The sequence below is a fragment of the Bubalus bubalis genome, chromosome 7 (genome assembly GCF_019923935.1).
Source record: "Bubalus bubalis isolate 160015118507 breed Murrah chromosome 7, NDDB_SH_1, whole genome shotgun sequence".
Lineage (NCBI taxonomy): Eukaryota > Metazoa > Chordata > Mammalia > Artiodactyla > Bovidae > Bubalus > Bubalus bubalis.
The window spans coordinates 113,835,622-113,907,710 of NC_059163.1; the positions used below are offsets into that span (position 1 = coordinate 113,835,622).

The 72,089-nt window shown below is 39.0% G+C and overlaps 2 protein-coding genes and 1 pseudogene across 7 annotated transcripts; 2 read left to right on the plus strand and 1 right to left on the minus strand.

Moving 5' to 3' along the window:
• Positions 1 to 9,069: 9,069 nt before the first annotated feature.
• Positions 9,070 to 20,226, minus strand: NPY5R (neuropeptide Y receptor Y5). 4 transcript variants are annotated; one of them, XM_006066824.4, is made up of 3 exons: positions 19,950 to 20,226; positions 17,025 to 17,115; positions 9,070 to 10,742 (listed from the first exon to the last, which is right to left on the minus strand). In XM_006066824.4, the coding sequence occupies exon 3, from the start codon at positions 10,731 to 10,733 to the stop codon at positions 9,393 to 9,395; it is 1,341 nt and encodes a 446-aa protein (XP_006066886.1). In that variant the 5' UTR covers positions 10,734 to 10,742; positions 17,025 to 17,115; positions 19,950 to 20,226; the 3' UTR covers positions 9,070 to 9,392. The 4 variants fall into 4 exon arrangements, with proteins under 4 accessions (XP_006066886.1, XP_044802186.1, XP_044802187.1 ...); XM_044946251.2 differs by lacking the exon at positions 19,950 to 20,226 and adding an exon at positions 19,761 to 19,927; XM_044946252.2 differs by lacking the exon at positions 19,950 to 20,226 and adding an exon at positions 19,504 to 19,726.
• On the plus strand, positions 14,301 to 19,599 carry LOC123465985 (annotated as a pseudogene).
• A 15,992-nt stretch (positions 20,227 to 36,218) lies between the features above and the next one.
• NPY1R (neuropeptide Y receptor Y1) lies at positions 36,219 to 45,811 on the plus strand. 3 transcript variants are annotated; one of them, XM_044946254.2, is made up of 4 exons: positions 36,219 to 36,688; positions 37,921 to 38,269; positions 42,809 to 43,658; positions 43,766 to 45,811. In XM_044946254.2, the coding sequence occupies exons 3-4, from the start codon at positions 42,960 to 42,962 to the stop codon at positions 44,216 to 44,218; spliced, it is 1,152 nt and encodes a 383-aa protein (XP_044802189.1). In that variant the 5' UTR covers positions 36,219 to 36,688; positions 37,921 to 38,269; positions 42,809 to 42,959; the 3' UTR covers positions 44,219 to 45,811. The 3 variants fall into 3 exon arrangements, with proteins under 3 accessions (XP_044802189.1, XP_006066892.1, XP_006066893.1); XM_006066830.4 differs by having other exon boundaries at positions 37,921 to 38,119; XM_006066831.4 differs by lacking the exon at positions 37,921 to 38,269.
• The last annotated feature ends 26,278 nt before the right edge of the window (positions 45,812 to 72,089 follow it).

Genomic DNA, 72,089 nt, shown 5'->3' on the forward strand with positions numbered 1-72,089 from the left:
CAGCTATTAGATTTTCACATGAAGGCACTCACACACACAAAAGAGGCATGAAGATTATTTACTAATCAGTAAATGTTAGTGGATCACCCTAAAGGTCTTCATCCTCTTCATCTTGAGCAAGCTGAGGAGGAGGAGGAAGGGGAGGTGTTGGTCTTGCTGTCTCAGGGGTGGCAGAGGATATAGAAGGGGATACAGATGTAACTTTGCAGAAATACATTGTAATCTATGTCTGATTTTTGCTTTTGTCATTTCTCTAAATATATTTTTGTATTACTGTTCATCATGTTTGTTACACCAATTATCTTGTTGTGCATACTGTTCGTTGAACCCAGGGTAGGCAAGGGGCGAGTTAAGAGGCTGGAAGGAGACTCGAGGAGCTGTAGGAACTGCAGACTCGTTTATTGTCTTCTGGCTGACACAGAAGCTGAGGCAGCAGATATACCACAACACAGCAAAGCTACACACAACCTCTCTTCTGGCTGTCGCCGCAGCTGTAGCAGTAGACACGCTGTATTCTCTCCTCCCTGGGCTGACCCAGCGGACACAGCCCTGACACAGCAATAATGTCACCACTTTCTTAAGTGGAGCCCATATATCCATATCGCCCACAAAACCCGTGACCTAGTGCATACCTCGTGACGCACATGCTCAGTGCTATCTCAGCTGTTAGGATAAGTGATCTTAGCTGTTACATAACCATTATTTACAAAACATAAGGTGGAAGAGCCTGAATATGCCATCTTGGCTAATTTGCTCTCTCCCCACAATTTCCCTACAGACTCCAATCCTTTTGCTATTTGCTTTGTTTCATAGAAGGGTCCATGTCATAGAAGAAGTCAAAAGGAGTCTAGGATAATTGGAACCATTCTGACAGACTGTCTGATGCCAACTTGTTTCCTGGCACTGCTTCTTCCACATCCTCCTACTCCTTGTCTGGCACTGCTTTGCAAGCACTTATCTCTGTCAAGTCATCTTCTGTTAATTCCTCTGGTGTAATGTCTATTAGCTCTTACCCTCGCTCTTATCATTTTTTTTTTTTTTGCCATATTCATAAACTCTCTCATGACCTTGCTTGGCTCTATCAGAAATCCTGTAAAGTCATGTGCAATATATGGATATAGATTTCTCCAGCAAGAATTTTTTTGTTTTAGACTCAAGGGTGTTCACAGTTTTTACTATAACGACAATGGCATCCTCCATGGTGTAATCCTTCTTAGACTTCCACAATCTTCTATTAGCATTCTCTTCTATAGTACTGAAAATCCTTTCCATAGATATCATAATAACCTTTAGAGGTCATTATCACTCTCTGATCTAGGGCCTGAGCAAAGATACTGTGCTTAAGGGCAAGTACACAGCTTCAGTGCCTTCATTCTTGAACTCATGCAGTTTTGGGTGGCCAGAGATGTTGCCCAATATCAAAAGAACTTTAAAAATCAGTCCCTTTTGCTCAAGAGATATTTTCTGACTTTAGAGACAAAGCATCAATGGAACTACTTAAAAAAAAAAAGTGTTCTCATTGTCCTGGGCTTCTTGTTGCCCAGCCTGAAGACTGCTGGCTGATGTTTATCATCTCCCTTCAAGGCTCAAGGATTAGCAGCTTTGTAAATAAGTGATGAACTTATCATAAATCTGACGTCGTTTGCACAAAAACAGTAGAGTAAGCTTACACCTTTCTGCCTCAAACTCTTCTCTCTTCTCTTGCTTATTAATGAATATCTTTTATGGCAATTTTTCCAGAAAAGGACAATTTTATCTGCATTAAAAACCTGTTCAGGCAGATACCCTTTCTTCTCAATTGTCTTAATGTTATTTTGGAACTCATCGGCTGACTCTTGGTGTGCAGAAGTTTCTTCTCTTCAGTTCACTGCTCAGTCATGTCTGACTCTATGCAACCCCATGGACCACAGCATGCCAAGCCTCCCTGTCTATCACCAACTCCCGGAGCTTGCTCAAACTCATGTCCATCTAGGCAGTGATGTCATCCAACTGTCTCATCCTCTGTCATCCCCTTCTCCTCCTGCCATCCATCTTTCCCAACATCAGGGTCTTTTCCAATGAGTCAGTCAGTTCTTCATATCGAGTGGCCAAATATTGGAGTTTCAGCTTCAATTGGGATCTTGCTCCTGTTATCTTGACATTTAAAAAGGCAAACTTCTTTTCTAAAATTATCAAACCATCCTTTACTGGCATTAAATTATCCAGCTTTGGATTGTTCATCTTTCTTTAGCCGTCATATAATGGCCTCATGTTAGTCTAGAGGTGTGAATTTCTTATAGCAATCCTGTACCCATAAAAAAAAAAAAAAAAAAAAACTAATTTCATGGCTGCAGTCACTGTCTGTAGTGATTTTAGAGCCCAAGAAAATAAAGCCTGTCATTGCTTCCGCTTTTTTCCCATTTGTCATGAAGTGATGGGACCTGATGCCATGATCTTAGTCCTGTGATGTAGTCCACCAGCAAGGACCGTCAAAGACTGCTAACAGTCAGAAGTGGGAAGAGACAAGGAGAATTCACAACTTTCACTGGAACAGACACATTGATTTCACATTTTTAGTTTTCAGAACTGTCAGACAATAAGTTTCTGCTGTTTTAGGCCACCCAGCTTGTGGTACTTTATTAATACATACTAGGAAATGAATATATCTATCTATATATTATATCATTACTATATAACTCACCTTTTACTGTTCATATTGCTTACTATTGATCTATATCAATCCACTGGTTCTCCCTCCCTTCTCACCAGAAGGCAAGCATCAGACCATAAGATATCTTTCTCATTGCTGTATTCCAAATACCTAGAAGAGGTCTTGGTAGACAGCAGGCATTCAATACATATCTGAATAGAATCAGCCTCATATATGTTTCTTCATCATTTAGCCATTTTATTTTTTTTTATTTTATTTTTAAACCTGAAACACTGTATTAGTTTTGCCAAACATCAAAATGAATCCACCACAGGTATTCATGTGCTCCCCATCCCGAACCCTCCTCCCTCCTCCCTTCCCACACCATCCCTCTGGGTCATCCCAGTGCACCAGCCCCAAGCATCCAGTATCGTGCATCAACCTGGACTGGCAACTCGTTTCATACATGATATTACACATGTTTCAATGCCATTCTCCCATATCTTCCCACCCTCTCCCTCTCCAACAGAGTCCATAAGACTATTCTATACATCAGTGTCTCTTTTGCTGTCTCATACACAGGGTTATTGTTACCATCTTTCTAAATTCCATATATATGCGTTAGTATACTGTATTGGTGTTTTTCTTTCTGGCTTACTTCACTCTGTATAATAGGCTCCAGTTTCATCCCACCTCATTAGAACTGATTCAAATGTGTTCTTTTTAATGACTGAGTAGTACTCCATTGTGTATATGTACCACAGCTTTCTTATCCATTCTTCTGCTGATGGACATCTAGGTTGCTTCCATGTCCTGTATTTAGCCATTTTAGATGCTCTTTGTACATTTCCCTTTGGGCTTTTGCTCTTTGGGTTTCCCTGGTGGCTCAGATGGTAAAGGGTCTGCCCGCAATGCAGGAGACCTGGGTTCAATCCCTGGGTTGTGAAGATCCACTGGAGAAGGAAATGGCAGCCCGCTCCAGTATTCTTACCTGGAAAATTCCATGGACAGAGGAGCCTGGTAGGTTACAGTCCATGGGATCACAAAGAGTTGCACATGACTGAACAACTTCACTTGTGCATTCCCCAGCTTTTTTTTTTTTTTCCCCACTTAGTGCTTTATTATCCATAATAATGGGCAACATGCCTAGCAGGAAAATTTAAATAACCATTAAAATTTAATTTACCATATTTTTTAATTGAATACTTTAAAATTATTGTTAAAATTCAGTGAGGGTGAGTGTTTCTAATTTCATCTCCATTTATTTTAGCTATGCTTTCTTTGTGGAGGTGTTATAAAAGAAGCAATCAAGTCAAACACCAGGAGAGAAAAGGAAAAAAAAAAGATAACCAACTCTTGAGCAACTGAGAGTAGACAGAACATAAATTGTTTAACTCACTAAGCAAGTCTCCATGAAGGAAATTATTATGCATAATGCCTTCTAAAACCATAATCCTCCCCTTAATGACTTCTATCCACCAATCCATTCAAACTTCTCAACTTTCAACTATTAAGAACATTCAGTCATTTCTGGTTAGGGAAGATAAATGGCTTCCTTTGAGTTCAATAGTTTAAGAGCTTCAGTAGATTAAGATTAAATCAGTTAATCCTGTTTAACTAAACTCATCTATTAGGAACCATAAAATCTGTGGTTTGACAATTATTGTATATTTGTTAAATAAGTTACTCTGACAGGATAAACCCACCCTTATGGCAGAAAATGAAGAAGAACTAAAGAGCTTCTTGATGAAAATGAAAGAGGAAAATGAAAAACTTGGCTTAAAACTCAACATTCAGAAAACTAAGATCAGGCATCTTGTCCCATCACTTCATGGCAAATAGATGGGGAAACAGTTGAAGCAGTGACAGACTTTATTTTCTTGGGCTCCAAAATCACTGCAGATGGTGACTGCAGCCATGAAATTAAAAGACACTTTCTCCTTGAAAGAAAAGTTATGACCAACCTAGACAGCTTATTAAAAAGCAGAGACATTACTTTACCAACAAAGGTCCATCTAGTCAAAGCTATGGTTTTTCCAGTAGTCATGTATGGATGTGAGAGTTCTACTATAAAGAAAGCTGAGTGCCAAAGAATTGATGCTTTTGAATTGTGGTGTCGGAGAAGACTCTTGAAGAGTCCCTTGGATTGCAAGGAGATCCAATCAGTCCATCCTAAAGGAAATCAATCCTGAATATTCATTGGAAGGGCTGATGCTGAAGCTGAAACTCCATTACTTTGGCCACCTGATACGAAAAACTGACTCATTTGAAAAGTCCCTGATGCTGGGAAAGATTGAAGGCAGGATGAGAAGGGGATGACAGAGGATGAGATGGTCGGATGGCATCACTGACTCAATGAACATGAGTCTGAGTAAACTCTGGGAGTTGGTGATGGATAGGAGGCCTGGTGTGCTGCAGTCCATAGGGTTGCAAAGTAGGACATGACTCAGCGACTGAACTGAACTGAACAGGATAAAATACCTCTGTATGTTTTTATATTTGTCCTTATCAGCGAGTTTTCCCCCTTTGGACACTAATGTAAAATTGATTGTCCTAATGAAAGTGAAAATAGCTATTTCTTTTACATAAGAGGTCATTTTTAAACTGAGACTTTTTTGTTTTGGTTTGGGGTGACACTATAGTCTTGAATGTAAGCATTTAAAAGGGAAAGTGTTTGTTTTTTTTTAATTTTTTAAATATATTTTTAATGTAGGCCATTTTTAAAATCTTTATTGAATATGTTACAATATTGTCTCTGTTTTCTTGGCTTTTTTTTTTTTGGTCACAAAGCATGTGGGATTTTAGCTGCTTGACCAGGTGTTGAGCTCCCTCACTAGAAGCCAAAGTCTGCACCACTGGACCAATAGGGAAGTCCTAGGGGAAAGATTTTAAAACACAAAAGCTTTATTTTCCAAAAACAAACCTTGATATTCTGAACATAGTTTTACCACATGTCATCAGTTCAGTTCAGTCTCTCAGTCGTATCCAACTCTTTGCAACCCCATGAATTGCAGCATGCCAGTCCTCCCTGTCCATCACTATCTCCCAGAGTTCACTCAAACTCACGTCCATCCAGTTGGTGATGCCATCCAGCCATCTTATCCTCTGTCATCACCTTTTCCTCCTGCCCCCAATCCCTCCCAGCATCAGAGTCTTTTCCAATGAGTCAACTCTTCGCATGAGGTGCCCAAAGTACTGGAGTTTCAGCTTCAGCATCAGTCCTTCCAAAGAACACCCAGGACTGATCTCCTTTAAAATGGACTAGTTGGATCTGCTTGCAGTCCAAAGGACTCTCAAGAGTCTTCTCCAATACCACAATTCAAAAGCATCAATTCTTCGGCGCTCAGCTTTCCTCACAGTCCAACTCTCACATCCATACATGACCACTGGAAAAACCATAGCCTTGACTAGACGGACCTTTGTTGGCAAAGTAATGTCTCTGCTTTTGAATATGCTATCTAGGTTGGTCATATCTTTCCTTCCAAGGAGTAAGCGTCTTAATTTCATGGCTGCAATCACCATCTGCAGTGATTTTGGAGCCCAAAAAAAATGGGACCAGATGCCATGATCTTCGTTTTCTGAATGTTGAGCTTAAGCCAACTTTTTCACTGTCCTCTTTCACTTTCATCAAGAGGCTTTTTAGTTCCTCTTCACTTTCTGCCATAAGGGTGGTGTCATCTGCCTATCTGAGGTTATTGATATTTCTGCCAGCAATCTTGATTCCAGCTTGTGCTTCTTCCAGCCCAGCGTTTCTCACTTGCCATAGAGCAGCGAAAAATGAAGATTTTATTAGCAAGGGGCATTCTTAGTAGGCAGAAAGAAGCAGAAGACCATACAGTAAGAAGAAGAAGTAAAGAGAATAGTGAACCAAAGTTTTCTCTGCTATCATGTCAAAATTTAGGACACTCATATAACCCCAGACAGATTAGAGGGAAGCTAAAAGCAGAGAGGCTTGTACCTAGTTTTGTGTTAGAAAATCTAGAAAGAAACTGAAAAGCAGATGTTTTTGTCACAATACAAGATGACATACCAGTATGGATAGGGTGGCTTGTAGTGATTGGCAGAGAATGCCCTGGGAACCCCAAGCTGCCTCATTTCTTGGTGAGCTATGTGAGCAGTACATTCAGCATTATAGTAATCCAAGTCTATGCCCCAACCACTAATGCTGAAGAAGCTGAAGTAGGATGGTTCTGTGAAGACCTAAAATTCCATCTAGAACTAACACCAAAAATAAGTGTCCTTTTCATTATAGGGGACTGGAATGCAAAGGGAGGAAGTCAAAAAGTACCTGGAGGAACAGGAAGGTTTGGCCTTGTAGAACAAAACGAAGTAGGGCAAAGGCTAACAGAGTTTTGCCAAGAGAGTTCTCTGATCGTAATATACATCCTCTTCCAAAAACAGAAAAGATAGCTCTACACATGGACATCACCAGAGGTCAATATTGAAATCAGATTGATTATATTCTTTGCAGCTGAAGATGGGGAAGCTCTATATAGTCAGGAAGAACAAGACTTGGAGCTAACTGTGGCTCAGATCATAACTCCTCATTGCAAAATTCAGATTTAAATTGAAGAAAGTAGGGAAAACCACTAGGAAGCATTACTACAAACAAGGGTAGTGGAGGTAATGGAATTCCAGCTGAGTTATTTAAAATCCTAAATGGTGATGCTGTTGAAATGCTGCACTCAATATGCCAGCAAATTTGGAAAAACTCAGCAGTGGCCACAGGACTACAAAAGGTCAGTTTTCATTCCAACTCCAAAGAAGGGCAGTACTAAAGAATGATCAAACTACAGCACAATTGTGCTCATTTCACATGCTAGCAAGGTAATCCTTCAAGCTATGCTATAACAGTACATGAACTGAGAACTTCCAGATGTACAAATTAGACTTAGTAAAGGCAGAGAAGCCAGAAATAAAATTGACAACATCTGCTGGATCACAGAAAAAGCAAGAGAAATCCAAAGAAACATTCTCTTTTGCTTCATTGACTGTGTTAAAGCCTTTGACTGTGTGGATCACCACTGTGGAAAATTCTTAAAGAGATGGGAATGTCAGACCACCTTACCTGCCTCCTGAGAAAATTGTATGCAGGTCAAAAAGCAACAGTTATAAATATCAATAACCTCAGATAAGCAGATGATACCACCCTAGTGGCAGAAAGTAAAGAAGAACCTAGAGCTTCCTGATGGTGAAAGACAAAAGTGAAAAAGCTGACTTAAAACCCAACATTCAAAAAAGTACAATCATGGCATCAGTCCCATCACTTCATGGCAAATAGGAAACACTTAGGGAACAATTGAAACAGTGACAGGCTTTATTTTCTTGGGCTCCAAAATCACTGAGGTTGGTGTCTGCAGCCCTAAAATTAAAAGATGCTTGCTCTTTGGAAGAACAGCTATGACAAACCTAGACAAGGTATTAAAAAGCACAGACATTACTTTGCCGACAAAGGTCCATATAGTCAAAGCTATGGTTTTTGCAGAAGTCATATACAGATGTGAGAGTTGACCCATACAGAAGGCTGAGCGCCAAAGAATTGATGCTTTCAAACTGTGGTGCTGGAGAAGCTTCTTGAGAGTCCCTTGGACAGCAGGAGTTCTAACCAGTCAACCCTAAAGGAAATCAATCCTGAATATTCATTGGAAGGACAGATACTGAAGCTGAACCATCAATACTTTGAACAACTGATACAAAGAGCTGACTCACTGGAAAAGCAAAACAAACACAACTTTTTCCCTGATGCTGGGAAAGATTGAGGGCAGGTGGAGAAGGGGTCAACAGAGGATAAGATGGTTGGATGGCATCATCAACTCAATGGACATGAGTTTGAGCAAACCCCAGGAGGCAGTGAAAGACAGGTAAGCCTGGCATGCAGCAGTCTATGGGGTTGCAAAGAGTTGGACACGACTTAGCAACTGAACAACAACTAGGATAGTGATAATAAATTGATAACTTGAGCAATCATCAATGATAGAAAATAAATATTTTCCTGTGGAGATTCCAAAACTGTACCCACTGTTGGCAATTAAATTTATGACTTAGGCCTATATCCAAGGGGGAATTCCCTAGTGACTTAGCAATAAAGAATCCACCTGCCAATGCAGGAGATGGGGTTCCATCCATGGGTCAGGAAGATTCCCTGGAGAATGAAATAGCAACCCATCCAGTATTCTTGTGTGGGAAATCCCATGGACAGTGGAGCATGCAGTCTCAGAGTCAGACATGACTTAGTGACTAAACAAGAACAACAATATATATCTGTCATTTATTTATGGTTTTCTGGGCATACTGAAAGTTTTCTGTATTTTCAGAAGTAAAATATTAAGAAATCTGTGAAGTAAAAATGAAGACTAATAGATAGTCCTCATATTTGAAGTTAAATGTCTTAGGAAAAATAAGATTTTTTTTTTTTACTTAAAATTTTGAGCAAAAAATACTGAGGTGGTTAAATACAATTTTTATTTTAAGCAGGAACTTACAATTCATTGGTTTACAGACAAGCTGAAATGGAAGGTAATATAACTACTCTTTAAAATGAAATTACAGACTGGATTGACAATGACTTTACACAACTAAATGAATTTATCTTATATAACACATTAAAATTATCTTCTATATATTATGAACTGACATCCAAATTCACAGCTCTTATACATAAACTCCACATGTTAATGAAATTTGTTGATTATAAATACATAGTTACTATGAGTATATTTTAGGTGATCACCACACTTTTTTTCTCCTTAGTAAACACTGAGAATTATGACATATGCAGACAGTGTATAAGAGACCTTAAGTCGGCTTTGATCCCATTATTAAGAAATCCATACAGAATTGGATTAAGACAACAGGACATCATGCCCAGCAAGTGACATATGCAATACACCAACTTGAAATGTCTGTTTGAGATCAGGTTATCATTAAAATCGGTCACCACGTGGAAAAGGTGTAGAGGCATCCAGCTCACCGCAAACACTAGTATCAAGATAGTCAGTCTGTAGAAAACACTTCGAGATCTCTTTTTAATTCTCATGATAGACTGGTTTACTCTCATCTCATGAACATCTGAGTTTTCTTCTGGTTTCACCTCGAAGCAGGTGGGCACCCCTGGTATGAACTTACTGGATGAAGGGAGCGGACTCTTCCTGGAGCCCGCATGCTCCGGAAGCCTTCCGGGGCGGTTCTCCAGGGGCGGCCTGGCTGGGGCAGGCAGCACACAGGCTGTCTTCTTGCTGTACCGCCTTCTGTGCTTCCTGATGAATGAGTAGCTCCACTTCTGGCTGCTGGGGAGCTTCACTTGGGGCCCACTCTTTTGGGAAGGATGGAGAGTTAAGTTGATCATCTCTTTTTCTTCCAGTTGGTTTTCTTTGTTGGACAATCCACAGCTTATACTCCTGCAGACACTAGTATGACTTACAGTTAGACAAACTAAGGGCAGAATATACTGAACAAGCAATAAAGAGATAGTGAAAGCAATTCGGTATGCATCAGATGGCCATGACTCAACACATAGATACCTGTTGCTCAGCAATGCTGAGCCAAAGGTCTCCTGAAGTTCCACGAGGCTATGAAACACTGGGAGAGGAGAACACATTGCAAAACCCAGTGTCCAGACAGTGGCGATCAGGAAATAGCCATGGTTAGCTGTTAAATGATTAGATACAGGATGTTTTATCATATGATACCTGACAATGGCGATGGATATTAAAATTAAAGTGGAAACCAGAACCGTCACACATTGAAGGAAAGGCATAATGTGACACATGACCCTGCCAAACATCCACTGATCCAGCAAGACCGAGGTCAGTGTGAAAGGTGAGCAAAACAGCACAACCAAGATATCAGAGAAGGCCAGGTTCCCTATGAGGAAGTTGACTGTAGTCTTCTGATTTCGCTTCCTCATGAGAGCCATCAAAATAAGTAGATTCCCCATAAAACCAAGAAGACTTACAAGTGTATAGAGTCCAATCAAAAAATACTGCAAGTCATCAACACTGCTTTTATAGTCATCCCAGACTGGGAAATCAGAGTTCCGAAGAGCAGCAGTATTGTTCTCGCCAGCAGATGTTTTGTTATAATAATCCTTGAGCTCTGAATCCATATTATACTCCTGCTTGGAATAGAAAGACACTAGTTAGGAACTTAAAAAAAAATCATGACAACTATAAATTAATCCATTGAGAAGAAAGCAAAATTTTACCATTTTCTCCTGTTACCTTATTAATTTACTAAGAAAGGTTAGTGAAGTCTTTACCTGGCACCAAGTACAGTGCAAATATCAGCCATAACAATTATAGTAAGTTTAAATCTATCATCATCATTTCTATGATGTATTGACTCATGTTAGAACAGTAGACCAAAAAAAAAAAAACAAAGTAGACCTTTTTTTTTCACTTATGTAGGAAAAATGTAAGGGAAGGAAAAGGAAAATGTGGATAAGAACTTCAAGATATCTACTTATAATAGCTAATTAATACTTTTGTCTAGTGGAGATACCTGTTGTAGTCATATCTTAGATGTTTCTTTCTATCCTACATCAATCAAGGTCAAACTTGAAAGTAACCTGCCCTAAATTATTCCTTGATCTATTCAATTGGATATGATCTCCTTTGAATCCCCACATATTTCTGTTTATAGAGTCTGATACTATATGACACAGTTTGCTTTGCACTGCAAGTATAATAAAAACTAGTTTATCTTATTTATGTATAACCAATGGGAAAGCAGAAACTGTCCTTTACTCACTGTGATATCAACCATAAAACATGGCACAGTAACTTCATCATGGCACTGTTAAGTAAATATATGTGGGAAAATGAAAAATTCAAACCAGAGTCTAATATCCCAAATATATCAAGTTCATAAAATCTTCAGATTTGAGCTTCTCAAGTGTAGATACACTATCACAGGACCTACATGTACAGAGTAGTCACTCAGTAAATGTTTACATGAACACAATCTTGACAGCAAAATCATCCTGTGATCAAGTCTCAGTTCTCTGAGACCTGCAAATTATCATGAATTAAACCACTGACCAGCTAGCTGCTGGTATATTTAAAAACAAAATTTACTTGTTTATTTTTTAATTTAAAGATTGAAAATATATTTCAGCCTTAAAAAGATTGAATAAATTCATTTTGTTTAAGGAAGATATTATAGCATAAAGAAGTGATACTAATATGCTACTGCTGCTAAGTCACATCAATCGTGTCCGGCTCTGTGCAACCCCATGGATGGCAGCCCAACAGGCTCCTCTGTTCCTGGGATTCTCCAGGCAAGAATACTGGGTGGGTTGCCATTTCCTTCTCCAATGCATGAAAGTGAAATTGCTCAGTCGTGTCCGACTCTTAGAGACCCCATGGACTGTAACCTACCAGGCTCCTTCATCCATGGGATTCTCCAGGCAAGAGTACTGGAGTGGGGTGCCATTGCCTTCTCCGGATACTAATATAACATACCACAAATTTTGTCACCTCAGGGATATTAATAATATTAATACCACAATGATATTATTTATTTACTGTTACATATTACAGATTTGACATTATTTTCTAATGAAGTACACAATTGCCTATAGTATATCAAGAAGAGGCAAAAGGAAAACCTTTTCCCCTTTAAAAAAGCAAGCACTTCCCATTTTTTTCTAAACAAGAATATCCTCTAGAATACTCAGGATAGCAACAGTTAGTTAATTCTGATGCGTATACCTTGTAACAGATATCCTGATATAGATAGATATAGATAGATAGACAGAAATATATATATACATATATGGATATATATGGAGATACATATATTTTAGATACATATATCTTAAAAAAATCAGTGTAAGTGTATCAATCTATTTCTAGATCTATAGTTGGGTAATTATGTTTAAAACTATAAAAATACATATATATTTAAATTAATAGTAAATAATTATCTTCTATTTATAAGGGATATATAGATCTTGGGCCAATAAATTTCCAAAGGGCAAATCTTATTGTGCATATACCTTTGTCATAAATAACTTTTCAAGTATACATACAGCAATTTTCAAATAGCATGATATAAGCATTGATGTACTATGAGAAATTCAAAAGTTTTTTTTACAATTTCTATAACAGATCCTACATTATTAAATTTCTGAAGGCCAATTGCATTCCTTTAAAGTGAGATATCACTCAGTCATGTCCGACTCTTTGTCCATGGAATTCTCCAGGCCAGAATACTGGAGTGGGTTGTCTTCCCTTCTCCAGGGATCTTCCCAACCCAGGGATCAAACCCAGGTCTCCCACATTGCAGGCGGATCCTTTACCAGCCGAGGCACCAGGGAAACCCCTTTTAAAGATAAATGAATTCAAAAGTTCAGGATCTTATTCATTTATTCTTAGGTGCTAATCAATAATTTACATTGATATTGTCTCAAGTTGAAAAAGATTACTGGTAGGTGTGATAGTGACTCACCAGGCTTACTGAATCATCCCATTCATCATATTCCCAGTCAATGGGCTTCCTGCCGCTCCCCTGGACAGTTCCATGAGCTTCTAATCAGGGCAGCCTCGATTGGACCTTCCTGCCTCATTTCCTGAGCTCCAGTGACCCCCTGGCTCCCTATGGCTTCTTCCCCTTCCTATTTACACGCACAGTCTGTAAGGCTGCTTGTTACTATGATTCCTTTATACTCAGCTGTTCTTCTCTGGATTCACTTTTTGAAAACAGTCCTCTTTAGTTGTACATCGGTAGCTACTGATTGTCCCCCCTGCGACCAAGGCAAGGACAGAAGAGAAACTGGACAGTATACTCTATAATGGCTTTGTGTTTTCTGGGGACATGTAATTGTAGGGTAAAACATCTTGAGAGTAAAAATTACTGTCCCAAATGTGAAGTAAGAGGAGAAGCAGCACTATTGGTGATGACAGAAGAATGTGGCGTGAGTCTAAAATTCAGGGTGCCTCCAGTGCATGGTCAGTTCTCTCTGTGACACTCTGATGGAGAAAAGGGAAAATGTCTTTATTATTTTCATGATTTTAATGATGCTTAATAGAGTATGTTGTACATAGTATATGCTAAATAAATATGTTACTTAATCAATTTACAAAAGTAGTTTAATTTTCTCAGCTTGAGTAAAAGAAAAAAAAAAAAATAACAGAAATGAGTCATCTGGGGAACATGGACAAATTTAGCATAGAGTATGACTATATGTGTATATATGTGTGTACGTGTGTGCTTAGTCATGTCTGACTATTTGCAACCCCATGGACTGTAAACCATGTAAACTCCTCTGCCCATGGAATTTTCCAGGCAAGAATACTGGAGCAGGTTGCCATTTTCTCTTCCACAGAATCTTCCTGACTCAGGGATGGAACCTGGGTCTCCTGCATTGCAGGCAGATTCTTTACCATCTGAGCCATGGTTGTAGTATATGTGTATATGTAAACATACATGCATACATATATGTACATATGTAAAAACATGTTATATATACAATGTATACAATAATATATGTATATATTTATGTATTGAATATATACAGATATATTAATACATTGAACATTGAATGTCCATTTTTTTCTATATTCATATATATTTAATATTCAATGTATGAATATATAGAATATTGAATATATATGCATATATGTATGTATGTCTATTTACATCTACACATATATTAGAACCACTGAAATTAGACAAGGTTACAAAGGGCCCCAAAATGAAATGAAGAGTACCTACGTAGGCAATTGTGATAATTTACCATGTTTCAACTTTAAATTATGATCAGGCCTCATTATAAAATGAGTCCTTCACTTTATTTCACTTACAGTGTGATTTTACAAACTGAAGGTTTTTGGCAACCCTGCATAGAGCAAGGATATCAGCACCATTTCTCCAACAGCACATGCTTACTTTGTGTCTCAGTGCCACATTCGGTAATTCTCTCGATAGTTCAAATTTTTCATGACTACTTGTTATGTTGATCTGTGGTCAGTGATTGTTGATGTACTATTGTAATTGTTTTGGGACACTAGGAACTGTATCCATATAAGATGTGACTTAATCCACACACATTGTGTCTGTTCCGCCTTCTCTCCCCCTCTCCTCAGGCCTCCCTACTCTCTGGGACACAATATTGAAATTAGGCCAGTTGTTAATTCTACAATGGCCTCTAAGCATTCAAGTGAAAAGAAGAGTTTCAGGTCTTTCATTTTAAATCAAAAGCTAGAAACAATTAAGCTTAGTAAGCAAGGCATGTCAAAGGCCCAGATAGGCTGAAACCTATGTTTCTTTTGCCAAATAGTTAGGCAACTTGTGAATGCAAAGGAGTTCTTGAAGGAAATTAAAAGTGCTACTACAGTTAATCCATGCTGCTGCTGCTAAGTCACTTCAGTCAGTCGTGTCTGACTCTGTGCAACCCCATAGACGGCAACCCACCAGGTTCCCCCGTCCCTGGGATTCTCCAGGCACGAAAATTAATACATGAATGATTAGTAAAGAAACTGCCTTACTGTAGATACAGAGGAAGCTTTAACGGTCTGGATAAAAGATCAAACCAGTGACATTCCCTTAAACCAAACCCTAATCCAGACCAAGGCTCTAACTCTCTCCAATTCTGTCAAGGCTAAGAGAGGTGAGGAAGCTGCAGAAGAGTCTAAAGCTAGCAGAGATTGGCTCATGAGGTTTAAGAAAAGAAGAAGCCTTCTCTATAACCTCAAAGTGCAAAGGGAAGCATCAAGTACTGATGTAGAAGCTGCAGCAAGTAACCCAGAAGATCTAGCTCATATAAATAATGAAGGTGGTTACACTTAACAATTTTTCAGTGTAGACAAAACAGTCTTATATTGGAAGAAGATGCCCTCTAGGACTTCCATAGCTAGAGAGGACAAGTCAGTACCTGGCTCCAAAGCTTCAAAGGACAGGCTAACTCTCTTGTTAAGGGCTAATGCTCTAGTGACTTTAAATTGAGCCAATGCATGTTTATTATTCAGAGAATACTGGGGCCCTTAAGAATTCTGCTCAGTCTATTCTGTCAATGCTTAATAAATGAAACAACAAAACATGTATATTGACAACACAGCCTACCAAATTTTTTATGCCTGCTGTTGAGATCTACTGCTCAGAGGGAAAAAAAAAAAAAGTTCCTATCAAAGTATCACTGCACATTGACAATACAACTGGTCACCCAAAAGGCTGATGAGATGTAAGAGAATTCATATTGTTTCCATGCCTGCTAACATGACATCCATTCTGCAGCCCATGGATCAAAGAGTAATTTCAACTTTGAAGTCTTATTAAGATAGAGAATTTTGTAAAGCTATAGCTGCCATAGATAATGATTCCTCTGATGGATTTGGGCAAAGTCAATTGAAAAACTTCTAGAAGGTTTCACCATTCTGGATACTGTTAAGAATATTTGTGATTTATGAGAACAGTCAACATGTCAATATGAACAGGAGTTGGGCAGATCATTTCAACCATAATGATGACTATGAGGAGTCAAGACTTCAGTGGAAGAGGTAACTGCATCTGTGGTGGAAATAGCAAGTGGAGCCTGAAGAACTAACTGAATTGTTATAATCTCATGATAAAACTTTAAGGGGTAAGGAGTTGCTTCTTATGAATGAGCAAAGAAAATGGTTTCTTAAAATGGAATCTTCTCCCAGTCAAAATGTTGTGAAGGTTGTTGAAATGACAACAAAGGATTTAGAATATGACATAACTTCAGTTGATAAAACAGCAGCAGGGCTTGAGAGGACTGACTCCAACTTTGAAAGGAGTTCTACTGCAGGTAAAATACTAATGAACAGCGTTGTTTGCTACAGAGAAATCACTCCTAAAAGATACAATTAATGGGACAAATTTCATTGTGTCTTACTTTAAAAAACTGCCACAGCCAGCCCAACCTTCTGCAACCATCACTCCCCTGATCAGTCAGCAGCCACCAACACTGAGGTAAGACCCTTTACAGCAAAAAGTCTATGACTCACTGAAGGCTCAGATAGCTTTTTTTTTTTTTAAGCAATAATGGATTTTTAATTAAGGTATGTACATTGTTTTAGGGCTCCCCAGACGGTGCTAGTGGTAAAGACTTGCCTGCCAATGAAGGAGGAATAATAAGAGACACTGGGTTTGGAAGATCCCCTGGAGAAGGGCATGGGATTCTATGCATGGAATTCTCCATGAGGCCCTTGGGATTCTGTTCATGGGATTCTCCTTGGGGTTTGGAGAATCCCATGGACAGAGGAGCCTGGTAGGCTACAGTCCATAGGCTTGCAAAGAGTCAGACACAACTGAAGCTATCTAGCATGCATACACGCACATTGTTTTATTAGACATAATATTATTGCATGCTTAATAGACTATAGTGTAAACATAAGTTTTATATACACTGGAAAAGGAAACTCATGTGACTTGCCTTGTAATGGTCTGGAACCAAGTCTGCAATATGTCTGAGGTTTGCCCCCAAATATCTTCACTGATAAAGGCTATCGCATAAGAACACAAAACTGAAAAGGTAAAAAATATTTACAACATTTTTACTTAAATGAAAAAGAAGTACATCAGTTTGTATAGTTGGTGGCTGGTACAATTCTATTATAATATATACACATAAATATTTGCACATAATTATATGCACATAAATAAGGAAAAAAACACTGTGTCATAAAAATGTCACCCTGAATATTCACTGGACATGACAAAACTGAAGGCAACACTTCTATCCTTCTCTAAAAGACACTAATTTACACATTATTTAAAAGGGAGGCCTTTTTTGTTAATGAATAGCTAAGAGAAATCAGTTGTCCCTTTATTCATTCAACTAGCATTTACTGAACATCTAATATGCTAGGTGCTTTGCTAGGCTGTGGCAGAAGAATGATAACTGATACAGGTATGATGTGAAGAATATTCTGAGAGGTTAATTAAAGGTCTTTGATGAGTTGTTGCAAACTACAATTGTCTCATACACGAAAGGCCCTCAATGGATGATGAGTAAAAGAAAGAAAGACATTTTCCTGATGTCTTTTTTTCACTACAGCTTGAATACTTGTATTTCTGGGGAATCCTATGAATGTTTATTTGTACCTACTGATAGATTATCTTTTTTCCCTTATGCTTTCTCTCACCTCACATTTCTTGATTTATTCACCATTCATTTATTCATTTTATTTTGCTGTGACTATGTAGTTAAAATTTCTGTGCTCTTCCTGTAGCTCCACTCCACCCCAAGTACACACACAACACCTAAGATCATGCTCGACACTAAAGGAACCTTCTGTAAATTTTTTCTTGGAAGGATAACTTCTCACAACTAAATAATGGATATTGCAAATGAGAGAAGGGGGCAAAGAGGGAACGTTAAACTGTTCCTTTCAAAGTGTCTCCTTGTAGCCTGGGAACATTTTGCACATCAGGAAAATTCTGTCTAATGAGATTCAAGTCTCCCGTTTCTTTACTTGAAAAATTTATACTATAGGAATAACTTTAAAATGAAAGGTGAAAAAACATAGAGGGTTTCTTTCCTTAAACTTACCCCCTAGTTTCTCTTTCTTCCTGAAAAGCACAATAAACAAGGCTATAATAGAAATGGAAATATCTTTAATAACAATCTGCTTTTCAACAAGTGTTGTAATGAATGTTGTACAATTTTATACAGCATAAATGTTTTACAGATAATAAAAATAATATTAAATGTGAACTTCTCTTCATCTTAGATCACTAGACAAATTATGAAATAAAGAATGTTTTTAAAATGAAATATTATTTTAGAAGAAATCCGATATTGACTGTGTGAAAACTTTTGTGGTGCATAATTTTTGTTCACTCTTTTATACCTGGTTTTAACCCCCCTCCTCCGCTCAGAATTCCCAGGCTGAAACATCAAACTTTTATCCTCAGCGTAGCAAGTTAAAGAAACAAAAGTTCCTGGTCCAACTGCGGTGACGTTTTTTGAAAAAGCAGTATCTTGTAAAGACACTGCAATTTTGTTATATTGTAATTGTTTATAAAAATTTACCTATATGTGACACCAAGACATATGGAATCTTGTGAATAGACTTTCAGTATTTCAATAGATAGTTCTTAAAAAGAATGGGAGGAGCTGCATGGAACTCAGAGGACATAGAAGGACTGAGCTTATACACTTAAATAAAGTCGCTTTGCTGTTATCTTTTCCTGCCTTACGGAAATACACATCTTTCTTCTCAAAAAGGTTACTAATCACACAAAAGAATTAAATTCGTGCAATTGTTTCCCCTCTAGCAATGATAAAATATCACCTGTTGCCCACTTTGCTGTGATCCTGGGACAATGGCTATGTTTCACGTTCTCAAATATCCCCATGATCTACTTTTAAAGCCAGAATCTGGCAAAATGTGAATTGTAAAGAAATACTGTTCCGGTCAACTGATAAACACGCAGGCACGAGCCACCCTCTCTCCCCATTTCTTACATCAGTTTCTTTTCTCTTGAGAAATCTGAAATTTAAAATTGCATTTGGGAGGCAAATTTCGCTGAGAGCGCCTTAGGAGATTTCCACAGTCTCCCAGCAAGTCTCTGGGCTTCCATCCAACAGAGTGGTTCGGTCCCCTTAAAAGATAACTGAAAGGTCCGCAAGCTCGGGGGTGAATTCCCAGCCTAGTAATTCGAGGCTCTGGGACGTGTCGGGATACCTGCCCCCGAGCGCAGACCCGGGCGCGCAGCTGCGGGGTCCCGGGCGTCAGCCAGCGGGGCTGCAGGTGCTAGGCGTCCGGGGCCCCCGCCTGGAGCCCCCCCGGCACCCCACCTCCGAATTTGCCGGGCTTCCCCGGGCTCGCCCTCTCCCGGAGCCGCGTCCTCCCTGCACCAGTGCCAACGGGACCCTAGATACGCTCTTCCCGCTCAGCTCTGCTCACCCACACCCCGGCCACCGGACTCGCACTGAAGCGCCGCTGAATCCTTCCCTTTCCCTCCGCGCCCCAGAGGCGCCCGCTCCCAGCTCGGACCCTTGATGTCAAGCCCGGCCCTACGGGCACCTCGGGGCGCCTCGGCTCCCGGGATCGCGGCCGTTCCTGCTCCCGGCGGCGGCAGGGACTGGGGCCGCCAGAGTAAGGGACCGCTCTCGCCGAGGTCCCCGGCCCTGCTCCCCGAACCCGCTCGGGGCGCCCCCTACCTTCGGATCGGCGGGAGAGAGGAGGCACCCCATCTCTCGCCAAGGCTGTGCAGGGAGGTGGGGCTCGGGGCCGCCGTGGGCGCAGTAGCGCCGTAGCTCAGGCTCCCCGGGAACTCTTCAAGGCCTAGGTTTTCTCCTTTCTCGAAAACAGAAAAATAATAAAAAGCAGAGCGCCGGTCTTTCTCTCACCTTCCAGAGTGAAGCGGGGAGGCGTCTGGGCGGGGGTCGCCTAACCTTCGCTGGCGCGGGGTTGCGAAGGCACCCGGCGGAGCCGGGCTGGCTTCCTCCCGGCGCGGCGCGGGCGGCGCGTGGGCGCCAGGCCGGGAGGCTGCCGCCGAACCCTCGCTTCCACGGGCTGCGCCTGGCAGCTACAGCCGACGGGGAGGGAAAGAGTTGTCATAGGTTAAAAAGACCAAACAAACGAAACTTGTCCTCCGTGTCTGCTCAACGTGATTTCCGTCCTCAAGATGTCCAAATCTGTATCCATCCTGTAGATTTGCCTTATTTTTGGTTATCAGTTGTCAGAAGCCTATGGTTTCTCTGTGTGAGAGGGTGTGTGTGGGTGTGGGTGGGTGGGTGTGTGTGTGAGAGAGAGAGAGAAATTAGGGATGAACTGGTAATAAACCCCTGTGTCCCTATCCTTTGAAGTAAAAGTCTTTTCTTTTAGGCTACCAGGTCTCTGAGTCTCTAAAGGCTGCTTCAGAGCTAAGAATTAGGAATGTGAAGATGTAGAAATAAAGAATAGCTGTTGGACTGGGGAATTGGTAACAATTTAGAATAAATGGACCACATGGCGGAATCATTAGGTCCCTGAAAGATATAGGCAAAGGGCTGACACATTCCTGCTGCTACTGCTGCTAAGTCGCTTCAGTCGTGTCCGACTCTGTGCGACCCGATAGACAGCAGCCCACCAGGCTCCCCGTCCCTGGGATTCTCCAGGCAAGAACACTGGAGTGGGTTTCCATTTCCTTCTCCAATGAATCAAAGTGAGAAGTGAAAGTGAAGTCACTCAGTCGTATCTGACTCTTAGCGACCCCATGGACTGCAGCCCACCAGGCTCCTCTGCCCATGGGATTTTCCAGGCAAGAGTACTGGAGTGGGGTGCCATCGCCTTCTCCGACACATTCCTAGGTTGTTTTTATAGGAAGCAGATCCCCACCAGATCCAGATGAAAATTTATGACCATAAGAATATAGACGCTGGAGTTTGAAACCAGAAGGTTGATGATGCTTGAAACTTAATATTGATGGCAACCAATTCAAGAATCATGCATAAGCTGGTCACTCACTCAGCAGCACTCCCTGTCACACTGCTTTTAAAACCCTCTCCCTGAAAGCCATCTGGGATTTGATTTTGAGCTGCCCATTCTCTGTGCCTGGCACCTGCAATAAACACTGCACGTTCCTTCACCGCAACCTAGTGTCAGTGGACCGGCTTTACTTGGGAGGGTGAGCAGAACCAAGTTTTCTTCTGTAACACGAAGAGGATCACAAAGAGGGTCTTTGACCATAGCTAGGTCTGAGAAGGGGTGTGCTTATTGCACACTTTAAAACTGAAAGCTGCTGTGTGACAGTCACAGTATCCCATGTCAAGTGATGAGTGCAATCCCCTGGGAACAGCACTCTCTAAACTGGAGAGGACTGTGTCCCTTGGGAGCAATGTTACTTTTAAATCTAATTTCTGGGGGCAGTAAATATTAACTATTACCCCAGAAGTCAGAGAAAAAATTCCTGTGCCCCTTTTCTGCTGAATTTTAGTATTTGATACTCAGGGGACCTGTACAGACTGTTGTTGCAGCAGCCAGAGCCATCCAAGAGCTCATGAATATAAACGTCCTATTTCATTTGTCACTATTTTAACACAACAGGCATTTTGAGAACGCCCATAGGCTTGTGTGGTGGGTGAAAGGAAAGTGTCAAGAAGCTACGCCTGGGGAGAAAAGAAAGCTTGGTTCTTAGACTTTCTTAGCTCCAGCATCTATACTGTATACTGCCATACCTGCCATGTAAATTTCTACCCTTCTACCCCATAGTTACAATACACGCCTACTTCTGGGGCACATGGGCTTTAAAACAACTTCCAAAAAAGGCCCCTTGTGACTATTGTCTGGGAGGGGGGAATGTTCCCCCTCTCACTTCTGGAGTCCTTGTGGCTGGACTAATGATAAAATGAACACAAGGTAGATTTACAGGAGAAAAAGAAGTATATGTTAATTCATTTGCATGGAGAACTTGTAGAAATGAGACCTCAGAAGTGGCTAAAGCAGGCAGCTTTTACACTTTTTAGACAAACAATAAATTTGTGAGCAGGACAAGGGAATTTAGGCTGTGGGTGCTTAATTAGTAAGGCATCTAAATAGAGTTTGTGCTTGGAGCAGTAAATACAAGAAATAATATGGTTTGTTTATAAAGGCTCAACTCTTGTCCAACTCTTTGTGACACCTGGACTGTAGCCTACCAGGCTCCTCCATCCAAGGAATTTTCCAAGCAAGAGTACTGGAGTGACACAGGGATTGAACCCAGGTATCCCACATTGCAGGCAGATGCTTTACCATCTGAGCCACCAGGGAAGCATTATGCAGGCTTCTCTGCCCAGATTTCCTATCTCTGGTGATGAAGATGTCTTTCTGCCTCCACAGGAAGGGAGAGGACCTGTCGCAGGAGAGATTATTTCTTGATTCCAGAGAAACAGAAAGAAGAGTCAGAGTGTCTCTCTCACACTGGTCTTTTTTTTTTTTTTTTTAAGAATTTTTTTGATCAGGACCATTTTTAGAGTCTATTGAATCTGCTATAATATTGCTTCTGTTTTACATTTTGGTTTTTTGACCAGTAGTCATGCGGATCCTAGCTCCCCCACTAGGGATCAAACCTGCACCCCCTGCACTGGAAGGCTACATCTTAACCACTGGACCACAAGGGAAGTCTCACATCGGTCATTTAAGTAACTTTAATTAGAGGTAACAAACATGCCATCTTGGCATATTTTGAGGTGGTCCACCATGAGCCCTAACACTATCTTCCAAAAACAAATACAGCTGGTCTATGCAATAAGCTTTTGTATGTTAAAAAGAAAATTGTAATTTGTTCTTTCCACAAATTTCGGGTTTTTTTCTTTTGATGATATGAACCTTTAGGTTGGAAGTAATTATTAAAGTAAAAGTAAAAGGAGCATGTCTTTGAGATGCAGATTGTGTTTAATCCACCATTTCTGTTCTCACCACACGCACAAACATGCAAGCCTCAAAAAGAGAGTCAGAATTTCTTCTTTAAATACACATTTGCCATACATCATTAGAAATCCTTTCTTTTGAAAAGAATTGTCAATTTGTAAAATTTCAACAATATGTTACATAAAGAAGAAAATATGAAGATAACTGTGCTTTTATTTTCAAATTTTCCAGGAAGGATTCAAGATGAATCATTATAATTCTGTAGAGTATAATAGTGTAATTTTGCTTCTGTTTGATGGAGTGTCATCCAAACAGAGGAAATATCAACACTATCCCTGGGAATAGATACAGTAATGTCCACCTCTGTTCTATGTATTTTTCCCACTCACTATTTGCAAAATGCTCATTTGGGAAATTAAGTTGGGTTTTATGTGTGTTACAAAATTAAACTGGCCATTTTCCAGTTTTCATGGTTCTTTATCAGTTATGGAAGGAAGCATATCTATAAAGGTAAAAGTTAAAATTGCTCAGGAACTCCTGAGACAAATTATTGAATAAGAAAACACTCCAGACAATGCCTGGGGTAACTTTTCTCTGAGGAATGTCTGCTGTTTTTATCAAAGTTATTGCTGCTTTTTAATAACAACTACCATTTGTGGAGACTAGTTACTGAAGTGTTTTGATATAATCTCAAATGATATGTGATCTCAAACATTACAGTGGCAGTAAATCAATGAAAGAAAATATTTTAGTTGTATTTTTTTCTCTGAGAATTTTTGTTATATTCACTAAGGGTAAATGTTTCTTTGTCCACTGTTTCTATCATGATAAATTTAAATCTTTAATTCTTAAAAAGTATGGAAAGGGCCATTTCTATGTATTAAACATATTTTTATGAGCTCACTGATGCATTGATTTCCTTGGAATCTAGTAGATTCAGGACTTAAGACAATGAACTAACTTATAATTGGGAAATACGTGCAATTTAACTAACAAAAGCTAGTTTTTTTAAAAAGTTACTCCAAAGTATTTGCATGCACAGAGTCGTTTTCTCAGGGAATTCAATTATAACTTTGAGGTGCTACGAGGAAACTATAAACATTTCATAGTCTTCTGATGAGCGCTGTGCTACTTAAGTAAGCAAAACTCTATCTTTCTTTTTGATGCCCTAATAATTAAAGCACTAAATATAAATCAGTGACTGATGTCAGTTTTTTTCTCAAAGTAATTTTTCATGTTAAAAATACCTACATACTTACATGTGACAAACATTCATATAGTTATATAATCACATATCACCTATGTATTTGTATATTCATCATTTGTCAAAATACCTGGATTGTAGCTAGGTTTTATTCCAAATTAATCATATGGTTTTAGACATACAATTTTATCTTTTTAGTCTTTACTTTTTTTGTCTGTAAAACAAAATATTTTGACTAGCAGATCTGGAACTCCCTTTCATTAGGCAGGAAGTTAGCTGAGAGCAAGGAGTGGTGCCCCTTCAGCTAAACATTCAATAGCCACCTAATCCCACCCCCACAAGCAATTTACTAGCCCCGCCCTAACATACCCCCATCCTAACATACCCCCATCATTACTCCAAATAGTCAGGAGGCTGGAAAAATTCCCCACAGGCCTTCTGGCAGGACTTTGCCTACTCTGGGACATGCCCACACTTCACACCATCATGTACTAAAGCAACCTTCGGTGGCCATTGGCTTTATTAACTGCTCATAAATATTCCATGAATACATACATCTAGTTATAACAGACTGAGTTATGGAAGGACATGCTAGAGTAGAGCATCTTGTTATATAACCTGCAGCTGTCAATCAAGGCTGTCAGTGAACAACTCCCTGGATTAGGCAAATGGCCATTGCCTTTAAATCTCTGTACTGCAGCTCTTCAGGGCCATTGCCTCCCTTGGCAGAACCCACCTCTCTCTTGAGGTGTTCTTCTGTTCTTTCTTTCCTTATTGTCAATAAACTTTCTTGCAACAGGTAAGAACTTAGGTTTTTTGCGTCCTTACGGAGAACTGAAGCCCATGGAGGAGGTCTCCACTAACACATTTGAACTTTGAACTCTGTTAATGCCATTAACAAGCACATATTACAAATATATGGGTAGAAGAATAGCTTATATGGATCTGCAGAAAAATTTGATGGTCATAAACATTATTTGTTTCCCCTTCATATTGGGTAAGGGGGAAGAAAAAGAAGAAAGAAATATTGTTGATACAATTTCCTGTTATTTTTGTACCTTTCTCTACCTTGCAACTGTTAATAACTCTATCAGTTCAGTTCAGTTCAGTCACTCAGTCATGTCCGACTCTTTGCAACCCCATGAATTGCAGCACGCCAGGCCTCCCTGTCCATCACCAACTCCCAGAGTTCACTCAGACTCACGTCCATCAAGTCAGTGATGCCATCCAGCCATCTCATCCTCTGTCGACCCCTTCTCCTCCTGCTCCCAATCCCTCCTAGCATCACAGTCTTTTCCAATGAATCAACTCTGCATGAGGTGGCCAAAGTACTGGACTTTCAGCTTTAGCATCGTTCCTTCCAAAGAAATCCCAGGGCTGATCTCCTTCAGAAAGGACTGGTTGGATCTCCTTGCAGTCCAAGGGACTCTCAAGAGTCTTCTCCAACACCACACTTCAAAACCATCAATTCTTCGGCGCACAGCTTTCTTCACAGTCCAACTCTCACATCCGTACATGACCACTTGAAAAACCATAGCCTTGACTAGACAGACCTTTGTTGGCAAAGTAATGTCTCTGATTTTGAATATTCTATTTAGGTTGGTCATAACTTTCCTTCCAAGGAGTAAGCGTCTTTTAATTGCATGGCTGCAGTCACCACCTGCAGTGATTTTGGAGCCCCCAGAAATAAAGTCTGACACTGTTTCCACTGTTTCCCCCTCTATTTCCCATGAAGTGATGGGACCACATGCCATGATTTTCATTTTCTGAATGTTGAGCTTTAAGCCAACTTTTTCACTCTCCACTTTCACTTTCATCAAGAGGCTTTTTAGTTCCTCTTCACTTTCTGCCATAAGGGTGTGTTATCTGCCTATCTGAGGTTATTGATATTTCTCCCGGCAATCTTGATTCCAGCTTGTGTTTCTTCCAGTCCAGCGTTTCTCATTATGTACTCTGCATATAAGTTAAATAAGCAGGGTGAGAATATACAGCCTTGACGTACTCCTTTTCCTATTTGGAACCAGTCTGTTGTTCCATGTACAGTTCTAATTGTTGCTTCCTGACCTGCATACAGATTTCTCAATAGGCAGGTCAGGTGGTCTGATATTCCCATCTCCTTCAGAATTTTCCACAGTTTATTGTGATCCACACAGTCAAAGGCTTTGGCATAGTCAATAAAGCAGAAATAGATATTTTTCTGGAACTCTCTTGCTTTTTCCATGATCCAGCGGATGTTGGCAATTTGATCTCTGGTTCCTCTGCCTTTTCTAAAACCAGCTTGAACATCTGGAAGTTCACGGTTCATGTATTGCTGAAGCCTGGCTTGGAGAATTTTGAGCATCACTTTACTAGCGTGTGAGATGAATACAATTGTGCGGTAGTTTGAGCATTCTTTGGCATTGCCTTTCTTTGGGATTGGAATGAAAACTGACATTTTCCAGTCCTGTGGCCACTGCTGAGTTTTCCCAATTTGCTGGCATATTGAGTGAAGCACTTTCACAGCATGATCTTCCAGGATTTGAAATAGCTCAACTAGAATTCCATCACCTCCACTAGCTTTGTTCGTAGTGATGCTTTCTAAGGCCCACCTGACTTCACATTCTAGGATGTCTGGCTCTAGATGAGTGATCACACATAGTGATTATCTGGGCTGTGAAGATCTTTTTTGTACAGTTCTTATGTATTCTTGCCACCTCTTCTTAATATCTTCTGCTTCTGTTAGGTCCATACCATTTCTGTCCTTTATCAAGCCCATCTTTGTATGAAATGTTCCCTTGGTATCTCTAATTTTCTTGAAGAGATCTCTAGTCTTTCCCATTCTGTTGTTTTCCTCTATTTCTTTGCATTGATCGCTGAGGAAGGCTTACTCTATAGTAATATTTAATTCGTTCTTAAAAGTAGTGGTGTTTCTTAAAGCAAATTATTCTATATCTAATTACATTATTTAAGACTTTTATTACAAAAAATATAAAAAATGAGAACATGGATTCCTTTAGAGACACAAGGTTTATCAAAAAAATTCACAAAAAGTCATATATTCTTCCCTTTTGTAGGTTAAAACTCCTCACAAAAATGTTGATAACTATCACCTCAATATTATTTTAAGATAAATTTCCATTTCTTAGTGAATTTTTACAGCTAAAATATTAAATCTAGTTTTAAGTCTAAATATAGCTTGCTATATTTAAGTGGAAATGAAAAGGAAATAGTTTATTTATTTTTGGTAAGTCAGTTTATTTTTAAGTCTTTAAAAAGGATGTTTAGAGAATGGTTCAAAGCATAAGCTCAGAATCAAAAGTGGATATGGTTGAATGCTCTTCAAAAATCCATCTGTTACCATCTTCTTACTTTTATGCTCATGGATAATCCAGCTTTTAAAAGTATATTATTCAGCAAGTAGAAAAAGTTATGAGACATTTTTGTTACTAGACATTATATTCATTTTCAAAGGCAGCGAGGTCCATTACTCAAGCCTACACTGAATGGTAAAAGCAGAATTCAACATTTAGGAAAATCAAAAAGTTTAAGAAGAATCAAGAAGAGTCTAGTAATCATATGTAAAAAAGGTATACATGTGTGATTCATATGTATAAAAATGATAATAATCATAGGTACAAATGCTAAAGATATTTTTTAATGTTTGAGATGAACAAGTGGACTTGATTTGTGATGTTCATAATTTATATAGGCCTATCCTACTTTTCATTCTTCAATCCCTCAACAAAACTGTTTTCAGTATCTTATGAAACACCAGATATTATTCTAGACTCTAAGCTTTAAGAAGTGAAAAAAAAAAAAAAAAGAGTTACTGCCTTCCAGAGATTACAGTATAGCTGTAGATCTGTGGAATATATAACTGTCTGCAATATATTGTGTTTGAAATAAACTCAGAGTGCAGTAGGAATAAAAATAGGAATATAAATACAAATTCAGACCATGGGGGCAATCTGTAGAGATGAGAGATAGATCTAGGAGAGAGCTTTGTAGTTGAGAAGATACTTGAACTGAAGTTGAAAGAATTGGTGCAAGTTAAACCAGCAGATGGAGGCGGTGGGCAAGTAAGGAGTAGGGGAGAAGACACAGAGGTGATAAACAGCACATTTGGAGACCTGAAGACAGCTCAGTTTAACCAAAGTTTGGGAAGTGGGCAGAGGATCACACTGAAAACGTTTATTCAAAAGAACACTGTTCGCACTTTTCTTGAAGGCTCTGGAGAGCAACTAGATGATTTCAGCGGAGCAGTTTTATCACTGAACTGCTGTGACAGCAGCTGGTGGCAGAAGGACCATTCTGTAGAGAACTAACTAGAGCCTGATGGATATAAAAGAACACATCTGAGAGATATCATGCTGTGAAATCAACGCCAATATGTGACCAGTTGCCAACTGACCCATCACCCTTGAGACCAGCTGAATCTAAGTGTGTGTAAGAAAGGGAAATGCCGGGAATGATCCTCAGGTTCTGGCTTGAGGGGCTGAGATGATGGCACGGGTTTGGATCATGTCCGCTAGCTGTGCAGCACGTTTGCCAAGGAGACCTGGGAGAGGTCTGCACTTCACATGGAGTACAAGACAGTCGTTGATGGCAGAGGGTATGACTATGCTTCACTGTGAAAAAAAATATAGAGTAAGAGCTCTGTTAAATGTGGGAATTTCAGAGCTGATCAAGGAAGAGACAGTAGCAGGAAAAGCATGGTGCACAAGTTTTATTTGGCTGGTCTTGAACAGGCTTGCATGACAGGGAAGTTTCTCTCAGTAAGACACCTCCCAGAGATAGCAGAATGGGCTACCACTTAGAAGGAGGATGTGACAAGGAAACCCCTGGGGAGAAGAAGAAAATAGAGAGTGGTTTAGAGACATTTAGAAAATGCCACTCACCAGCAAGATGGGGAGATTTGGGTCAGAGAGCTCTGGAGGGCAGCATTGGATGAGAGTGTTTCACTGCTGCAGGATTTGTCATTCATGGTTAGCAGATGTTGAGTGCAGTTTCTCAGAGTATATAAAGTAGGTAGGCTCTAAATAACTAAAAATATATTTATTTGGACTGTATTAAAACAATTTGATGTGTGAGAATTTGAGAGTGATGCGGTCTGGCATTGGTGTCTTGGTCTGCTATGAAGAAGTAAACAGTATGGGCACCATTTTAGGCTAATACTCAGGGGCCATCACTGGCTCATTGATATAACAGGATCCTAGGGAGAGAGACACCTAAGAAGGAGATGGAGATGCAAATCCTGGGGAAGAAGGCTGACAAACAGCAAGTAAGAAAAGAGAACTACCTGAAGTGCAGCTAGAAAAGTCAAAGGAGAATAAAAAAGTCAAAGGAGAGGATGGTCAAATGAGACAAATGCATCATAAAGAAAGTCTGAATTCTGTCCCCAGGTGTAGCCATTGGTGACACAGGCAAAAGTAGGTTCCAGTGGGCCACTTGAGGCACAGTGAGAAGACTGGAGTGAAAGGCTTCATTCCTGGAGGACTGGCCAAGACAGACACGGCAGCTAGAGAATCTCTGACAAGGGTGGACAAGGGAGAGGAGTTGTTTTTGTTTTAAGTGTTGAATTAAGAAAAGTGAGTTGTTGAACAAACTGGTGTTTTTGGTTATGTTTTTGTTGTGTAACAAGCTTCTCAGAACTTGATAGGGAAACAACAACTCATGGGATCTATGTTCATGGATTAAGTCAGTCAGCATCTCAGGAGAGGACAATGGTCATAGCTTGTCTGTGACATGGTATTTGGGGCATCATCTGGGAAAATTCAGTGGGTTGGTATGATTTAATGCTTGGAGTCTGGATCAGCTAGGCTGGAGGACCCACTGCCAAAATGAGGGCTGTGAAAGAAAATAAATACCCTGTGGTAAACAGCATTATTTCCTTCCTTTTATGGCTGAATAATATTGCCACCACATCTTTTTTAATCCACTCTTCTGTCAATGGACATTTAGTTTGCTTTCATGTCCTGGCTATTGTAATACTGCTGCAATGAGCATTGGGGTGCATGTATCTTTTTAAATTAATATTTTCTCCAGATACATGCCCAGGAGTGAGATTTCAGGATTATCTGGTAACTCTATTTTTACAACATGGATGGACCTAGAGATGATTATACTACGTGAAGAAAGGCAGACAGAGAAAGACAAATCTGATATATGAATCTTAAAATGTATGCAGATGAACTTATTTACAAATCAGAAATAGACTCACAGAAATAGAAAGTAAATTCATGGTTACCAAAGGGGAAAGAGGAGGTAGGGACAAATTAAGAGTTTGAGATTAACATATACACACTACTTGATATAAAATAGATAACCAACAAGGATCTACCATATAGAACAAGGAACTATACTAAATGTTTTGTAATAATCTATAAGGAAAAGAATCTCTCTCTATGACTCTTTGCGACCCCATGGACTATAGCCTGCCAGGCTCCTCTGTTCATGGGATTTCCCAGGCAAGAATACTGGAGTGGGTTGCCATTTCCTTCTCCAGGAGATCTTCCCAACCCAGGGATTGAACCTGTGTCTCCTACCTCTCCTGCATTGGCAGGCAGGTTCTTTACCACTAGTGACACCTGGGAAGCCCTCATAAGGAAAATAATCTCTTTCTTTCTTTCTTTATGAATATACACATAAATATAATTGAGGGCTTCCCTGATAGCTTAGTTGGTAAAGAATCCACCTGCAACACAGAAGACCCTGGTTTGATTCCTGGGTCAGGAAGATGCACTGGAGAAGGGATAGGCTATCCACTCTAGTATTCTTGGGCTTCCCTTGGGGCTCAGCTGGTAAAGAATCTGCCTGCAATGAGGGAGACCTGGGCTTGATCCCTGGGTTGGGAAGATCCCCTGGAGAAGGGAAGGCTACCCACTCCAGTATTCTGGCCTGGAGAATTCCATGGACTGTATAGTCCATGGGAGCGCAAAGAGTCGGACACGATTCAGCGACTTTTGTTTTCTTTTCTCCAACATATAACTGAATTACCTTGCTGTACACCATAAACTAACACAACATTGTAAATCAATTCTAGTTCAATTAAAAAAATACCTTAGTGGCTTTTACTCCTTTCAGAAAGAAGGGGGAGTCCACTGAGGCTGAGGGTATGAGGTAGGAGGCTGGAGGAGAAGGGTGGCAAATTGAAATAGCTTCTAAGAGGAGAGGAATTGGGAGTCCCCAAGCCTGAGAATTTCTGAGCAACATTTAAGGCTCAACTGAGATTTTGAACTTCTTGTTGCAATACTCTGCACAGTTGATTTATTTCCAGCAATATATAATGCTAGTGGAGAGTGGCAGCTATGCAGTTTCCTTGGGTAAGAAGGGTTGGGTTATACCACAGACCTTACTTGGATATAAACCTCATTCTAAATTTATTGATATGTGTACCTGAGGAAATAAAAGCTCTAGGTAGACCTTAAACAAAGGGGTGAATGAGGAATAGTTACCCTAGCAAAGTGATACCCGGGAACATTTCATACCACCTCTGTGCTCATTTGCCATATTATTTAAATGCATATAAATGAGTCTTTCTCCTATTTTGGGGAAAAACTGCCCAATCTCAAGACGGGAATTTGCTTTGCTTCATGGGGTTAAGTCTGATCTTCTGATGTGCTGTAATGAGAAGGGGTCTAATGCCAAGCCTGGGATTTCAGGGGTGGGGCGGGATGAACAGAGACTTTTGTCATGGATGATGGAAGGTCGGTGGTGGTGTTCATCCTAGCCCTTCTCTCTAGCTATACCTACTCCTGTTTGAAAGGAGATACGAAGGGAGTGGTAGTGATTACAATAAAAATGATAGTAGTACAATGACAAAGCTCTTTCCATTACACCATGTAATACATGCATAGCATTACACTTTTGCAAAATAACATTACACGTTTGTTGAATGTTTAAAGAGTGTCTAACAGGACGAAATCTGCAGAAAAATGTTCAAATATTTACCAAGTAATTTTAAGATCATTGTCATATAGAATCTATTCTGACAGAATTTTATAACAAATGCTCTAAATTTGTAGCCTATTTCCTTGAGTACATTCCCATTTCAAATCAAGAGCAAATCTATGACCAATATTTGGTTTCCTATACTACAAAGATAATTGAATTGTCTATATACTTGCATACTAACATTTTAATTAAATCAACTGTCACTTCTTTCTGTTAATTCTCTCAAAAAGATAGCCGAATAAAGTGATTGCACTGATCATTTGTACTAATCAATTTAGGCAAAGTTCTTTACCTACTATATTTTATTGATTCAAAAATGAGGACTTTAAAAAATATTTTAATATTCTGAGATTTAATTACAATTGATTGTATGTCATTTCTTTACTAGAAGCATTTTTTTGTCTTGGTGGTCCATAAAATAACATTGCAACTTACATTCTATGACATCATAGATTCAAAGAAAAGCAGTAGGTAAGTCACAGAAAGAAGGAAAAATTGGCATCTAATAATTCATAGAATAATGAACTGATTCACCAACATACTTTATAGTAAGTTCTATCCAAGTGGAATTTTCTTCTAATCAATATTACCTACATTCTAATTTTCACAGGTAGTATTAATTCCTATCAAGATTTTTCTGTTGACACAACATTGTTAGTCAACTATAGTTCAACAAAATTAAATAAAAAATATTTTTCTGAATGATGTTGTGATAATTCTCATGTATCAAGACCTGACAATATTTCAGGAACTTTAACCCTTATAGCAGAAATTCATCAGGCAGCCAATAAAGTAATTACAGTGAGTAAATTCCAGAGTGAATATAGTGGCAGACTTTTATCTAGCCAAGGAGTGAATCATGGAATTTTTAGCACCAGACCATAAAGCTCCTCCAATTTTTAAATGATAAAACTAAGATCTACAGAGGTTTAAGGTGTAGATCCTATGCTTCTGTTTAAATGGTAGAACAAGACTGTTGCCTGAGAGAACATGAGAATAAGTCACTAATTTAATTCTCCCAGTCATGATTTATAGATCTGGCTGTTGTGAAATTTCACAAGATGCAAGACATTTTCTCTCTCTAGCAAAGGTTAGGTTTTACCTAGCTTGACTATGCCAAAGCCTTTGACTGTGTGGATCACAATAAACTGTGGAAAATTCTGAAAGAGATGGGAATACCAGACCACCTGACCTGCCTCTTGAGAAACCTATATGCAGGTCAGGAAGCAACAGTTAGAACTGGACATGGAACAACAGACTGGTTCCAAATAGGAAAAGGAGTACGTCAAGGCTGTATATTGTCACCCTGCTTATTTAACTTCTATGCAGAGTACATCATGAGAAACACAGGGCTGGAAGAAGCACAAGCTGGAATCAAGATTGCTGGGAGAAATATCAGTAACCTCAGATATGCAGATGACACCACCCTTATGGCAGAAAGTGAAGAGGAACTAAAAAGCCTCTTGATGAAAGTGAAAGAGGAGAGTGAAAAAGTTGGCTTAAAGGTAAACATTCAGAAAACAAAGATCATGGCATCTGGTCCCATCACTTCATGGGAAATAGATGGGGAAACAGTGGAAACAGTGTCAGACTTGATTTTCTTGGGCTCCAAAATCACTGCAGATGATGACTGTAGTCATGAAATTAAAAGACACTTACTCCCTGGAAGAAAAGTTATGACCAACCTAGATAGCATATTGAAAAGCAGAGACATTACTTTGCCAACAAAGGTCCGTCTAGTCAAGGCTGTGGTTTTTCCAGTGGTCATGTATGGATGTGAGAGTTGAACTGTGAAGAAAGCTGAGCGCCAAAGAATTGATGGTTTTGAAGTGTGGTGTTGGAGAAGACTCTTGAGAGTCCCTTGGACTGCAAGGAGATCCAACCAGTCCATTCTGAAGGAGATCAGCCCTGGGATTTCTTTGGAAGGAATGATGCTAAAGCTGAAACTCCAGTATTTTGGCCACATCATGCAAAGAGTTGACTCATTGGAAAAGACTCTGATGCTGGGAGTGATTGGAGGCAGGAGGAGAAGGGGACAACAGAGGATGAGATGGCTGGATGGCATCACTGACTCGATGGACGTGAGTCTGAGTGAACTCTGGGAGTTGGTGATGGACAGGGAGGCCTGGCGTGCTGCGATTCATGGGGTCGCAAAGAGTCAGACACAACTGAACGACTGAACTGAACTGAACTGAACTGAATCTCAAGTAGGAAAGTACGCAACTGACTGTTCATTTAATAGCAGAAAGAAAAGAAGATCTTTAACACTCATACTTTTAAATCTTTTTGAGGAATTCATATTATTGTTTAACACATTTTCTGAGCAACTCATACTACTTTATTTCAGTTCTTCTATAAGATTACATTATAAGAAGATCTTATTATACTGTGCTTATAAATTTTTATTTCACATGTTGCAAAGAGTCTTTAGTAAATGATATTCCTAGAAAACTGTATAAATCTGTTTTCACTCAGAGTTTCAAAACCTCCCTTTGCATCATAAAATTTGAAGTGGAAAAAAGTCTTTGAGACCAACAATTTTTCAAAGATTAGTATTTGACATTAATGTCTCAAGAATGCAGCTTTATAAATTGGCTTTGGTGGGGACACTTTATAAAAAATTAAGAAGATGACTAAATACAATGGACATCGTAATTGGGCATTCTTGCAGACCTGCTTTTATTCCTGGAAAACACAGAAAAGAAAGTGTCTAATGACTCCAAATTATATTCTTAAATCTAAAATATTTGCTGATATAGCAAATTGTTTACATAAAAATGTATTCTTTTTAGAGAATTAGATTATTTTATTTGTAATTCTTTCAGCAGAGTAAAAACAGCCAATTTGATGATGAGGAGCTGGGGTAAATTTGTTTCTATGAACAGAATGTGACTTAAGGGATGGAGTAAACAGAGAGTGAATAGAAACCTAAATGAGTTATTTCTCTTTAAACAATTGAAACTCCTAAAGTGTCTTATATTTTCATCCTTAGTTTGGAAAAAAGAAAGTATATATGCCATTCTTTAATCATTAGTGGGTTTTTAAAAAATATGATAATATGTATTGTTATATTTATTACCTGATGATGGTATTTTGATTCTTGGTCATAATCCCTTTCCAACTTTATAAAAATACAGTGCTCAGTAATATATGACTGTGCCCCATGGACTGTAGCTCACCAGGCTCCTCTGTCCATGGAATTTTCCAGATAAGATTCTGGAGCAGGTTGCCATTTCCTCCTTCAGGGGATCTCAGCCCAGGGATCTAACCCATGCCTCTTTTCTCTCCTGCATTGGCAGGCGACTTCTTTACCACTAGGGCCACTTGAGAAGTCCCCTTCTAAAAATATACCTAATGACAAACATTTTAGAAACCTTTTTTGAGGGGGAGGGACTACAGAGATTATGTACAACATTATTTATATAAATAATGAGATATAATTTCTATTGAACTTTAAATAGTATTTAATGTCTAACAATTAGAAAAATAAAACTTTCCAACAAAGTTTAAGTAATTCCATTTGTCTTGGAATTTTGTTCTGTTTTTAGTTTGAAAGCAGATTGCAATCGTAGTTGTTACAGTAATAAAGCTTGTATCTATCTTCTAGGCAGTGTTCTGTATCTTTATTAGAAGACTTTTTATTATTTAACAGCTTGATTTGGAAGAAGTTGTAGTCATCTACATCAATAAACAGTGTTTGTGTGAGAGAGAGAGACAACTTTGGCTTTTCCAAGTACACTAGAACTATGTAAAACATCTGAAATCATTGTATCACAATTAGCCAGGATGGCCTTGCTCCATCAATGCACTCTATGTACATTCTATTCTTTTATTCTTTCATAGCGTTCCGCACGGTAGTAGATTAAGTACCCAGGAAACAGCACTGACTCTTTCTGACCCGCAGGAGAATGTTCCATTCCTCATGCTCCCCGAAAGGAGTAGCTCGATGCTGGGAACGCATCTGACTCACCGCGTTTTCCTAGCGGGGAAAAAAAAAAAGAAAAGAAAACCTTCAAAAAAGCTAGTCCATCTTATCTGAGATTTGCCACTTGTGCTTTTTTAAGGTCTTCTCTTTGTTCGCTGTTAAAAAAAAAAAAAAAAAACTTCTGGTCTGGCGTAAGAAACATCCGAACATCACAAGAGAGGCGAGAGACAGAAGCGGCGCAGTCGGGATGGGCTTAGTGCCCGCTTCCCCGGAGCTGGGTTTCTCTCGGCTTCCCGCACATCCTCGGCCGCGAGGTGGCACAGGCCGCCAGCGACCGCGCGCGGGCGAGACCTCAGCCCGGCGCAGCACCTCCCTGCCCGCCCCTCCGAGTGCCGAGCGCGCACCCCGGCAGGGGCGCGTGGACGGAGAGTGCGCGCGGCTCTCCGCGCTGCCTCTCGAATTCCCCCGGAGCCTCAGGCGAGACCGCGGAGAGGGTGCGGGGGGCTGCGGCGCACCCGGGCTGTCACGTGTCCGGGACTAGGTGGAGCTCAGCTTCAGGGGCGGCTCTTTCCTTCCCCACCGATCTTTAGGATTTGTGCCGGACAAACACCCGCGATCTTTCCACTCCACTCCGCTCCCTTCCGCGACCGTCCTTTTCGCTTTAATAAACGGGCCAAAAGACGGATCCAGCAGAGAGGGTAAGTTCCAAGTGTACACTTTTGAAGGGACTGACTTTTGAGAAATCTCTCACTGATGAGGTGAAGGATGAGAGAGGAAGGACAGGCTTTTGAGTCCCGAAATGAGGAGCTGCGGGCGCCCGGGCAGCCTTCGGTTCGGTCCCGCGCAGGTGGTAGCGAGATGCTCCATACCACCCGCCACACGGGACCGCTGCGATGTGGGGTAGACGCCGGTGACCCAGGTTCTGTACGGGGTTCGAGTGCCCCTCCTCCGGCCATGGTGAGACTGCGTCCTCCTTCCTTCGCTGTCTTTGGCATCTTTCGCGAGCCTCCGCGGGGCGGCTGCGGTGGGCTTTGGCGAAGGAACACGCCGCTGGGACAGCGGGAGAAGGAGGGCTTGCGAGTCCGCCTCGGCCCCGCGTTCCGCTTGTGTCGGCGGGGAGCCGCCCCGGTCCAGGTGGGCGCCCAGCGCGCTGCCTGGGTGGAGCCCTACCCCCGGGAGCCGGCCTCTCCTGTCTCACGCCGCGCACTAAGAGGCACCCTGTTCGCTACTTTCGAGTTTCCAGCATCCAACTCTTGAGCTCCTTTTACACTGGTGGTGGTGGTTGGAGCGCCACTGGGTAGGAAATTGTGGATGAACTGGAGATGGGGGTGGCCAAAGTGGTGCATTGGTCTCCAGGTAGACTGGAGAGCGGAGAATGTTTTAAGGACTGATACCAGGTTGGCTCTCTGGGTGGGTAAGATCGCCTGGGAAGGGAATGGCTGCTCACTCCAGTATTCCTGCCTGGAGAATTCAATGGACTGGGGAGCCTGGTGGGCTACAGTCCATGGGGTCGCGAAGAGTCGGATGAGACTGAGCAACTAGCACTTCCACTTTTCCGGTTGGGCCAGAGAGAACTGAGTTTGGGCTCTGCTTGTTTGTTTCCGGCCGTTGTGGATGTTTTCTGCTTCGCCAGTCTCATCGTTATTGGTAGAGACATATCCAGACAAATGGATGGCAAGTGTGTGTGTGTGTGTGTGTGTGTGTGTGTGTGTGGCGGAGAGGGAGGGGGTGGAAGTGTTAGGAATGAGGACAGTTTGGGGCAGTTCACCTAGTCACACAATATGAAAAAGGTGGGCGCGTAAGCGTGCCGACAGGAATTTTGATTTAACACATCCCATTTGTTCTTTGATAACTCAGGAAACTCTAGGGGAGGGGAAAGTGAGGGAATGTGTTTTGACATTCCTTTATTTTTTCTTTTCTTTTTTTAAAGGGCTTTCAGATTTGCCTTCCCACCAAGATCCCAGGGAAAGCATAACTTGCCAGGTGGCACACGGGCAGGGGAAGCACAGAGCTTGCCTGGCTCTGCCTGAACGGGAAAACCCAGCAACAGGGTTGCTTCCCCAGTGAGAGCAGAAAGCTGTCTGCCGGGTTGCGTTGCATACCGATGACCAAAGACCTACTGCTTTTCGGTGGGCGACTACTGCTTTATTAGTCTTTCCTTATTGTTATAAGGCAGCTGTCTGTTGAGCAAGCCCTCCCGGAAGGGGAAAAAAAAACAGAATTATGTAACTCACGTCCATGAACTAGCAATAACTTTGGTTATTAACAAAGTTAATTTGGTAAGTAACAAGGCTGATACTTCTTTTCCAAAAAACTAGGGAGTTGAGCAGCCAGTTTTGAATAAATGATAAAATGTACCTGAAGCAGGTTATGACCAGAGAGCTGTTTTCTCAGGTTGTAACAGCTCTCGGAACAGCAAACCATGAAGGCCAGTACTCTAACTGTAATGGAGAAATATTTCCATTTGGAAGGGGGCTAATTTGCCAACTGGTGATATATGTAGTGTGTCTGTTTTGTCCCAAGGAGCACGACAGCTCTATTGAGATTTAACAACCCATTGGTTTTTATTTTGTGGTGTCTTTAGGTCCCTATTTCATTTTAGAGGTGTATATTGGAATAATAAATATTAAATCATTTTCTTTTTCAAAGATGTATGTAAATTCTCAATATTGTTATTTTTGACAATTATCATCATTGAGATTATGTTTAGGTAGGCTGAAAATATACCTTTTATCTCATGCAGAACTGTTTTACACAAGTGGAATGACATGCACTTAGCAAAGGAGTCTTTTGAATACTCTAAAAAAATAGTTTTCTTTTTCCATGTAGCTAAAGTAACTTCTACTTAATAAGAAAACTGCTATTCCTCAACAGGTATGTGTAGCAAATATAATTTCAAAGGGATATACATTTCAAATATAAATTCAAAGATAATTTCAAAGACTGGAGTTTCAGTAGATTTAACCTAAATTCATCTGCAAGAAAGCTTTGTTGCCCATAAACTGTAATAATTTAATAAATGTTTGCATTATGTCCAATATGTAGTGACTTTTGTCAAAGTCAAAATAAATTTTGACTTAGCTATAGATGTAAAATAGATATAAACTGTATTTTTCTTTGTTTTCACTGCAAACATCTTGGTGCCTCCATTATCTGTGCCTGGATTAATGCACTAGCCTCTAAATGAATCTGCCTACTTCTCTCTCCTGTCTTAAGTCCTTGAAAACAACAGCTAGAGTAAGAATTTTAAAACACTATCATAGGACTTCACGTCTTTACCAGAGACTCTCCGGCGAGTCCTCCTCTCGCCTGAGACAAGTCAAAGACTGTCCCTGGAGTCGTACTCTGCAGTCTGTTTCTCCTCTGCTTACCCTCCAACTACTGCCCCATAGTCCCTCCCTTATTTGTTTCACTTCTCATCTACTCGTAGCACATACAGCCCAGTCATAAGGATTTTGGCTATGTTTTCCACGTGGGCTGCCTCCCTGAGGTGTCTGCCTGGCTCCCTCCCCCACTGCAGGGTCTTGGCTCATAGCCCTCTTCTCAAGCAGTCAGACGCCTTCCAGGCCACCCAGTAGCAATGCCCTCCCGACAATCCCAAGTCCCCTGCCTTACTTTGTTCTTCTCCACTGCACTTACTACCATCTTGTGTACTGTCTCTTTTACTGATTTATTTTTTCATGTCTTTCTCTGTCCGTAAGACTAGAAACCCAGTAAGAAGGTCACTGTTGTTTCCACGAAAACCACGTCTGACACAAAATTGTGCCCAATAAATATTTCTTGGATGAGTGAATTCTCTTTCAGAAACAATTCGTTTTTAAATTTTTCACAAAGTGGAACATCCCCCACACCTGACCTAGTAAAATGATTCTTTTAACTAGCATCCATTTTGCATGTAAAAGGACTATGATAGTGTAGACAAGGAAGTTACCTTGGAGTCCATATCAGTAAACAAAGAATGCTGGGCCATCAAGCCACCAGCCACTGCAGCTGCCCTGAACTGTGTACCCTGAGGAAATTGACACAGGAAAGAACAGGATGCTGGCCCTGACAGTATTTCAGTGAGCCCAGACTCTTATATCTTCCCATACATAGAAATGCATTAAATTCATTAACTTCAGGTGTCTTACTTTCTTTAATTAACAGTAATATTTTGATGTTCCAACTACCTGATTTTTGTTGCAAAAACTCCTATATATGCTGGCTCCTCCCTTACCTCTCTGGAGCAGTCCCTCAGAATGATTTGAGAGGGTGTCTACAGGGCTTGAGTCCTCAATGTGTCCACCAAATAAAACATAATTCTCGGCTTTTAGGTCATGCATTTTTTCTAGTCAACAATAGAATTCAGCTATTGATGTTAGTATTAACTCACATAAAAGCTTTCCATCCAAGTGTCTACTACTTCATCAGCCATTTTTATTCTAAAGCTGATATTTGCAAAGTATTATGAAATACACGTAATATCTACCTTCAAGAGATAATATTACAATTGAGAGGAGCCAATTAAGATTCAAGGGACTATATAGTGCTTTGAAAGCTGGGTAGAATTTGGATGGATGATGAGGAGCAGCAGAGGCAAAGAAGCAGAAGCTATAATGGGCTGGTGCCCTTGGTGACTGTGAAGGGACTTGCCTTCTGGGACAGGGCATGCCTTGTGGAGTGGTTAGACCAGAAGTGAGGGACAGGGTGGTGGTGTTCAAGTGTCAGGCCAGCCCAGGAAGCGCAGTGATCGCTGTGTCGCATGCTTCACTGGGTCCCGTGTGCTGACAGGGGGCCGTGCGGAGTTAAGAGGATGCAGTTTCCTGTCATGCTAGTTCTACCAGTAAAGAAAAAGTCATAACTAAGCCATAATGTTAAATACCTGAAGTATGATGAGAAATTTTCTTGAATTCCTAAGAGAGTAGCATTTAAGTGTATACACTTCTACTAGCTGTGTAAAACAGCTAGTAGGAAGTTGCTGTATAGCACAGGGAGCTCAGCCTGCTGCTCTGTTATGATCTAGAGGTGTGGATGGGGGGCGTGGGAGGGAGGCTCAAGAGGGAGACAATATATGTATACATATGACTGATTCATGTTGTTGTACAGCAAAAACCAGCACAAAATTGGAAAGCAATTATCCTCCAGTTAAAAATTGTTTTTCCTGAATTCTTAAGTTCAAAATTTCCAAATAATTTTTAGAATAGCACTTGCTTCCTCTCAGTTCATTTTCAGACACTGAGAGACACAGATATCCTCTCTCTTTGGTATTCTTGAGAGAAAAGTGTGATTCCTAGGAAGTCCAGGAGTCTTTCCAGGCTGCTGACAGAGGAGAGAGTTTCTATAACATTCACACTTGATATCATTCCACTGCCTTTCCTAGCTCTGCTAATTTCATTCTCATTACATGGTAGCAACCTTTACTTTTATTCTTCAGTTTTATAAGTTGTAATTTTATAACCTACAACACCTCATATTCTAGAAAGCAAAAGCACTCAAGGAAAGATTCAATAGTGGCACCACTTAAAAGGCAAAAGCATATTTTATTCATGAAATTTCTTATCTCCTTTTCAATGGAAGTAAATCTGCATGATTTTCTTTATTGTTCTCACAGAAGAAAGAAAAGCACTGCAATTCCCTCTTAACACAGGCACAATGGCTTGTTAATTAACATAAGAAACCCCATCTCCTATATTTACTTAATAATCTAAGGAAAATCAGAGATTTTTTTTTTTAAAGGAGATTTTAAGGTCTCCAAGACGGTTGTCTATGATTTGTTTTGTTGGTAAGAAAAGAGTATTCCTATTACAAAATGCTGTGAAAGATCAAAAGTACAACTAAAATTTACATCTCAGCCTTGTATTTGCATACAGTCTAGTGGGGAGGGAAGATATTTACATGAACAAAACCTTAGAAATCCATAGAAAGCTTCTGACATGTTAATTAAATTGTTGAATCTTTAAGTCAGAAATAACTTCAGTTACCCCAGTTGAATCCCCTACACACCATGAGAACTTTCCCAGACTTTCTAGTAGCAATTACAAATTATGTGTGGGGAACAGTTTGCAGGCAGTTTGTTCCATCTGATTAAACTCTTGTTCCTCATAAAGATGTGAAATAGTTTTAATATAATCCACTTCCCTTGGTCCTACTTCTAACTTGAGTGGACACAATGTTCTGAACCAGAAGCCATGGACCAAATGCTGCCCATTCAGATAGGAGAAGATGTGTGTATGATTCCTAGGAAGTCCTTTCTGGATTAAACATCTCCTGTTCTTTCAGCAGTCCTTCATAGGATAAAGTTTCTTGGTGGTTCACTGAATTGATCATTTTCTTAAGGTACTTGTGCCAAATAGTCCTCTCTGAAGAGCAAGCAGTTCAGTGTATGATGGGGCTATTGCTATCAATACAATTTGATAAATTTTTTAGAATAAGAGGAAGAGTTAGGTACAACTTTTTTTTGTTTTCCTTTGTCAGTTTCATATCTGTTTCAAATGTTCTAACCTGTGCATTGTTTTTTTATACGTTAATATTCCTACAATGTTTAGGAATGTGCTGATGGTCCTTTATGTAAGACTTATAGGCAGGAGATTTGTACACACTTTGCTAATGCACAGACCACTACATTTTCCTGAAACTCAATACATAAGTACATTCAGTTAAAAGTATTAGTAATGTTTTCAAATCGTTTGCACCATTTCTACTTATTTAAAAAAAGATGTATATATAGAATACATTTTGTTTATTTCAGTGTCTTCACTTTAAATTGTACTATGAGTGAGAACTTGTTGAGACTGCCCTCAATAAAATTAATAAAACAATTGGTCATTTTCTCTTTACAGATTGTTCAGTTCAAGGGAATGAAGAATTCAGAATAATTTTGATAAATGGATTTTAATATAGAGAATAAAAATAAGTTGAGTCTTTGACCTGCTTTGAAGAAACATACTGTCCATTTGTCTAAAGTCATCTATAACAGCCAAACCAGTCAAAATGAATTCAACATCATTTTCTCAGGTGGAAAATCATTCAATCTATTATAATTTTTCAGAGAAGAATTCCCGGTTTTTGGCTTTTGAAAATGATGATTGTCATCTGCCCTTGGCCATGATATTCACGTTAGCACTTGCTTATGGAGCTGTGATCATTCTTGGGGTCTCTGGAAACCTGGCTTTGATCATCATCATCTTGAAACAAAAAGAGATGAGAAATGTCACCAACATCCTGATTGTGAACCTTTCCTTCTCAGACTTGCTTGTGGCCATCATGTGTCTTCCCTTCACGTTTGTCTACACACTGATGGACCACTGGGTTTTTGGTGAGGCAATGTGCAAGTTGAACCCCTTTGTGCAGTGCGTTTCCATCACTGTGTCCATCTTCTCTCTGGTCCTTATTGCCGTGGAACGGCATCAGCTGATTATCAATCCTCGGGGTTGGAGACCAAGTAATAGACATGCATACGTAGGTATTGCTGTCATCTGGGTCCTTGCTGTGGCTTCTTCTCTGCCCTTCCTGATCTATCAAGTATTGACAGATGAGCCATTTCAAAATGTGACCCTTGATGCCTTCAAGGACAAATACGTCTGCTTTGATAAATTTCCATCAGACTCTCACCGGCTGTCTTATACCACTCTCCTCTTGGTGCTACAGTACTTTGGCCCGCTCTGTTTTATATTTATTTGCTACTTCAAGGTAGGAAAACCTTTTCCCCCTACCATTTTCATTTTTACCTTCTTTCCACAGGAGTACTCATTCAGTGAGTGGTTCTATTTGAATTCTTTATTTTTTCTCTCCTGTAGATATATGTACGCTTAAAAAGAAGAAACAGCATGATGGACAAGATGAGAGACAATAAGTACAGGTCCAGTGAAGCCAAAAGAATCAACGTCATGCTGCTGTCCATCGTGGTGGCGTTTGCCGTCTGCTGGCTGCCTCTCACCATCTTCAACACTGTGTTTGACTGGGACCATCAGATCATTGCTACCTGCAACCATAATCTGTTGTTCCTTCTCTGCCACCTCACAGCCATGATCTCCACTTGTGTCAACCCTATATTTTATGGCTTCCTGAACAAAAATTTCCAGAGAGACCTGCAGTTCTTCTTTAGCTTTTGTGATTTCCGGTCTCGGGATGACGACTATGAGACCATCGCCATGTCCACCATGCACACGGATGTTTCTAAGACATCTCTAAAGCAAGCAAGCCCAGTCGCACTTAAAAAGATCCACACTGACGATAATGAAAAAGTCTGAACCTGCCATAGCATTTGGTCCCAAATGATTGATGTCTGCTTAAAAACAAGCACAACCTGAATGGACTTTCATTACCTGTTCTCTTACAGAATGGGATTGAAATCATTTAAGGAAGACCAAGATTTTCTTGTGTTGCTTTTTACTGCTTTTGTTGTCATAATTATATCTGGAACAAAATGTGTGGGCTTTAGAATATTTTGGCCATAGTGTTGACCAGACATCTTTGAAGTGCTTTTTTGTAAACTTATGCATAGAGTAGAAAGGCTTTTATATTGTATTTATTAGAAAGAAATTTCTTTAATATATTTGTATAAACGGACTTTAGAAGCACTGTACCCGATGTTCTCTCTCCATTGAGCCACCCTGGCTCAGTGAGACTGTTGGTAGATCGGACAGTCCGGCTTAGATGAGACTGTCAATAGATTGGGCAGTCCTGTGCAGTATACACATCCCTTCAGCCTGTTACATGTGACAGCTTGCAAAAGCAGCATTCAAGATGTGAATGCCTAGTCTGAGATCGTTCAGAAGTGACTTGCATTGTTTTTGAAATTTTAAGACAGGATTTATTTTGTTCCTAATTGATTATCACTTCAGATGAAAAAATGCATTTAAAAATACTGAGTGGTGAATATCATGGGGAATTGGGTCATCCACAAGAATTAAGTGGGAAACCAGTTCCCTAACCTCAAAACTATTTTGATTCCTGACAACCAAAGGCTTTCAGAGTATAACAAGTAAATTAGTATTGCTGCATAGAGTTGGAATATATTTATTTGAATGAATGGTCAAGAGGCTTCCGTTCTTCATGGACTGTTCAGTGTTTGTCAAGCTTTCTGGCATAAATAAATATATGTAACTTTAAAGCATTTATTTCCAGCTTATAATATATATGACCACAAAGTGTATTTTCTATACATCAGTGCCTGCATAGTTACTCATTTTTAATGTTCAATGGCCATTTTTCGAAGGGCACCAAGGTGTACAGTGTTGAAAGATTGCCCACCCTGCCTAGGAGGGGTAAATATTAGAAAACTGAGGTCACTTCCTGTAGCTCATGTTAACTTATGTGAACTGTGTGCCCTGTGGAGTCTTACCAATGCACTGTGTACCAAGGCATTTTGTCACGTTAATATATTGATACTTCATTTCATGTACCCTGTAATCATTATTCTGCCTCAGAATCATTGAAAGGAGAGATATTTTAAAAAAATAAGCATATCTTTGATGTATTATACAAAATATTAAATGTGTCTGATTTTAGAAGGGCAGACATTTTCTTTACTAAAATTGTTTCTCTGTTTTCTGAACAGTCTCTTTTGTGTCTCTCTTTAGCTTCATTTTTTTTTTTTTTTCCCTTTTTGGTCCCTTGTCTTCCCTCCTGTGAAGCATCCTCTATCTGCTTGCCAATAAAGCATTTTCTACCTTGTGGTATAACCCTTGGTGGTCCAGCCTCTCTCCCTGGCTTTCTGAAGCTTAATGAAGACAGCAACTGCTTTATATGACTCTGTGTCCCAGTGTATTTAGCAAAGTGCAAGCAAGTACACAGAAGGTTTTTAAAAATTTTTCTTAAAAATGAATAAATAATGGTCCAAATCTTTCTTTCTCATTTATTATTGAATTGACTTTGCATGCTGAAATTTTATTGGACTCCTTCTCCTAAGTTCATTTTTACCACTGGTGTTTTCTCTTTTATTATATCATTTTCGTTTCTAAAATAACCAAAATGACACTTTAGAAACTTGCATGATTTGTCTTGTAAGACAAATATCAGTCTTTGCATTGAATGTTAAAATAAATTCAAATTATAGCCAAAGAATGAATTTTAGTTAGCTGAAAAAAAAATTCTAAAACCATCATTTAATGCATAATGAAAAATATCATCTTTCCTTACCAAAACCTGGAATTTGAAACTAACTGGTGTTTTCTGCTTTGGGGGACAAATGGGAGATTTTGTCTTTGTCTACTTAGGTGCTATGGAAACAAATAGCTGCTTGAGAACAGCCTGAATATGCAGGTGCTTTTTTGTCAGCACATTTGCTGAGATGCCATTTCTAGAATCTTCATTCAGCTGTATAAACTGCTCATTCTTTAGCTTTTCATAATGAACCAAATACCAAATTCTTCTCTTTCATCCAAAGATGTCCATGAGCTAGTAGTAAAGTCTAGAATCAACCACAGATCCATTGTGATTCAAGAAGAAATAAACATTCATGTTAAATACAAACCATTGAGTTTTCTTAAACTCAAGAACAAAAATCAATTGCTGGTTTAGTACAAGAGCATAATTATAGTGCAGCTTATATAAAATAGGAAGAAAATAATAATAGTGAGGGTTTCAAGCGCTGCTGCTGCTGCTGCTGCTAAGTCGCTTCAGTCGTGTCCGACTGTGTGACCCCATAGACGGCAGCCCACCAGGCTCCCCCGTCCCTGGGATTCTCCAAGCAAGAACACTGGAGTGGGTTGCCATTTCCTAAGCAAGTAGTATATCAAGTATTTAAGTACCTGTGAGGTTGTGTGACTGGTGTGACCACTTCACAGAAGAGGCAACCAAAGCTCAAGTTGAAGTATCTGAGCCCCACACACTGAGCAGCAGATGCAGCAGGAACCAGACTAAAGTCTGGCCAGTGCTATCAAACCCGTCAATGTGCTGAACCTATGATAGAGTTTTAGGAAGTGACTTCTCTTTCCCTCCTTACAAGTAACATTATTAAGGCATAACAATGACATTCACCTTCTTTCTTATTTCAGTTGCAGAAAGGACTGACATGGAAGAGGGGAGAGAATATGGCCATGGTGATTATTTGTATCCAGAATTCCCTTCTGAGAGAATTCCATTTAAAATAGAAGTGGGTTATTCATAGAAAGAAAGTGAAAGAGAAAGTGAAGTCTCTCAGTCGTTCTGACTCTTTGCAACCCCATGGACTGCAGCCCACCAGGCTCCTCTGTCCATGGGATTTTCCAGGCAAGAGTACTGGAGTGGCTTACCATTTCCTTCTCCATGGGTTACTCATACCACCTTTATTTCTTTACTGTTGACTGGATATTGTCATTCCCTTCTCTATTCCACAAATTTCCAAGAATATATACGTGCATGCACATTTTACCATACCTTCAAAATTCGATAGCCAAGTAAATATTTATTTTGACAAAGTATTTTCCCATGAACAGTAAAAATGGTAGAAAGAAGTAAATTTAAGCTGGGGTCCCAGGGATAACTGGCCTTGTTCAGTGAGTTTAGAGGTAGTGCTAGGCCTTTTTTTTACAGCCAGGATTGCTTTTCTCAGCAATCAGAGATTCTCTTGGAATGTAATTTCTCAGTGAAGCATGAATTCTTTCACAGTATCCCTATTTTCTTCATCTACTTATCCCTGTGGTCCATCAAACAACACATTACACTTAAGAATTGGAGCCCATGAGAATGAGAGCGTAGCTTTCTAGGGCAAATGGATAAGATTTCTCAAATTTCATTTAATGATTCCTTTATTAGTATATTTGTGTGTGTGTACATGCAACACGTTGTATGGATATGAATATATATATTAAACATTTCTACAATGGGCTTATTTTCATTGCTATTTTTTAATTTCTAATAAAAATGATCACATACATAGCACTTAACACAAATTATTCTATAAAGTACCACTAATGCTTTCCTCACATATCTGAAGATAAAACTGAGGCATGGAGATGTTATGTAACTCATCCAATGTTGCTCAGCTGGTAAATGACAGCCAGGATTCTAATCCAGGCAACTTGGCTTCTGACGAGGAGCCTTTGACCTACACCGAGAATGTTTCCCACGTGCCAGACTCTGCGTGATTCCCCCACCTCTACATCCCCTATCTTTCCATTCCTGACCTGTATCTCTAGTCCACACTGACCCTAATCCTAAACAACATCAGGAAGGTAAAAGTTAGATATTTTCAAAGCCATCCTCAGAGCTAACACAAATCCCTAATTATGGTGATTCAAGCCCAGGTGCAGAGCTGAGACACAGATCTCCCTCACCCAAAGGTTATCAATACAAACCTGCTTTCGTGTTCTCTAAGTCTTGCTCTCCTCTGCCCTCCTGATCTATACAACCCCTAGTCTTTCTGGTATCCCAGCCTGAGTCATCTTCTAGGATCATTTTACCAATAAGCAGGTTGAGTGGAAGCCTGACATCATCATATAGGGTCTCATGAGTGGAGTCTTGTTACAAGGACTGTGCCTACATAACTGCTTAATCTTGAATCCTGCCTGGGAGAGAACGTAAAGAGCCATCAATTAAAATTGTTGACCAAGGGTGAACAGTATTTTATTAAAACTGCTTTTTAAAATTAAATCTTCAGTATTTTATACTTAAGCAGTTTTTCATGGAACTTTACAACTGCTACTTCACTAAGCAGAATTACATCATGAACTGTGACTTTTGACATATTTTTAAAGCAATTATATTTTATTATACTTATTCTTTTGTCAAAAGTAGCCTTGCCTAAAGTTCTGTTTGTTTTAGCATCAGAAATGAAAACTGTGAGGGTCATTTGGATTTCTGGGCAATCTTTCTCTTTATTGTTTATTGCGATATAATTGGCATACTATAAAATTAATTATTTAGAATTATTTTCCAGTGGTCTTTTGTATATTCACAGAGTTGTGCAATCAATATCACTATATGATTCCAGTTTTTGTTCATCACTCCAAAAAGAAACCCTAACTTCTGGTCTCCAGTCTGGCAAGTAAGAAGCTTAGAAATTGTCACCTTGTCCTAAGAAGTAAAAAACTGAGCAAACTGAAAACCAGAAATTCTCTTTAGATCCATCAGAGAAGTGAAGTCACTGAAAAGACTACTGGACCCAAATTGAAGAGACAAACAGTTAACAGAGAATCACAAGTTACTGGAGGAGAAACTTCTATGGAAGCAGTACTGGGGCAAAAAAAAAACTTGAACTCTAATGGAGACTTAGAGAGGACAGGCTTCCCTAGTAGCGGACAGGGCTCAGTTGGAAAAGAATCTGCCTGCAATGTGGAAGACCTGGGTTCAATCCCTGGGTTGGGAAGATCCCCTGGAGAAGGGAACGGCTACCCACTCCAGTATTTTGGCCTGGAGAATTCCATGGACTATATAGTCCATGGGGTTGCAGAGTCAGACACGACTGAGTAACTTTCACTTTCACTTTCAAGTGGACAAGTTTGAGAGTTAAAAACTCCAGTCATATGGGAGGGGAGAGGCACGCTGTGTTGTTTACCCTCAGGAGCTTAACTGCACTTTTACAGTGAATATTGGAGAAAAATCCTCTTGTGTTTCTAGCAGGAGGTGAGGAAGAGGAACCATTTTAAAATATGCCAGAGCATTCTATATTTCATAACAAGGCCTGCTCTTTAAGAGAATTATTTTATCAGAGCCTAACCTGCTGGATTTTTATCAGAGTCTAACTGGCCTGGGGGAAAGGTAACACCCACTTCCAGTTACCTTTCGTCTCCCATAGTAGAGAAGGGATGTACCCAACACCAGCCAAATGTAAGCACCTACCTCTCCTAAGTGGGGTGAATGACCTAAGGAGAGCTTGTGAAGTTCACAGTTCAGAGACTCACTCAAAGAGTGAGACCTAATCTTAGGACAGTTGAGTTCATCCCCTCTCCTCACAGTTTACCACTACATCATTAAAGGCTGTTTATCAATTACTTTTACCCATAACATCCAGTTAAGAAAAAATTACAAAGCATACTCAAAATCAAAAAACACAGTTTGAAGAAACAGTGCAAGCAACAGAGTCAGACTCAGACATGGCAAGAATATTGATATTGTCAGACTGGCATTCAAAGTAACTTATTATGATGAATATGCTAAGGGATCTAATGAATAAAATAGACATCATGCAAGAACAGATGGTCTATGTAAGCAGAGAGGTGGAAATTATAAGAAAGCTTAAAAAAGAATTGCCAGAGATCATTAACACTGTAAGAGAAATGAAGAATATCTTTAAAGGTTTCACTACTAGACTGGACACAGCTGAGGAAAGCATCTCTAAGCTTGAAAGTAAGTCAATAGAAACGTCCAACATTGAAAAGCAAAGAGAAAACAAGACAAAATAAGCAAGCAAACAAACAAAAAAATCAGAACAGAATATCCAGGAAATGTGGGACAATTACAAAAGGTATAACCTATGTATAATGGGAATATAAAAAATGGAATAAGAGAAAATGTAACAGAAGAAATATTTGGAGCAATAATGAGGGAGAAATTCTTCAAAGTTAATGTCAGACACCAAACCACAGATCTGGGAAACATGAAGAACACCAAGGAGGATAAATGGCAAGAAACACACACACATACAATACTATACCTAAGTATATCATATTCAAATTAAAAGTTCTTCCTGCTTTTAATTTGAATATGAGATAGGTCATAGAAAAAATGATATAGGTCATAAACTCAGATCTGTATAAATAAAGGAAGAACAGCAGAGAAGAAGTAAGTGATTATAAAATAAAAGCTTATGTTTTTCTTATTCTAACAAATAGCAGTCTGTTAAAAATAGTAATAGCAACAATAATAGCAATAATGTATATCTATATAAACATATAAAATCATTTACACAGTTGCAGTTATTTTATCTACATATGTAAACATACATGATTGAGTACATAGCAGTATATATCCTTATGCATGAGCACATTTATGTATAAGTAAAGTGAGTGACAGCAATGTTACAAGGAAAAAGAGGGAAGAATTAAGATTATTTTGTTATTATTACCACATCAACAAAAGATTAAAAAAACTACATGATCATTTCAACAAATACAGGAAAAGTGTTTGATAAAATTCAACAACCATTCATGATAAAAATTCTTACCAAACTGAATATGGAAGGAACATATCTCAACATAATAATAACCAATGCAATATTAAACAGTGAAAAGCTGAAAGCCTTCTTGCTAAAATCTGGAACAAGACAAGGATACCAACTCTCACTACTTCTATTTAATATAGTACTGAAAGTGCTAGCCGAGCATTCAGACAAGAAAAAGAAATAAAGTTATCCAACTTGGAAGGAAAGAGGTAAAATTGTCATTATATGCTGATGGCATGATATTCTAAAAGACTTCAGGCTTTAGAAAACCCTAAAAACTTCACACAAAACTACTAGAACTGATAAATGAATTCAGCAAAGTAGCAGGATACAAGATTAACATACAGAAATTGGTTGTATTACTTTATACCAACAATGAAATATCAGAAAGAGAAAGTAAAAATAAGATTGCTATTATAAGATAGTTGAACTACTTACAAAGTGGATAGTGCTATTTGAGTGTGGACTTGGATTAGTTGTAAATGTATATTACAAACTCTAGGGCAATCATTTCGTAAAAGTTTAAAAATGTCTTATAAATAATATGCTAAGAAAAAAAAGAAAATTGAGTCATACAGAATGCTCAATCAAATCCAGAAATGGCAGTAAAAGAGTGGAAGAATAAATTAAAGAATGAGAGAAACAAGTAGAAAACAGTAAAAAGTATAGTGGATATTAACTATATCAATAATCACTTTAAATGTCAGTGGTCTAAATATACCTATTAAAAAACAGAGATTGCCAGAACAGATCAAAAAAGAAAACAAGATCAAATTATATGTTGTCTACAAGAGACCGATTTTAAACAGAAAGATAATTTAGGTTAAAAGTAAGCCAGAAAGAAAAACACCAATACAGTATACTAACGCATATATATGGAATTTAGAAAGATGGTAACAATAACCCTGTGTACGAGACAGCAAAAGAGACACTGATGTATAGAACAGTCTTATGGACTCTGTGAGAGAGGGAGAGGGTGGGAAGATTTGGGAGAATGGCATTGAAACATGTAAAATATCATGTATGAAACGAGTTGCCAGTCCAGGTTCGATGCACGATATTGGATGCTTGGGGCTGGTGCACTGGGACGACCCAGAGGGATGGAATGGGGAGGGAGGAGGGAGGAGGGTTCAGGATGGGGAACACATGTATACCTGTGGCGGATTCATTTTGACATTTGGCAAAACTAATACAATTATGTAAAGTTTAAAAATAAAATAAAATTAAAAAAAAAAGTAAGAGAATGGTAACAAAAAACAAATGGGCTAAGGACTTGAATAGACATTTCTCTAAAGAGAAAATACCAACTAAAAAAAGTTAGCCATAAACACCTGAAAGGATGCTTAATATTACTAATAATTAGGAAAATACAAACCAAACCTACAATAAATACCCCCTAATATCATTAGGATGGGTACTATAAAATAATAATGATAATAAAGTGTTGGCAAACATGTAAAGAAATTGGAGCCCTTATGTACTTGTCGTGGGAGTATAAATAGCTGCTGTGGAAGAGTGTGCTGGTTCCTAAACTAATTAGAAGTAGAACTACTATATGACCCAGTATCCCATTAGTGGATATATACTCAAAAGAATTGAAAATAGGATCTAAAAAAAATTTGTACTCTTATGTTCATAGCAGAATTACTCACAATAGCTAAATCATGGAAGCAATGCAAGTGTCCATTGACAGATGAATAGATAAGCTAAATGTGCCATATACATATGTTTGTGTGTGTATATATATATGAAATGAACTATTATTCAGCCTTGTAAAGGAAGAAAATTCTGACATGTGCTATAATATGTATGAACCTTGAAGACATAATGGTAAGTGAAATGAATCAGTCATAAAAGCACAAATACTGTGTGATTCCACTCATATGAGTTTAGAGTAATCAAAATCATAGACATAGAAAGTAGAATGGTGGTTCCCTGGGCTGGGGGAGGAGGCAATTGGAAATTATTGTTTAATGGGTATAGAGTTCCAGTTTTGCAAGATGGAAAGACTTCTGGTGATAGTGGTGATGATTTCACAATAGTATGAGTGTACTTAATGGCATTAAACTATACAAGTGGCTCGGATAGTAAATTTTATATTATGTGTATTTTATCACAATAAAAAAGTGGAATAAAAGTAAAAGATGGAGAAGGTGTGTACCATAAATCATGCTGACACTAATCAAAAGAAAGCAGGCATAACTATATTAATTTCAAAACAGAGCATATATCAGAGCAAGGAAAGTAATGAGGGCTATGGAGAGGCATTTCATAATAATAATTATGTAGCATGCATTATTACATAAAATAATACTATCTCCTAGAAGATCTAATGATCCTTGATGTTCACATACCTAACAAAGTATGTGAGGCAAAAATGTATAGAACTCCAAGGAGAAGCTATACATATTATTGTCAGTTCAGTTCAGTCGCTCAGTCGTGTCCAACTCTTTGCGACCCCATGAATCGCAGCACGCCAGGCCTCCCTGTCCATCACCAACTCCCGGAGTTCACTCAGACTCACGTCCATCGAGTCAGTGATGCCATCCAGCCATCTCATCCTCTGTCATCCCCTTATCCTCCTGCCCCCAATCCCTCCCAGCATCAGAGTCTTTTCCAGTGAGTCAACTCTTTGCATGAGGTGGCCAAAGTACTGGAGTTTCAGCTTTAGCATCATTCCCTCCAAAGACATCCCAGGGCTGATCTCCTTCAGAATGGACTGGTTGGATCTCCTTGCAGTCCAAGGGACTCTCAAGAGTCTTCTCCAACTGTAGTTGGATACTTAAAAGACTCTTCTGTCAGGAATGGATAGTACAGTAGGCAAAAAATCATTTAGAACTTCAGTCAACTCAACAGCACCATCAATCAACTGGATTAAATTGCCATCTATTGACTACTTTATCTAATAACAGCAGGCTACACATTCTTAACAAGCTCACATAGAACATTCACCAAATTATACCATATTCTAGGCTATGCAAAAACAAGCAAAAAACCTTAGCAAATTTAAAACAACCAGAACTCATACAATGTCTGCTCTGAGATCAAAATGGAATTAAGCTAGACATCAATAGTAGAAACATAGCTGGAAAATCCGCAAATACTTGGAGGTTTAACAAAACAATTTGAAGTAACACACAAGTTAAAGAAGAAATATCAAAAGAAAAAATATATGTATTGACGTAAATGACAGTGAAAGTACAGCTTATCAAAATTTTTGGAATGCAGTGAAAGCAATGTTTACAGAAAAAAAATTAAAACATTGAATGTATATATTTAAAAAATAAGAAATATCTAAAATTAATAGTCTAAGCCTTCACTCTATGCACTAGAAAATGAAGGGCAAATAAATCCAAAATAAGCATAAGAACAAAAAATTAAAATTAGAGCAGAAATCAGTGAAATTGAAAACAGGGAATCAATAGGGAAAGTGAAGCTGAAAGTTCATTCTTTGAAAAAATTAATAAGGTTGATAAGACTGTAGTCAGGCTAAGTAAGAAAAAGAGGACACAAATTACTAATATTAGAAATAAAAGAGATTGAATAGTTACAGATCTTACAGACATTAAAAGGATAAAAGAATATTATAAACAGCTCAATCCCACAAATTTGCTAACCTAGTTGAAATGGACAAATACTTGAAAGACACAATTAGGCAAAGCTCGCAAAAGAAAAATAGACAGTATGAATATACCTATATGTATTAAAGAAATTGAATCAACAGTTAAAAAACTTCCAAAACAGAAAGGACCAGGCACAGATGAATTCACTAGTGAATTCTATTGAAAATTCAAGTTAGAAATTACACTGCTACTGCTAAGTCACTTCAGTCGTGTCCGACTCTGTGCAACCCCATAGACAGCAGCCCACCAGGGTCCCCTGTTCCTGGGATTCTCCAGGCAAGAACACTGGAGTGGGTTGCCATTTTACACTAAATCTATGCAATGTCTTTCAGAAGATAGGAGCAGAGAGAATCAGATCAGATCAGATCAGTCGCTCAGTCGTGTCTGACTCTTTGCGACCCCATGAATCGCAGCATGCCAGGCCTCCCTGTCCATCACTAAGTCCCGGAGTTCACTTAGACTCACGTCCATCGAGTCAGTGATGCCAGCCATCCATCTCATCCTCTGTCGTCCCCTTTTCCTCCTGCCCCCAATCCCTCCCAGCATCAGAGTCTTTTCCAATGAGTCAACTCTTCGCATGAGGTGGCCAAAGTACTGGAGTTTCAGCTTTAGCATCATTCCCTCCAAAGAAATCCCAGGGCTGATCTCCTTCAGAATGGACTGGTTGGATCTCCTTGCAGTCCAAGGGACTCTCAAGAGTGTTCTCCAACACCACAGTTCAAAAGCATCAATTCTTTGGCTCTCAGCTTTCTTTATAATCCAACTCTCACATCCGTACACGACTACTGGAAAAACCATAGCCTTGACTAGACGGATCTTTGTGGACAAAGTAATGTCTCTGCTTTTTAATATGTTATCTAGGTTGGTCATAACTTTCCTTCCAAGGAGCAATAGTCTTTTAATTTCATGGCAAAGTAATGTCTCTGCTTTTCAATACACTGTCTAGGTTGGTCATAACTTTCCTTCCAAGGAACAAGCATTTTTTAATTTCATGGCTACAATCACCATCCACAGTGATTTTGGATGTATTTAACTTCAATCAAAAATTTTTTGTTAGATTGTCTTGTGACAGCTATAATACCGATATTAATTTTTAAAATCTTATCAAAAATGAGGAATTTTTTTGTGTTATTGTTTTTCAGTTGCTAAGTTGTGTCTGACTATTCAAAACCCCATGGACCGCAGCACACCTGGCCTCTCTGTGTTTTACTACCTCCCAGTGTCTGCTCATATTCATGTCAATTGAGTTGGTGATGCTATCTAATCATCTCATCCTCTGCTGCCCTCTTCCCCTTTTGCCTTCAATCCTTCCCAGTATCAGGGTCTTTTGTGATGAGTCAGCTCTTTTTATCAAGTGGCCAAAATATTGGAGCTTCAGCTTCAACATCAGTCCTTCCACTTAATATTCAGGGTTGATTTCCTTTACAATTGACTACTTTGATCTCCTTACAGTCCAAGGGACTCTCAAGAGTCTTCTCCAGCACCATGATTTGAAAGAATCAGTTCTTTTTGGTCCAACTCTTACATCCATACATAACTACTGGAAAAACCATAGCTTTGACTATACAGACCTTTGCTGGCAAAGTGATGTCTCTGCTTTTCAATACATTGTCTAGGTTGGTCATAGCTTTCCTTCCAAGGAGCAAGAGTTTTTTAATTTCATAGCCACAGCCACCATCTGCAGTGATTTTGGAGCCCAAGAAAAGAAAAATCTGTCAACTGCTTCCACTTTTTCCCCTTCTGTTTTCCATAAAGTAATGGGACCACATGATCTTAAGTTTTTTGAATACTGAATTTTAAGTCAACTTTTCCACTCTCCTCTTTCACCCTCATCAAGAGGCGTTTTCATTAAGTGAAAAGTTCCTCTTCATTTTCTGTCATTAGAGTGGTATCATCTGCAAATATAAGGCTGTTGGTATTTCTCCCAGCAATCTCAATTCCAGGTTGTGATTCATCCATGCCAGGATTTTGCATGATGTATTCTGCATATAAAATTAAATAAGTAGGGTGACAATATATAGCCTTGATGTTCTCCTTTCAAAATTTTGAACCAATCTGTTGTTCCATGTAAGGTTCTAATTGTTGCTTCTTGACCCACATACAGATTTCTCAGGAGACAGGTAAGGTGGTCTGGTATTCCCATCTCTTTAAGATTTTCAACACTTTGTTGTGGTCCACACAGTCAAAGGCTTTAGCATAGTCAATGAAGCAGAAGTAGACATTTTTTCTGGAATTCTCTAGCTTTTTCTATGATCCATTGAATGTTGGCAATTTGATCTCTGGTTCCTCTGCCTCTTCTAAACCCCACTTGTACATCTGGAAGTTATTGGTTCATATACTGCTGAAGCTTAGCTTGAAGGACTTCAAATATAGCTTTACAACTGTGAGAAATGAGTGCCATGGTAAGATAGTTTGTACATTATTTGGCACTACTTTTCTTTGAGATTGAAATGAAAACTGACCTTTTCCAGTCCTGTGGCCACTGTTGAGTTTTCCAAATTTGCTGGCATATTGAGTGCAGCACTTTAATAGCATAATCTTTTAGGATTTTAAGCTCAGCTTGAATTCCTTCACCTCCACTAGCCGTGTTTGTAGTGATGCTTCCTAAGCAGATATCACACTCTAGGACATCTGGCTTTAGGTGAATGACCACACCATCATGGTTATATCTGTAATTAAAACCTTGTTTGTATAGTTCTTCTGTATGTTCTTGCCACCTCTTTTTAATTGCTTCTGTTAGGTCCTTGCTGTTTCTATCCTTTATTGTGCTAATCCTTGCATGAAATATTCCCTTGTTCAGTTCAGTTCAATCGCTCAGTCGTGTCTGACTCTGCAACCCCATGGACTGCAGCACGCCAGGCCTCCCTGTCCACCAACTCCCGGAGTCTACCTAAACCCATGTCCATTGAGTCTGTGATGGCATCCAACCATCTCATCCTCTTTCGTCCCCTTCTCCTCCTGCCCTCATTCTTTCCCAGCATCAGGGTCTTTTCCAATGAGTCAGCTTTTCGCATCAGGGTGGCCAAAGTATTGGAGTTGCAGCTTCAGCATCAGTCCTATCAATGAACACCCAGGACTGATCTCCTTTAGGATGACTGGTTGGACCTTCTTGCAGTACAAGGGACTCTCAAGTCTTCTCCAACACCACAGTTCAAAAGCATCAATTCTTCAGTGTTCAGCTTTCTTTATAGTCCAACTCTGACATCCATACATGACCACTGGGAAAACCATAGCCTTGGCTAGACAGACCTTTGTGGACAAAGTAATGTCTCTGCTTTTTAATATGCTATCTAGGTTGGTCATAACTTTTCTTCCAAGGAGCAAGCGTCTTTTAATTTCATGGCTGCAATCACCGTCTGCAGTGATTTTTGGAGCCCAGAAAAGTAAAGTCAGCCACTGTTTCCACTGTTTCCCCATCTATTTCCCATGAAGTGATGGGACTGGACGCCATGATCTTAGTTTTCCAAATGTTGAGTTTTAAGCCAACTTTTTCACTCTCCTCTTGCACTTTCATCAGGAGGCTCTTTAGTTCAGCTTCACTTTCTTCCATAAGGCTGGTGTCATCTGCATATCTGAGGTTATTGATATTTCTCCTGGCAATCTTGATTCCAGCTTGTACTTCGTCCAGCCCAGTGTTTCTCATGAAATGCTGCATATAAGTTAAATAAGCAGGGTGACAATATTCAGCCTTGACGTACTCCTTTTCCTGTTTTAGAAAAGGCAGAGGAACAGAAAGGCGTGGAACCAGTCTGTAGTTCCATGTCTGGTTCTGACTGTTGCTTCCTGACCTGCATATAGGTTTCTCAAGAGGCAGGTCAGATGGTCTGGCATTCCCATCTCTTTCAGAAATTTTCCACAGTTTATTGTGATCTACACAGTCAAAGGCTTTGGCATAGTCAATAAAGCAGAAATAGATGTTTTTCTGGAATGCTCTTGCTTTTTCCATGGTCCAGCGGATGTTGGCAATTTGATCTCTTGTTCGTCTGCCTTTTCTAAAACCAACTTGAACATCTGGAAGTTCATGGTTCACATATTGCTGAAGCCTGGCTTGGAAAATTTTGAGCATTACTTTACAAGCATGTGAGATGAGTACAATTGTGCAGTAGTTTGAGCATTCTTTGGCTTGCCTTTCTTTGGGATTGGGATGAAAACTGACTTTTTCCAGTCCTGTGACCACTGCTGAGTATTCCTCTGATATCTCAAATTTTCTTAAAGAGTTGTCTAGTCTTTCCCATTTTACTGTGTTCCTTGACTTCTTTACACTGTTCATGTAACAAGTCTCTTATCTTTCCTTACTATTTTTTGGAACTCTGTACTTAGTTACAAGTATCTTTCCCTTTCTCCCTTACTTTTTACTTCCCTTCTTTTGTCAGCTGTATGTCATGCCTCCTCAGATAACCATTTTTCTTTCTTACATTTCTTTTCATTTGTGTTGGCTTTGATCACCACCTCCTTTACAGTGTTACAAACCTCTGTTCATAGAGCTTCACATACTCTCTCTACCTTTGAATCTATTGGTCACTTCCACTGTATAATCATGAGGGATTTTATTTAGGTCATACTTAAATGGGCTAGTGTTTTTCCCTTCAATTTAAGCCTGAATTTTACAATTAGGAGCTGATTATCTGAATCACAGTCAGCTCCAGGTCTTGTTTTTGCTAACTGTATAGAGCTTCCATCTTTTGCTGCAAAGAATATAATCAATCTGATTTTGGTATTGACCATTTGGTGATGTCCATGTGTAGAGCCATCTCTTCGTTGTTGGAAAAGGGTGTTTGCTATGACATGTGTGTTCTTTTGGTGCAACTCTCTTATGGTTTGCCCTGCTTCATTTTGCACTCCAACGCCAAACTTGTCTGCTACTTCAGGTGTCTCTTGACTTCCCACTTTTGTATTCCAATCCCCTATGATGAAAAGGGGATGCAATCCTCTTTGTATTTCAACCCCTTATATTAAAAAGCAGAGACATTACTTTGTCAACATAGGTCCATCCAGTCAAGGTTATGGTTTTTCCAGTTGTTTATGTATGGATATGAGAGTTGGACTATGAAGAAAGCTGAGCACTGAAGAATTGATGCTTTTGAACAGTGGTGTTGAAAAAGACTCTTGAGAGTTTCTTGGACTGCAGGGAGATCAAACCAGTCAATCCTAAAGGAAATTAGTCCGGAATATACATTGGAAGAACTGATTCTGAAGCTGAAACTCCAATACTTTGGCCACCTGATTCAAAGAGCTGAATCATTGAAAAAGACCCTGATGCTGAAAAGATTGAAAGCAGGAGGAGAAGGGGATGACAGAAGATGAGATTGTTGGATGGCACCACTGACTCAATGCACATGAGTTTGAGCAAGCTCCAGGAGTTGGTGATGGACAGAGAAGCCTAGAATGCTGCAGTCCATGGGGTTGCAAAGAGTTGGACATGACTGAGCGACTGAGCTGAACTGACTGATGATGAAAAGGGGATTTTATTTTTGGTGTTAGTTCTAAAAGGTCTTAGGACTTCATAGAGTCATTCAGCTCCAGCTTCTTCCTCATCAGTGGTTGGGGCATAGACTTGTATTACTGTGATACTGAATGGTTTACCTTGGAAATGAACCAAAGTCATTCTGTCATTTTTGAGACTGTACCCAAGTACTGCATTTCAGACTCTTTTGTTGACTTTCAGGACTATATTTCTTCTGAGGGATTCTTGCCCATAGTAGCAGATATAAAGGTCTGTCCATTTTAGTTCACTGATTCCTGAGATGTTGAAGTGCACTCTTGCCATCTCTTGCTTGACCACATCCAATTTATATTGATTCATGGAACTAACATTCCAGGTTCCTATGCAATAGTGTTATTTACAGCATTGGGCTTTACTTTCACTACCAGACACATCCACAACTCAGCATCATTTCTGCTGTGGCCCAGGCAGTTTATTCTTCCTGGAGCTGTTAATAATTCCCCTCCACTCTTCCCCAGTAGCATTTGGACACCTTCTGACCAGAGGTTCATCTTCCAGGGTCATATCTTTTTGCTTTTTCATACTGTTTATGGGGTTCTAGAAGCAAGTGTACTGGAGTGGTTTGCCATTCCCTTCTCCAGTGGGTCATGCTTTTTCAGAACTCTCCACTATGACCCATCTGTCTTGGGTGGTACACAAGACCCTGTGATCCATGAAGAGGGAGTTTTAGTGCAGCCACTTTAATACTGAAGATTGAAGAAAACTATAACATTTTTGCCATATTATGGTTTATTATTTCAAGAAATGTAAAAATGCAAACTGAAACACCAAAAAATTTTATGTAGTGTATAAAGATGGTGCTATGACTGATTGAACATGTCAAGAGTGGTTTGTGAAGTTTCATGATGGTGATTTCTCACTGGACAATGCTCCATGGTCAAATAGACCAATTGAAGCTGATAGCGATCTAATCAAGACATTAACTGAGAACAATCAGTTGGGAGATAGCTGACATACTCAAAAATATCTAAATCAAGAGCTGAAATTAGCCCCAGCTTTGTTATGTTTATCACTTTGATGTTTGGGCTCCACATAAGTTAAGCAAAAATAATGGTCTTCACTGTATGCGATTCTCTACTTAAATGTAACGAAAACATTCTGTTTTTAAAACAAATTGTGATGGAGGATGAAAAGTGGACACTGTACAATAACATGGAATGAAAGAGACCATGGGGCAAGCAAAATGAACCACCACCACCAACTCCACCAAAGGCTGGCTTTCATTCAAAGAAGGTGATGTTGTTTATATGCTGGAATTGGAAAGGAGTCCTCTGGGAATCAAAGGGTTAGTTCCAAGTACTGTTCCCATTAGACCAACTGAAGGCAGCACTTGACAAAAAGCATCCAGAATTAGTCAACAGCAAATGGATAATCTTCCCTTAGGAGACTGCAAGACTGCGTGTTTCTTTGACGACCAGGCAAAAGCTGTTATAGCTTGGCTGGGAAGTTCTGATTCATTCACTGTATTCTCCAGTCACTGCACCTTCAGATGTCCATTTATTTCAGTATTTACAAAATTCCCTCATTGGAAAAACATTTAATTCCCTGGAACATTGTAAGAGAGACTGGGAACAGTTCTTTGCTCAAAAAAATAAAATGTTTTGGGAAGATGTAATCATGAATTGTCTGAAAAATGGCAGAAGGTAGTGGAACAAAGCAGCCATAAAGTTCTTCAATAAAGTTTTTGGTGAATATGAATATGAAAATTGTGTCCTTTATTTTTACTTAAAAAACCAAAGGAGTTTTCTGGCCAAATCTATACCGTATATAGGCTTTCCAGGTGGTGCAGTGGTAAAGAATATGCCTGCCAATGCAGAAGACATAAGAGAAGTGGGTTCGGAAGATCCCTTGGAGGAGGAAATGTCATCCCACTCCAGAATTCTTGCTGGAAGATTCCCATGGACTGAGGAGCCTGATGGGCTACAGTCTATGGGGTCACAAAGAATCAGACATAACTGAGCATCTGAGCAGCAGCAGCATACCAGCAGTGAATAAGTAAAATCTGAAGTTAAAAACCCCATCCCCATTAGCAGTTGCTTTTTATGCCTTTATCCTCCTTCCTCTTTGGCAAACACTAGTTCAGTTTCTATAAATACAGATTGCTAATTCTGGGCATTTCTTTAAATGAAATTATCCAATATGTGGTGTTTTTTTGACTTGACTCACTTAGCATAATGTTTTCAAGGGTCCTTCATGTTGCAACATATATCAATACTTTATTTCTTTTTTATTGCAAATAATACTCCAACATTTGTATATACCATATTTTGTTTACGTATTCATATGTTGATGGACATTTGGGTTGTCTCCACTTCTTTGGTTACTATGAATAATTCTGTTACAAACATTCATGTATAAGTTTTTGTGTAGACATATGTTTCCATTTTTCTTGAATATGTACCTAAAGGTGAAATAGTTGGATCATCTGTTAACTCCATGTTTATCTTTTTGAGAAACTACCAAACTGTTTTCCAAAGCACCTGCACATTTTACATCCGTATAGCAATGTATGAGTTTCCCAGTTTCTCCACTCTTATCTGTCGTTTTGGTCATTGTCATGTAAAGTTTGTAAAGTGATATCTCATTGTGATTTTGCTTTGTATTTCCCTAATGACTAACACTGTTGAGCATCATTTCATGTGCTTAGTGAGGATTTATCTTTCCTTCCTGAAAGAATGTTTATTCAACTATTTAGCCAGTCTTTAAATTGAGTTATTTCTCTTTTTATTTTTGAGTTGTAAGAGTTCTTTATATATTCTGGATACTAGTCTTTTATCAGGTATTTTCTTTGCAAATATTTTCTCTCATTCTGTGAGTTGCTTTCTTAATTTAATAAAAAAGAAAACTGACATGAGTTACTTGAATTATCATCAAAATCTTATTTTATCTTAAGGGGAGAAAAAGATACAGAAAGCCAGAAAAGAGAAAATATATGAGCACCTACTATGTTCCAAAAATTTTATATATATTATCTCATTTGATCTTCACAAAATATATTCAAAGCAGCCTCTTTTATCCTTATTTCACAGATAAGGAAACTGAGGCTCAAAAATATTAAATAACATTCCAAACTCACTTGAGTTCACAAAGAGCAATGCAGAGATATAATTGCATGTTTATCAGTAACTCTAAGTCTTGTGCCAGTTTTAGTCTATCTGATTATCACCTAAATTTAAAAATTTCTAAACTTGATCAGAAAAAAAATTATTCAGATGATTACCATTTGCCCTTAATGAGAAAATTTTGTGCAATGCTTCAACTATTTCCAGTGAAAGCTTCAGTATTAACGTTCATATGCATTCACTTGACATCCCCTAGACACAGAGTCACAGATCTACAGTCTTGTACTGAAGTCAGCCTTTGCATTTGCATCTTATACTCCAAAGTGAGATAGAAGAGAAAGATTTGTTGATTAGAACTGTGTCCCTACAGAGTATTGCATTAAAATATGTATCTGATTCAGTCTTTTGCCACTTGCTTTATTTGTACATGATCTGTGATATTATGGGTAAATGGATAGATTGATGTCCATAAAGATGATAGGATTCAAACCTATATCCATGTGATGGATTTTTCTTCCTTTCCATTCCTTTACACCAGTGAACAATTACTTTGTTCAATACAGTTTACTTATTTTCCCTGTGTTCCATGTAATCCACATGACTTGTTGAAAAATGAGTAAAAGCAATCAAGCAAAATAATGTGCTTTTCCCAAAAGACAAGCAAATAAAAGGTGTGACTGACTTGTTTTTCTTGGTTTTGTTTTTATTTCTAAACTACATTTTACAGACTGTTGTGGTCTCCACTCCTTTATGTGTATATGTGTTCATCTTGAGCCTTAGTATTCGATGACTTTTTAAAAAATTAATGAAATGACTAAGCATCCATATCAAACATTTTCTCTAGTCCCACAAGTTTTGTTTTGTCTCTTACTTCCTTTTGGAACTATTTTGGAGACTCCCTTAAGTAATATCAAATAAACTCTGATAATAATAGCTTCCAGATATGAAGCACTTATCTGTTGGGTGGTTATCATAATTTAGCTCTAATTCCTACTTCAGGTTCGTGTTATTGTTCCCATTAAGACTTTTAGAGATTTCATGACCTAACCAAGGCCATGAGGTAGCTAGTGGTAAATTCTGATCTAGACACATTCAGCTCCAAAGCCCATGAACTATGTTCTATAACATAACACAGTTTCCTTTTGGGGCATAGATTTTATCCCAAGGCCTAACAGAGGGCAGGCGACAACCATAGAAATATGGCTTATGCAAAACTTCCAAGTCATCTCCTGCTATTGTCATTATCTACTGAAACAAGTACCACCTTTTTTTAAATAAATTATTTTATTTATTATTGTCATTAGAGCTGCACAATCAAAGTTGTCTTTTCACTGTCTGTGTTTTGTTAACATGAAATTAAACAGCAATTATAAGCAAAAGTTGGTTGCCCTGAGAACAATAATTGTATATTCAGTTTAACATAAACAAAATAATATTTGTCTTATGCAATTACATTATAAAAATTTTTAATTTCCAAAAGTGAAAATGATGTGTTCTGTTTGAGCTCAAAGAGGGAATGTTTTAGTGCAACATCACTCCTTAAAGAAAAAGAGAAGTGGTCTGGGATGTTTCTCCACTGCAACACCTGTTATGGGCAGTGGTTTGATAATTAGGTACCAAAATTATATCAAAATCTTTTATAGTGTTGATTTATTTTATTAGGATCAAAGCAACTTAGATTTTATAAACACATGGGATGTGCATAAAAAGTGATCTTTGCATTCAAGGAGTAATTTCAATTGAAATTTAATTCAGTTAAAAGAAAAGATAGGCAATGATTTTTGTGCACCAGTCTCTCTGGGCCTCTGCACTTTCATCTGCAAAATGAAGGGATTAGACTAAATAATATCTAAGATAGATACATGAAAAAGTGAAAATCTTTCACCAAGTCATGTCCTACTCTTTGCAACCCCATCAACAACAGTCCACCAAGGTTCCCTGTCCATGGGATTTCTCAGGCAAGAATCAGGCAACTGGAGTGGGTTGCCATTTCCTTCTCCCGGTGATCTTCCCAATCCAGGGACTGAACCCACATCTCCTGCTTGGCAGGTAAATTCTTTACAACTGAGCCACCAGGGAAGCCCCAGGTTAGACATAAACTCAAAAATTATGTGATCCCATTTAGTTAAACCTATGAATGGGTTAATAGAAAGGGGAGACCTGGTCAGGGACTGTTTGCAATACAATATTCTACCTATAACAAATCCTATAAGAGGAGGTATCCTGAAAAATAAAGAAAGACATAGTTTAGCAAAGTAAGAGAGACACCTGTGCTGCACATGAGCAGACTGTGAAAGATGAAGGATGTGAGGCTGAAGTTGACTGGGGGAAGGTGTGGGGGGGCTGATGACGAGAATGCATCTGTTTTCAAAATACACAACAATTTTAAAGGTCATTTACAGGATATTTTGCAACTGGGAACAGAATAAGACATTTAGAAATATATTTGGATATGGATGAAGTTGCCAAGAGGTAAGCGAGTTGACCAAACTATACTCAACATGGAACTCAGAATTGATGTGTCTTATACTAAGCATCGGGTCACAGAAGCCAGGGACTGTGATGAGGCTCAGGGAAATTGAGAAAATCGATGGCAAGTATTAAAAGGAAGAAATGATCTGTCTTTCCAATCAAAGACTTGAAATTTGAAAATATTCACTTATAAAGTAGTAATACAAAATGACAAAAAAAAAATAACAATAGCAATTAAACAATTTCATCCTGAATGGAGGAAAATGGTTTGTAGACAAAGAAATCCTTTGTCATGAAGAAACTAGTAATAAAAGTTGTTTCATAGAGGCTACACCAATATTACCAATAGAGCACTTAGTGCCTCACAAGCCATAAATTAGATAATGTACTATTTTACAGATGAGAAACCTGCAGCTCTCAGACTACAGAGCAACCCCCAAAGTCACAGTTAATAATTTGCAAAAGGTAAATTTAATCCCACATCTGGGTGACTCCAGAACATGTTTACCTAAACACTGGATTACTACTTCTCACTCACAGCCAAATGAAAGTTTTTTAAAGTTACATACCTGGCTTTCAGCTTGAGCTCCTCCACACACAATGAGTCTCTTTCTTCTCAATCTCAAGATATTATCGTTGGTCTGTATTTAATGCTGAATAAGAATACAAGAGAATTCAGAAAGAGAAAGACAAATACCATACCATATCCTTATCTGTAGAATCTAAAATATGGCACAAATGAACTTATCTATGAAACAGAAACACACAGGCATAGAGAATAGACCTGTGGCTGCCGAGGGGCTGGGAGGAACAGGAGGGGTGGGCTGAGAGTTAGAGATTAGCAGATGTAAGCTATCAAGTATAGAATGGATAAACAACTAGGCCCTACTTCACAGCACAGGGAGTTATATTCAATCCCTTTGAATTGTAACCAGAATGGAAAAGAATATGAAGAAGAATATATATGTATATATATAAATTAAAAAACTGAATCACTTTGTTGTACACCAGAACCTTCCACAAGATTGTAAATCAACTCTACTTCAGTAAACTAAATTGAAAAAATGAGAATACAAGACAATTTTGAAAAAAATGAAATCCTTTTCAAGCAAATATTATCTTCCCTTTTAAGTATTTCTTTAGGGAAAATTGCACCTAAACATAATTAAATAATGTTTTAAAACTTTAAAAATCACATCTCAAAATTAGAACTTATAATGCTGCTGCTGCTAAGTCACTTCAGTCGTGTCCGACTCTGTGTGACCCAATGGACCGCAGCCCACCAGGCTCCCCCGTCCCTCAGATTCTCCAGGCAAGAACACTGGAGTGGGTTGCCATTTCCTTCTCCAATGCATGAAAGTGAAAAGCGAAAGTGAAGTCGCTCAGTCATATCCTACTCTTCGCGACCCCATGGACTGCAGCCTACCAGGCTCCTCTGTCCATGGGATTTTCCAGGCAAGAGTACTGGAGTGGGGTGCCATTGCCTTCTCCGAGAACTTATAATAGCCATGATTAATACTCTAAATATGTCAGTAAAACTGGAGTGTATTAGAAAAAAACACCCAAATAAGAAAAATAGTGGGAAAATAAAATGAACTAAAATGCTAGTAACTGTATAATAGGGTTCACTTAATAGTTCTATTCACAATTTTCCTTTTGAGAAAATGACAAAGTTGGCGCTTTTGGTTTCTAAGTCACCTTAATGCTTCTTTGATTTATTTTTTATGCTTCCTGTAGTTTGGACGTAATATTCTCTTGCCAGATAGCTTTACCTGAACGGTTTGCCACAGTAGTCTTGGCTGGAGACTGGGTGAGGAAGAAACAGCAGACTATGAAGTGAAAAATTTATATCCAACCTTTGTTTAGCAGGATATGCTCGTCTCACTATCAGTTCATCAAAAGACTGGATCTCAGAAGAAGGTCGTAGCAGTTCAATACCATTCAACTGACATTTAATGAGTAGTCCCTCTGATGCCAGGTTTTGTGGAAGATGCTGGCAATAAAACAAGACTGTCCTTACTCTTGACAGGCATTGAATTCATGAGAGACATACACAGAAATATATCTTTTTAAAATGTAACAGATGGTGAGCATAAACCCAGACGTATTGTCATGGTTTTCTGGAAAGTCCTTAAGTCAAATTGAAGGAAGCTTCTTGAAGACACTTGAACCAAGCCTCAAAAGTGAGCCGGAGCAACAGCAGCATAAATCTGCCTACTGTGTGACAGGAAGAATTACAAATGATCTTTACTTGGCCGGGTTGTAGAGCATATAGCAAAATTATCAGATTTTTTTTTTTTTTGCTTTTTTTGCATATGTTACACATAATTTATTCACTTGAAACAAACATTATCTTTAACAATAAGAAGAATTATTTTAGTGGAGAAAGGAGTTAACATTAATCAAAAGACAAATGTAAATTAAGCATAAACTGATGTTCACAGTACTGGAAAAATAACATATCCAAGAATCCTGTTTCTTTTGAATGTGCTAGTTCTGAGTCCTGTCATAGATGTGATGTCCTTGCATACAGCTATCATCATGTGAGCAACATTAGAAGAGTGGTGGAGGATGAACTAAGTTTGAAGATCTAATGCATAATGTGGTGACTACAGCTGATAACATTGTAGTGAATAATTAAACTTTGCTAAGAAAGTGGAGGTGATGGAATTCCAGCTGAGCTATTTCAAGTCCTAAAAGATGATGCTGTTAAAGTGCTGCACTCAATATGCCAGAAAATTTGGAAAACTCAGCAGTGGCGACAGGACTGGAAAACATCAGTTTTCATTCCAATATCAAAGAAAGGCACTGGCAAAGAATTTTCAAACTACCACACAATTGCCTTCATCTCACAAACTAGCAAAATAATGCTCAAAATTCTCCGAGTGAGGCTTCAACAGTACGTGAACTGAAAATTTTCAGATGTTCAAGCTGGATTTAGAAAAGGCAGAAGAACCAGAGATCAAATTGCCAACACTTGTTGGATCATAGGAAAAGCAAGAGAGTTCCAAAAAGAAGTCTACTTCTGCTTTATTGACTATGACAAAGTCTATGGCTCGGTGGATCACAACAAATTGTGAAAAATTCTTAATAGATAGGAATACCAGACCACCTGATCCACCTCCTGAGAAATCTGTATGCAGGTCAAGAAGCAATAGTTAGAACTGGACATTAAACAATGGACTGATTCCAATTTGGGAAAGGAGTACATCAAGGCTGTGTACTGTCATCCTGTTTATTTAACTTATGTGCAGAGTACATCATGAGAAATGCTGGGCTGGATGAAGCAAAAGTTGGAATCAAGATTGCTGGGAGAAATATCAACCTCAGATAGGCACATAACACCACTCTTATGGCAGAAAGTGAAAAAGAACTAAAGAGCTTCTTGATGAAGGTGAAAGAGGAGAGAGGAAAAGCTGGCTTAAAACAACATTCAAAAAACTAACCTCATGGCATCCGTTCCCATCACTTCCTGGCAAATAGACGGGGAAACAATGGAAACAAGGACAGAGTTTATTTTCTTGGGTTCCAAATTCACTGCAGATGGTGACTGTAGCCATGAAATTAAAATATCCTTGTTCCTTGGAAGAAAAGCTATGACAAACCTAGACAGCCTATTAAAAAGCAGAGACATTACTTCGCTAACAAAGGCCCATCTAGTCAAAGCTACGGTTTTCCCAGTGGTCATTTATGAAGGTGACAGTTGGACCATCAGAAAGCTGAACGCCAAAAAATGGATGCTTTTGAACTGTGGTGTTGGAGAAAACTCTTGAGAATCCCTTGGACAGCAAGGAAATCAACCCAGTTAATTCTAAACAAAATCAATCTTGAATATTCATTGGAAGGGCTGATGCTGAAGTTGAAGCTCCAATACTTTGGCCACCTGACACAAAGAACTGACTCATTGGAAAAGACCCTGATGCTGGAAAAGATTAAGAGCAAGAGATGGGGCTGACAGAGGATGAGATGGTTGGATGGTATCACCAGCTCAATGGACATGAGTTTGAACAAGCCTCAGGAGATGGTGAAGGACAGGGAAGCCTGGTGTGCTATAGTCCATGGGGTCACAAAGAGTTTGACACAACTGAGTGACTGAACTGAACTGAAGAAAGTGGAACTTAAGTATTCTGACAAGAAAAAAGAAGAAGGTTAAATACAGGAGATGATGGACGTGTAAGTTAATCTTATGGGGGATCTTTTCACAATGTATACATTTCACAATGTATATATCAAATCATCACATCATAGAATTTAAATATCTTAAATTTTGTCAACTATACCTCAATAAAACTTGGGGGGGGGACCCAAAGTGCTGATATCCAGATACTAAATTAAAAATACTGTTAAGAAAAGGGAAAACTTCTATAGAAAGACAGGTAAAATATTTAAACTTCACAAAAAAGGAAATTTAATTGTTACTAAATAAATGAGGTATTCAGTGTCATTAGTAGTCAGGAAAATGTGAGTGAAAAGTACAATAAAATATTACACATCCATAAGATTGACTAATACGGGAATGCTGTGAGTTGTATACACTGCTGGCAGGACTGTAAATGGGTACAGCCACTTTGGAAAACTATTTGAGATTAGCTAGTAAAGTTGAAAAACTGCATATTTGAGCATCTTACAATTTTAGACCTAAGATAGAACTCTTGTGCATGTGGAGCAGAATATATTATGTGTAAAAAGTGTCTGTAGCATCATTGCCCTTTAATTATCCAAACTAGAAGCAAACTGAATGTCCAATTAGAATGAATAATCATAATATATTCTTAGATCAGGACATTTTCTAGCAACAAAACTAAATAAAGTCTGTCTCCATTCCGAGTCTTCCACAGGTAATACTGAATAAATGAAACTACTGCAGACAAGAAATCATACCTTTTGTATGGTTTCATCCATATGAATTTCATCTGTATGAAAACACAAAGTTAAACTACATCTTTAGGGATGCACATATATTTGGGAAAGCTATAAAACCAGGGCAATGGTCATCTCAATCGGGCAGGAAAGCAGCAGACTCTGGAGAGGCACACGGTGATAGGTGCAGAGTCCTTGGAGGCAGCACATTTCCTCATTCTGAGTGTCATCGTTATAGTTATTCCTGATGCTTTTCAGTTAAAATTTCTATGGTGCAGTTACGCTATATGTGTGTTCTATTTCACAATTTTGAAAAGACTTTCAAAAGACTGCTTAAGAAGAAATACCTCACACAAATGTCATCAAATTGAGCATAAAAAGAATTTGGGATTAGGAATTGATAAAGAGAGAGTCTGTACTTGGTTTACTGCTGAAATTGTATACATATGTATAATGGTTAGCACCCATCGACAGCCTTTCCTTTGTACTGTGTGTACTGGCTGTGGTTGGGGATTCTAGAGCTGCTTTTTCCAGCTAAAATACAAATTTCAGACAATAATCTCTAGAAATCAGAGAATGACAATCAAGCATTGCTGCTGCTGAAAGTAACGATGAGGCACCCATTGGCAAGGCCAAGGGAGCAAGATTTTAATTAATGAGCATGTTTATCTAGATATGAATGATACTGCCACCACTTCCTGTGTCCAGAGTCTCTTATCAATATTTCTATGGGTAGTATATCTTTCTTCCAAGACCTCTCCTTTCTTTGACTGTGGTCTTGGGTATTTAGGAAAGGGTTGTGATTTACCTTATGACTGATTCTCTCATGAATCTTTTCATAAGAGCCTGATAAAAAAGAATCAACCATTGGATTCTTATTAAAATGTAAAATATAAAACTATGGGCAACATGGCAACAGATTTGGTCATAAAACCAGGAGCACACAGTGTTAGGACTAAAGCATATTTACACATTAAATGAGAACATTATGAGCGCACACAGAAAATAGAGCAATCATGACAATGTAAATGGAAACCAGCCCTTATCTAATTTGACACTTACAAAATCCTTCACCCTTCACCATCTGGGAAAACAGAAAAGAACCAAATTACAAACAAATAAGTATGTTATTTCCAGCATGTTTAGGTTTTTTGTTTTACCAAGAGATGTACTATTCCCTTTCTAGTTCAGATTCATGGGTTGTGGTCCTAACAAACTAAACAGAAAATAATGACTTTTCTGAAATGAGAGTCGTTTTTAGCTCTTTAACTGAGTGTAGCAGCCAACATCCATTTGTCACTTGACATCTGTCAAATGCCTTACATATATTATTTCCTTTAATCCTCACAAAATTTTATTAGATAAGCAACACTACGCTCCCCCACTTTATCAGGAAAGAAACTGAGCAAACCAGGGCTCAGGGAAGCTGGAAGCTAATACCAGAAGCCTCATTCCAGAGGCCATCACTAGGATAGTGCCCGGACAGCATCCTTAACAGCCTCAAGAAAAGATGGCAGG

Coding starts and splice junctions, on each gene's coding strand:
- NPY5R (XM_044946253.2), bottom strand. CDS start 10,733: ATGGATTCAGAGCTCAAGGATTATTATAACAAAACATCTGCTGGCGAG.
- NPY1R (XM_044946254.2), top strand. CDS start 42,960: ATGAATTCAACATCATTTTCTCAGGTGGAAAATCATTCAATCTATTAT. Junction 43,659..43,765: donor TATTTATTTGCTACTTCAAG/GTAGGAAAACCT, acceptor TCTCTCCTGTAG/ATATATGTACGCTTAAAAAG.